Source organism: Coregonus clupeaformis, unplaced genomic scaffold (genome assembly GCF_020615455.1).
Source record: "Coregonus clupeaformis isolate EN_2021a unplaced genomic scaffold, ASM2061545v1 scaf0567, whole genome shotgun sequence".
Taxonomy (NCBI): domain Eukaryota; kingdom Metazoa; phylum Chordata; class Actinopteri; order Salmoniformes; family Salmonidae; genus Coregonus; species Coregonus clupeaformis.
The window spans coordinates 9-72,097 of NW_025534022.1; the positions used below are offsets into that span (position 1 = coordinate 9).

Genomic DNA, 72,089 nt, shown 5'->3' on the forward strand with positions numbered 1-72,089 from the left:
TTTAATACTGTACAACATTAAGTAAACATTCATTGATACCAGGTTTGTTGACATTTATGCATATATGATCAAACGATTCGGATGTCAACAATCACATTCTTCGATATGTTTGTATTCATACATATGGTTTAATATTGTATAACAATGAAAGGAGAATTATGTTTTTCACTTTTATCTGAAACATTTATCTTGAATTGGTTAATCTGGTCCCAACACGTAGCAGAATGTAAACTGTAGAATGATACACATGTTTAGAATGTCATTTGACACACCCTAAATGAGTACATTATGTTTACCTGATGTAGGCTACGTTGTTAGGGAATGTACTATGTTTTACGACAGTTACACCACATAGCATTACTCTTTTTATAGTTCACATTGTTTTAAAGTGAAATAGCCGAGAAGAAATTCTAATTTAGTTCATATGGACTTTGTTTTTTGTAATGAGGTCATCATCTGTTTCTATGTTTTTGATTGGCCAACTGTAGCAGCGATGGAACGAGGAAGAGGGACTCTGAAGATTCTGTTCCTGTTGACACTCTGTCTGCAAGACTTCACTGGTCAATGCCAAGGTACAATAACACACACGTGCACACACACGTGCATTCACGTACACACACCAGGGCCGTGCACAGACCTTTCAGGGGGCAGGTGCTCAAAATAAAAACAGGGCAACATTTACAAAATAACAAATGCCTCTGTAGCGTACATTTTAAAACATAGGCCTATTTATTTCTGCAACACAATCATCATTACAAACTAGTTCATTGCCTCCTAAAGACATGATTGACATGGGGAAAAGAAGGCAGGCTATCAGCTGATCATTGATGTTGATGATAGATGTTAATCTGCTAGTTAGATTATTTATTTTACTGATTGTGATTTACATGTCTTTTCTTCTTCACTCTGCTGCCTATCAGCCAATCAGACTGAAGTATGTTATTCTTCTCTCTGCTGCCTATCAGCCAATCAGACTGAATATGGATGATGATGTAGGCTAAATCAAGTGTTATCAAGTGTTAAACGAATGTTAAGATCTCTCAAGCTGGGCGTCTCCTTACAGGGCAGACTGGGAAACAGGCGCAACCAACGGACGGGTGGGGGGTGGTGAACTTGACAACAACTTGTGAGAAGGGGGTTCCGAACAACAATGACAGAAACGTTTGTTTAATGTTAGACAATCACTATCAACTCAAGCACTTCTTGTCTGTTTTCACAGATTCAGGGCATCCCTCTGACCTGAGGATAGTTCTGGTGGGAAAGACTGGATCAGGGAAGAGTGCAACAGGAAACACCATCCTGGGGAGAAAGGTATTTGTAGAAGACCTCTCCCCTGAGTCTGTCACTGATCACTGTAAGAAACAGAGTGGAGTGGTGGATGGGAGGAAGATTGATGTCATTGACACCCCAGGGCTCTATGACACAACACTGTCTAAAGCAGAGATGAAAGGTGAAATAGAAAAGGCCATCTATGAGTCAGTCCCAGGACCTCATGCCTTCCTGCTGGTGATCAGACTGGGGAGGTTCACAGAGGAGGAGAAGAACACTGTGAAGTGGATCCAGGAGAACTTTGGAGAAGAAGCCTCAATGTACACCATCATTCTGTTCACCGGAGGAGACCAGCTGGAGGACAAATCAGTGGAGGACTTTGTGAAGGAGAGTGAGGAGCTTACGAAACTCGTCAAGGTCTTTAACGGCAGATATCATGTCTTCAATAATAAAAAGAAGAATGACAACACTCAGGTCACAGAGCTGCTGGAGAAGATAAATAAGATGGTGGTGAAGAATGGAGGACAACACTACACCAATGAGATGTACCAGGAGGTCCAGAGGAAGATTGAAGAGGAGGAGGAGAAGAAGAAACAGCAGGAGGAGGAGAAAAAGGAGGAGGAGAATAAGGAGATCAGGAAACAGGCAGTGGAGGAGGAGAGGAAGAGACAGGAGAAGATTAATAAGAAGAAGTCAAAGGGCAAATGGGGAACACTTGCGGGATTGTTAGCAACAGTTGTCACAGCGGTGGTTGCAGGACCAGCAGCAATTCCAGTTGGAGCTGCTGTATTTTTAAAAGAGCTAGCTGACCATTTAGAAGATTCTGATTAAGATGAGGATGATGGGAAATACCACTTTCTTCCTCATCTTAATGTCAAGTAGTACAGTAGACTAATACTGTACAATGACAACCATCAGGGATTGTTCAACACTTTCTAATATGATCAGTTATTTAACACGTTAATCATTCAAAGGCTCGGGGATAATAACATAGGATGCTGTTTATAATTCAACAAAAACAAACAGAAAAATCAGAACTCTACAAATCATGTTTCATAAACTTAGAGATAGATAATAAATTAGAATGGGTAAAGACATTCTAGGTTTCTGTATATCTACAGTTCCGTTCTATCTACCCTCCCTTCCTGGTCTGTGTTCTACCTCTACCCTCCCTCCCTGGTGTATACTCCGTCTACCCTCCCTCTAAACTCCCTTCCTGGTCTGTGTCTCCCTCTACCCTCCCTCCCTGGTCTGTGTTGTCCCTCTACCCTCCCTCCCTGGTCTATGTTCTCCCTCTACCCTCCCTCTACCCTCCCTCTCTGGTCTATGTTCTCCCTCTACCCTCCCTCTACCCTCCCTCTCTGGTCTATGTTCTCCCTCTACCCTCCCTCTACCCTCCCTGGTCTATGTTCTCCCTCTACCCTCCCCCTACCCTCCCTGGTCTATGTTCTCCCTCTACCCTCCCTGGTCTACCCTCCCCCTGTCTATGTTCTCCCTCTACCCTCCCTCTACCCTCCCTCCCTGGTCTATGTTCTCCCTCTACCCTCCCCCTACCCTCCCTGGTCTATGTTCTCCCTCTACCCTCCCTGGTCTACCCTCCCCCTGTCTATGTTCTCCCTCTACCCTCCCCCTACCCTCCCTGGTCTATGTTCTCCCTCTACCCTCCCTGGTCTACCCTCCCCCTGTCTATGTTCTCCCTCTACCCTCCCCCTACCCTCCCTGGTCTATGTTCTCCCTCTACCCTCCCTGGTCTACCCTCCCCCTGTCTATGTTCTCCCTCTACCCTCCCCCTACCCTCCCTGGTCTATGTTCTCCCTCTACCCTCCCTGGTCTACCCTCCCCCCTGTCTATGTTCTCCCTCTACCCTCCCTCTACCCTCCCCCTGTCTATGTTCTCCCTCTACCCTCCCTCTACCCTCCCTCCCTGGTCTATGTTCTCCCTCTACCCTCCCCCTACCCTCCCTGGTCTATGTTCTCCCTCTACCCTCCCTGGTCTACCCTCCCCCTGTCTATGTTCTCCATCTACCCTCCCTCTACCCTCCCCCTGGTCTATGTTCTCCTTCTACCCTCCCTCTACATTTACATTTACATTTACGTCATTTAGCGACTTACAAATTGGTGCATTCACCTTATGATAGCTAGTGGGACAACCACTTTACAAATTATTTTTTCTTTATTTTTTTATAGTTTTACAAATTATTTGTATATATTTTTTAATCTCTTTTATGTTATATATCTTTTTGTTATTTTATTTTTATTATTTTATCTTTTTAGACTATATTTTTTAATTTCATTTGTTTTATATTGATATTGTTTTTTAGTTTTAGATTTTCTTTAACTATTTTTATTTTTTATTTTTTTGTGGGGGTGGGTTGGGGGGGGGGGGGGTGGGGTGGAAGGATTACTTTTATACTATCCCAGGTATTCCTTAAAGAGGTAGGGTTTCAAGTGTCTCTGGAAGGTGGTCAGGTGACTCCGCTGTCCTGGTGTCGTGAGGGAGCTTGTTTGCCTTGCAATGCCTTCGTTTGGGTGTAGGGACTGATCAGAGCCTGAATGTAAGCAGATGCGAGCTTCAACTGGAAGCCAGTGGAGTGTGCGGAGGAGCGGGGTGACGTGAGAGAACTTGGGAAGGTTGAACACCAGACGGGCTAAAGCGTTCTGGATGAGTTGTAGGGGTTTAATGGCCCAGCCAACAGCGAGTTGCAGTAATCCAGACGGGAGATGACAAGTGCCTGGATTAGGACCTGTGCCGCTTCCTGTGTAAGGTAGGGTCGTACTCTGCGAATGTTGTAGAGCATGAACCTACAGGATCGGGTCACCACTTTGATGTTAGCGGAGAACGACAGGGTGTTGTCCAGGGTCACGCCAAGGTTCTTTGCACTCTGGGAGGAAGACACAACGGAGTTGTCAACCGTGATGGCGAGATCATGGAGCGGGCAGTCCTTCCCCGGGAGGAAGAGCAGCTCCGTCTTGCTGAGGTTCAGCTTGAGGTGGTGATCCGACATCCACACTGATATGTCTGCCAGACATGCAGAGATGCGATTCGCCACCTGGTTATCAGAAGGGGGAAAGGAGAAGATTAATTGTGTGTCGTCTGCGTAGCAATGATAGGAGAGACCATGTGAGGATATGACAGAGCCAAGTGACTTGGTGTATAGAGAGAATAGGAGAGGGCCTAGAACTGAGCCCTGGGGGACACCAGTGGTGAGAGCACGTGGTGCGGAGACAGATTCTCGCCATGCCACTTGGTAGGAGCGACCTGTCAGGTAGGACGCAATACAAGAGTGAGCCGCGCCGGAGATGCCCAATTCGGAGGGGGTGGAGAGGAGGATCTGATGGTTCACAGTATCAAAGGCAGCAGATAGGTCTAGAAGGATGAGAGCAGAGGAGAGAGAGTTAGCTTTAGCAGTGCGGAGCCTCTACCCTCACTCCCTGGTCTATGTTCTCCATCTAGTGTCAGACTTAGTGTAAAACACCACGTGGTTAACACAGTGAGTAATGTTGTAATATACTGTACTTCGACTGTACTTCATTACTGTATTTGTACTGTACTTCATTACTGTATTTCTACTGTACGTCATTACTGTATTTCTATTGTACGTCATTACTGTATTTCGACTGTACTTCATTACTGTATTTTGACTGTACTTCATTGCTGTATTTCTACTTTACTTCATTAATGTACTTCATTACTGTATTTCTACTGTACTTCATTACTGTATTTCTACTGTACTTCATTACTGTAGTTCGACTGTACTTCATGAGGGCTCAGTACTGTAGGACAATTATTACTAAAACAATTACAATAGAGGGATTTCTATTATAATAATAATAATAATAATAATAATAATAATAATAATAATAATAATAATAATAATAATATGCCATTTAGCAGACGCTTTTATCCAAAGCGACTTACAGTCATGCGTGCATACATTTTTTGTATATGGGTGGTCCTGGGGATCGAACCCACTATCCTGGTGTTACAAGCACCGTGCTCTACCAGCTGAGCTACAGAGGACCACCCATATTATTTACGTACATTTATGTATGTTTATTCAAGTGCATTCATGGCAAATTGAACATTTGTCTGTTTATAAATAGATAATCGATTGTTGTTATTTTTTCTTTCATGCTTTGTGATGTTTCATGACAACATTTAATGAACATTTGATGGAAAACCTTTGAGGACATTTAGTCGTTGGGAGTGTGTGTTTAGTTTTGCATTTGTGATTTTAACATATTTCAACAATATATAATAAAGTGAAATCCATAAAATCCTCTCCTCATATTCTGTTCAAACACCACTATGATTACAACAGGTTTTTGGTTTGTTTCGGCCAAAACCTTAATAGAACACAGGACATACATGTTCTTCTTGAAAAAGTGTTATTTTAGATGCTGCTGTCTCTTTCCTCTTGGTTGAATATGCAGTAGTTCTGTGTCTTATGGTAGAAACAGCTCACAATAATTGGTAATTGTTTGGAATTTACAGTGATTTGTAGATGGTTTGTCTATGCACCAGTGCCTTGCTCAGGCCAGACTCCAATGTGGAGAATGTTATATAACAGAACAAAAGTCCAATGACTACATTTCCCACCTCATCAGCTGGTCCCACTAGGGAGGAGCCAGACAAGTATCAGCAAAGGATCATGGGAGATGGAGTCCAGAGCCAACTGCTGACGAGCTGCACAGAGTTCTCCTGTGTTTCAGAGACCTACAGTGGGTGAGTGACTCATCATAAAGCAACATACTCACTTCCATATTGGCCCCTATATACTGTAACATATGATTTAGCTCTTTAATGATTTGGTTAGTATTTAGTCTGGGTAATCTGATTCTAGGATGGCAGGGATCCTAGCGGTTAAGAGCGTTGGGCCAGTAACCAAAAGCTTGCTGGTTTGAATCCTTGAGCCGACTAGGTGAAAGATCTGTCGATGTGCCCTTGAGCAAGGCACTTACTCCTAATTGCTCCTATAAGTCGCTCTGGATAAGAGCATCTGCTAAATGACAAAAATGTAGGACAACCATTAGGACCTGTATTAAAGCTGTACTGTAGTCCCACCTTACTCTTTAATGGTTTGGTTAGTATTTAGTCAGGGTAATCTGATCCTAGGATAACCATTAGGACCTGTATTATCAAATCAAATCACATTTTATTTGCCACATGCGCTGAATACAACAAGTGTAGACATTACAGTGAAATGCTTACATACAAACCCTTAACCAACAATGCAGTTTTTTAAAGTTTTTTATATTTTTTAAGTGATAGATAAGTAAAAAATAACAGCAAATAATTAAAGAGCAGCAGTAAAATAAAATAACAGTAGGGAGGCTATATACAGGGGGGTACCGGTGCAGAGTCAATGTGCGGGGGCACCGGCTAGTCGAGGTAATTGAGGTAATTGGGCGGCAGGTAAATGGGCGGCAGGTAGCTTAGTGGGTAAGAGCGTTGTGCCAGTAACCGCTCCACTACAGCCCTGTCGATGAGAATGGGGGCGTGGCTCCGCCCTCTTTTTAAACCTGTAGTCCACAATCATCTCCTTTGTCTTGGTCACGTTGAGGGAGAGGTTGTTATCCTGGCACCACACGGCCAGGTCTCTGACCTCCTCCCTATAGGCTGTCACATTGTTGTCGGTGATCAGGCCTACCACTGTTGTGTCGTCGGCAAACTTGATGATGGTGTTGGAGTCATGCCTGGCAATGCAGTCATGGGTGAACAGGGAGTACAGGAGGGGACTGAGCACACACCCCTGAGGGGCCCCCGTGTTGAGGATCAGGATGGCAGATGTGTTGATACCTACCCTTACCACCTGGGGGCGGCCCGTCAGGAAGTCCAGGATCCAATTGCAGAGGGAGGTGTTTAGTCCCAGGGTCCTTAGTTTAGTGATGAGCTTTGAGGGCACTATGGTGTTGAACGCTGAGCTGTAGTCAATGAATAGCATTCTCATGTAGGTGTTCCTCTTGTCCAGGTGGGAAAGGGCAGTGTGGAGTGCAATAGAGATTGCATCATCTGTGGATCTGTTGGGGCGGTATGCAAATTGGAGTGGGTCTAGGGTTTCTGGGATAATGGTGTTGATGTGGGCCATGACCAGCCTTTCAAAGCACTTCATGGCTACAGACGTCAGTGCTACGGTCGGTAGTCATTTAGGCAGGTTATCTTAGTGTCCTTGGGCACAGGGACTATGGTGGTCTGCTTGAAACATGTTGGTATTACAGACTGTAATATTAAAGCTATACTGCAGTTCCACCTTACTCTTAATGGTTTGGTTAGTATTTAGTCAGGGTAATCTGATCCTGGGATAACCATTAGGACCTTATTGTTATTATAGGCACAGCCTACTGCAGTTCCACCTTACTCTTTGAAAGGCTATTTGGACATTTCTACACCTTGATTGCATCTTTACAATCTTGCCAAGCCCTATTTTATAAGACTAAAACAGAAACTGACCTCAGATCATTGTCTAGGGGCTACTTCATCTTTCTCCATAGAGAGAAATATCTTGTTTCATGTCTTTTTATGAAAGCACTCCATCTTGCGGTGATTTGTGAAATACGTTGATGAAATGATCTGTGCTAGATCGCTACAGATTCCAGTGGAGGAAGGAGGACAGGCAGTGAATCTCTTTGTCGCCATAGTGACGGGGTTGTTGATGGGGTTTCAGACAGGCAGTTTTAGGGGTGTTGTCATGGGAGGGTTGACAGGGGTCAGTGATATGGTTTACAACAGGAACTGGTGGAGCCCCTGACTCACTGGTAGGCTATGTACCTACGTTTTATAACAAAAATATTGGGAGGATAAAACTATTTAAATGTGTATAGATGGAAGGACCTTGGTGATGGATCATGTTCCTTGATGCAATTATCAAACTTTGGTTCTTAATCATTTGGAAATTAATAAAAGCCCAATAAAGAAATAACATTATTGATTGCATATATAGATTATTTTAAAAGATAAATGAAACCCTAATATTCATCAGCAGTGCTAGCCTACTTCTGTTAAGTCAGTCCTGATATGGGTCTGAACCTGTTAGTCATCAAGGGATTCAAAGAGAGATTCATCCAGCAATATCTTTCCCTGATTTCATCTGACCAAGTATTCAGATATTGTGTGACAGGAGTTAAAGGCCAGGCCAATGAAAGGCCTTAATCCTACCCTGTAAAATCCTTAAAAATAACAGCAACAAGAACTAATGACTAGATCACCAGATACACATGATCAAATAATCATTTATGTAAACAAACATAGTGAGCCCACTCGAACCAAGGTCCAGTGATTGTCAACACATCACGGCCCGTATCCACAGTATCAGTAAACCCTGCACTCATATCTGTCATGGAATCAGTAAACCCTGCTCTCATATCTGTCATGGAATCAGTAAACCCTGCTCTCATATCTGTCATGGAATCAGTAAACCCTGCTCTCATATCTGTCATGGAATCAGTAAACCCTGCTCTCATATCTGTCATGGAATCAGTAAACCCTGCTCTCATATCTGTCATGGAATCAGTAAACCCTGCTCTCATATTAACACAAATGTGTAGCCTAGATTTATGTGTAGCTCTTCAGCTGTTCTTACTTTTAAGTAATTTTATCCAGAGCAAACCACAGGAGCAATTAGGGTTAACTGCCTTGCTCAAGGGCAAGTCGACAGATTTTTCACCTAGTCGGCTCGGGGATTCCAACCAGCGAGCTCTCTGTTATTGGCCCAACACTCTTAACCGCTAGTCTACGTACCTGGAAAGAGGCCTCCACTAAAGTATTGGAACTGACTGTATAAAATGTAATTGCATTTTTCAGTCATGGCAGATGATGTTGAAATTACATGATGTATTACTTTCCCTTGTATTTCCAATAGCCTGTGATAAGTAGTGATGAAGCTTGTTCAGTTCTAAGAGTTGAATGGTTCCTCCTGCTGTATGTTGATGGGATTACATGATCTTTGAACCAGTCCCAAATCTCCTTCAAAAGTTGTATCCACCAGTGTTATTTCAGGATGATTTCCACCATATTGTTGATTTATTTGAACACACACTGAAGACTATAATCATATTCAGGGCCAAATGTGTTTTACCCTTATCATGTAGTTCTTGGCATCAGTCGTACTTTGTTGTTTTTACTGTTTATGAAATCTCATTTACTATCTGCATGATGTTTAAGGCAAATATAACTGAACCTTTTGGGAAATCCGGCCCCTTGTGTCTTTGACACAACACTCGCTGAAAAGGTGATGAAGAGTGAGATAGATGTATAGACAAGCCAGGACACGTTCCTGCTGGTCATCAGACTGACGAGGTCCACAGAGGAGGAGAGGAACACTGTGAAGTGGATCCAGGAGAACTTTGGAGAAGAAGCCTCAAAATATACTATTCTAGAATTTCTCTTCCTTTCTCACAATAATACAATAAAATGTGAACCAAACCCAATGGCTTGCATTGGAATTTTAACATTTCCTGTTTTGTTTCACAGATTCGATGCGTCTTTGGACAGAGTAGATCTGTAATCTGATGGAGTGGATGTTTTACGGAATTGACAAAATGTAATTGTTCTTCTTTGTTCAAGTGGTATACTCAGAATCATTTCAGTTTTTCCTCAGTTGCTTTATGGCCGTTATATTCCCCAGCAAGAAACCAAACATTGATGCTCAAAAAGAAGGGGGAACTAACACAGAGACACTAACAACAACCCAAATGAAACAGGTGGGGTTCTAGGAAGGGTTCTGAAAGACATTAATGGGGGAGTCCACTGAGTTGACTAGCAACAACAACTGGGACCTAAAAGACACCCACCATGAGACCCACTACATTTACCCCCAGAAGAGGCAAACAAAAGGAAAAACCCACACCAAACTAAAAGACAGGAAGCAAACCACAAAGTGGAGTAAAACAAAGACGGGGATGATCAGATAAAGGATTGTTTTTTAGAAATCAAATATGGAACCAAAGGAGTTAACCCTCCACATCTCTCAAGCCACCTGAAGCACTGGGCCAGACGCTCTTAAATATCACCTGGCAAGCACAGGTGTAACACATACTGACTAACAAGGTTGATGCCAATTGGTTCGCCCAACGTGCCAACGTCCAAAATATAAATGGACCAAAGCCTGTATCATCTTCCCCCTTAAGACAAAATAAAATGTCCTATATTTTTGTTGAACAATTTTACTCACAACCAACAGAAAACCACTTCCATTTCATAACATGACATAACATGCGTCGTTACTTAAATGCGTCACGTTCTCCAATATCAACCAATAAACACTGGCGGTCTCATACAAAATAACCACTGTTATTCTTTTTTTTGTCCTTTTTTTTTTTTTAAGTTGAGAAAGGTTTTTTAAGGTAAAATCACGTACATTTCTATAACTCCCATCCCTTTGGAACAAGCCCAACCAAAACAAATACGGCAAAACGTGCAGTCAAAATAAAATGTGCCAGCGCTACACACTGGCTAAACACAAAACGTATTGACTGCCCACCCTTGAAAGACAATCAGCAACCAAGTTGTCCTTACTACGGACATGTCTGATTTCAAGGGGAAACTCCTGCAATATGAGACTCCAGCAAAGAAGTTGACGATACATGGAGCTCGTCTTTTGCAGGAAAACGAGAGGGTTATGATTGGTATAGACCATCATGGGGTTAAAGACCGATACATAAACCTCGAAGGGCTGACGAGCCAGTACCAAAACGAGCGTCTTCATTTCCATAGTTTCCGATATTTCCTTGAAAAGTACCCCACAGTGTGGTCAACATGTTATCGTCTTTCTGTAGGAGCACAGCCCCTGAATCGCTGGCATCTGTGTACAAAGCAAATGGACGACATAAATCCGGAGCAGCTAACACTGGTGCAGAGACCAAAAGGGTCTTTGTCTTATCAAAAGCCTCCTGACAGTAGGGCACCAAAGGAAAACGACTTTCAAACTGGTCAAATCTGTAAGTGGTGCAACAACATTTACATTGACATTTTAGTCATTTAGCAGACGCTCTTATCCAGAGCGACTTACAGTTAGTGAGTGCATACATACTTTTTTTTCATACTGGCCCCCGTGGGAATCGAACCTACAACCCTGGCATTGCAAACGCCATGCTCTACCAACTGAGCTACATCCCTGCCGGCCATTCCCTCCCCTACCCTGGACGACTCTGGGCCAATTGTGCGCCGCCCCATGGGTCTCCCGGTCGCGGCCGGCTACGACAGAGCCTGGATTCGAACCAGGATCTCTAGTGGCACAGCTAGCACTGCGATGCAGTGCCTTAGACACTGCGCCAACCTGGGCAAAGTTCTTGCAAAAAGCATAGTAGTAATCAGCCATTCCCCAAAATCGCCAAGAAGTTGGTACCGAAAGGTTATTGATGGCCTACACTTTGACAGAAACGGTCAGACTTCCCCTTGCCCCACCCACCACTATATAGATAGTGATATTTCACTGTTGGGGGCAATTTTGCTCTTTGACAGGTTAACTGTCAAGTTGGCAGCTGCAAAACGCTAAAAAAGACTACTAATATTCTGAAGGTGTTCTGGCTAGGAGGTACCAAATACCACCACATCGTCCAACTATGCCTCAGCATTTTCCAGACCACGTAGAATGATGTGCATGAGCCTTTGAAACGTGGCTCCGGCATTTCGTAACCCGAATGGAAGACGAAAGTAGGAGAACAAACCATCAAGAGTGACAAAAGGATGATTGCAATCTGTTTTGAAAATCGCTAATGTGCTCCAATTGGTTTGTTTTTGTGTTTAAGGTGTTGCCCTGCAACAACCTCTCTCAGCAAGCTCAACATGATGTCCAAGCACAAGCTATGGGGTGTACTCTACCACCCGTAGGAACCTTTTCATCATCCTCCCTGCGCGGAAGGATTTCCTCCTCCACCAAAACAGGATAGACTAACTCTTTAACTACTGCTTTTGGATCGGCATGTATAACTTTGATGTCATAATGCTTTGCAATGATGAGCAGATTTGCCTTCGTACATTTATCTAGAGAGTCTCCCATGTAGGGTTTTCCATAAATGCTTCCAATTTACAGCCCATGGCTCTTTATCCTTTATTAGCCTGTGTGTTTAGGCAACTTTCAAAATGATTCCTCCTATTCACTCTGGGAGGATGTCAGTGACAGAAACTACCACAAAAGTCTATTTTGAACACTCAAATATCTGGGCACAACAGATCTTTAGAGTAGGTGCTTAGAGAGACTATAATGGGAAACAAAATCCCGGACGAGCCCCCATGTTGATATGTTCCCCAGCAAGAAACCAAACATTGATGCTCAAAAAGAAGGGGGAACTAACACAGAGACACTAACAACCACCCAAACGAAACAGGTGGGGTTCTAGGAAGGGTTCTGAAAGACATTAATGTGGGAGTCCACTGAGTTGACTAGCAACAACAACTGGGACCTAAAAGACACCTGCCATGAGACCCACTACATTTGCCCCCAGAAGAGGCAAACGAAAGAAAAACCCACACCAAACTTAAAGACGGGAAGCAAACCACAAAGTGGAGTTAAACAAAAACAGGGATGATCAGATAAAGTATTGTTTATTAGAAATCAAATATGGAGGGCCAACCATAGGTGTTAATCCTCCAGATCTCTCAAACCACCTGAAGCACTGGGCCAGACGCTCTTAAATATCACCTGGCCAGCACAGGTAAAACAACTTCGGACAAACAACATGACAAGCCAGCACAGGTGTAACACATACTGATTTTACATGATAAAATTCCCCTAAATGTACGTTTTAAGCTCAAATAATGCAATTTTTATAACTATAAAGATAACGTTTCCCAGCCGGACAAGGATTGTTTCGACTTCAAGAATCTCTGAGCTAATTTCCTGCTATTCTACAAATTTTTCCATTAGGCTGAGAGAAAATTGTGCACTTTTAAATTGTATTTCCTGTAATTCCAAACACTTCTTTTATGGCTTATGATGTTCATATACTATCTGGGAGGCCTGACGTCCACTGGGTGTGTGCTATGCCAATGCCTGCATTCAAATACTAGTGGAAAATGAACATTACAATTGTTTAATGGGGCAACATTATCAAAGGATGGTGATGACAATTCCGGTGCAACTAAATAAATATATTGTGCATTAAGTAACAGCTCTGTTTACTCTGTTCATAATTACATAAATACACCTGTCAAATAAATGGAATGTTGGGAGTGTTGTAGGGAGTTTCTGCTGTCTGTCTGTTTGTACCACATTCATAGCAGTGTTGGCTCGCTGGAGAAACGAAAGTATTTATTCCTGTTTGACTTAAGTATGAATCTATTGTGCCAAGATATGTTCTGTCTTTTATGGGCCTCACCTAGGTAATTATGGACCCCACCTGTTTATACAATAGGCAGGTAATGAACTGAGCATTCACTGATCATGTAACCTAAGGTTAATGGGAGGTGGAATCTCTGATGCACAGATGTCAGTTTCACAGAAATGTGTTCTGTTGATCAGGGAAGAGAACGGGGGGGGGGGTTGATTCTCTGCCCCGCCGATGACACATCACAATACTGATCATAACAGTCACCATGCCGACACCTGTCAGATCTCACAACGCCTGGACAGGTGTTTAACATGTCACGGTTGTTCCATGAAAAGACTGCCTTTTGCGTCCCTTGATATTTTGTTCACCAATTTTGAATTTTAAAAGCCTGTTATATTACATGAAGTGCCCTTTAATATAGACCACATTGGGAATTCAATAAATCTGAATAATATGAATATTCTTAATATGAATAAAGGTTTGCTAAATTGCCAAAATCCCCTCTGTCACTTTTAGGAAGGTTTCAACCCACTTAATCCAAAAATGTCTACAAGTTTCACCATCATTGTAAGATACACTTTTCAAAAGGCACTGAATTGGGGGTGTCATGGATTCAGCCGAGGCTGCTCCTCCTCCTTGCTCGGGCAGGCTTTGGCGTTCGTCGTCCCCGGAGTACTAGCTACTGCCGATCGATGTTTCTGTGTTTGTCTTGTTTGGTCTTTATTGTTTACACCTGTTTCCCATTATGTTGGAATGTATTCCCTATATTAACCCCTGTCTCTCATTGGTTATTTTGTGTGTTATTGTTCGTTGTCATTCCGGCAGTTGCTTGTATGTACGGGTCTTTGTGTTTTCCTCCCTGTTTGGAGGTTTGTTGTTTTGTACGTTGATTTTACTGTGTTCAGTAAAAAACGTTGCCAGCCGCTCTGTGTCCTGCTTTTGACTTCGCTACCGCATACACGTCGCGTGACAGAATAACACACCAAGACATGGAGTCAGCAGGAGCGGCGGTGCCAGCTGGATCACCGGAGGAGCGCGTTACACAACAGGCGGCCATGATCCAGGCTCTCGGCACCGCCATGGAAGGTGTGATGAACACCTTGGGGCGATGGGAAAGAGGAGGCTTGCCCACACCTCCTCCGACAATACCACCACCATCAGCTATACCCATCGCTTCACCTCCGGAGTCCAGTGGGATTCGGCTCTCGCTCCCGAGGGCTTATGATGGCACCGCGGCCGGGTGTCAGGGTTTCCTGCTCCAAGTGGAACTCTACCTGGCAACCATCCACCCGGTGCCCTCGGGATACGAGCGTGTCCGCCCTCATCTCCTGTCTGTCCGGCAAGGCACTGGAGTGGGCCAACGCCGAGTGGGGGGGAATAGACGCCGCTACAGTCAACTATGCGGAGTTCACCCGCCGCTTCAGGGCGGTGTTCGATCATCCCCCAGAGGGGAAGGCGGCGGGTGAGCGTCTGTTCTACCTCAGACAGGGGAAGAGGAGCGCGCAGGAGTTCGCACTGGACTTCCGGACTCTGGCTGCCAATGCGGGATGGAATGAGAGGGCCCTCATCGACCACTACAGGTGCAGCCTGAGGGAGGACGTGCGTCGGGAGTTGGCCTGCAGGGACAACAACCTAAGCTTCGATCAGCTGGTGGACATGTCGATTCGCCTAGATACCCTGTTGGCTACCCGCGGACGTCCGGAGTTGGGGCCGTCCATTCCATCCCCCAGCACTTCTGAGCCGAGCCCTATGGAGCTCGGGGGTGCTGGTGCTAGGGAGACGAGGAGAGAGACCAGGAGAGAGGCCGTCCCCTGCACCAACTGTGGCCGCAGAGGACACACTGCGGTTCGGTGCTGGGGAGGGTCTCCTAGGAATCGAGGCAGTAGGCAGCGCACTGATGAGTCATTCCAGGTGAGTAAGCACCCAACTCATCCAGAGCTCTCTGTTGTACATATGTGTATTAAAGTTGTGTTTCCCGAGGTTTCTCCTCACTCCCAGCATAAGGCGCTAGTAGATTCAGGCGCAGCTGGGAATTTTATCGATCGCCGGTTCACATATAAGTTAGCGATTCCTATTGTACCAGTTGAAGTGCCCTTCCCCATCCATGCCCTAGATAGCCGCCCTTTGGGGTCGGGATTGGGAGGTCACAGTGCCACTTAAAATGAAGACGCAGGAGGGCCATGAGGAGATTATACAGTTGTATTTGATTGACTCTCCTGCATCTCCCGTGGTGTTGGGGCTTCCCTGGTTAACATCTCATGACCCCAACATTTCATGGCAACAGAGGGCTCTCAAGGGATGGTCTGATCAGTGTGTCGGGCGGTGTGTAGGTGTTTCCATAGGGGCAACGACGGTGGAAAGTCCGAACCAAATTCCCACCATGCACATTCCTCCTGAGTATGCCGATTCGGCACTCGCCTTCTGTAAAAAGAAGGCGACTCAATTACCACCTCATCGACAGGGGGATTGTGCGATAGACCTCCAGGTAGGCGCTGCGCTTCCTCGTGGTCATGTGAATCCTCTGTCTCAGGAGGAGACGGCAGCTATGGAGACATACGTCACCGAATCTCTGAGACAGGGATACATACGATCGTCCACTTCTCCTGCGTCCTCGAGTTTCTGTTTTGTGAAGAAGAAGGATGGGGGTTTACGCCCGTGTATTGATTACCGTGGTCTCAATCAGATTACAATCAAATACAGCTATCCTCTCCCTCTGATTGCTAGTATGACGGAGTCATTACACGGGGTGCGATTCTTCACAAAATTGGATCTCAGGAGCGCGTACAACCTGGTGCGCATTAGGGAGGGAGATGAGTGGAAGACAGCATTCAGTACCACCTCGGGTCACTATGAGTACCTCGTCATGCCATACGGTTTAATGAATGCTCCTTCAGTCTTCCAATCATTTGTGGACGAGATTTTCCGGGATTTGCATGGACAGGGTGTAGTGGTGTATATTGATGACATTCTAATATACTCCGCTACACGAGCCGAGCATGTGTCCCTGGTGCGTCGGGTGCTGGGTAGACTGTTGGAACATGACCTGTATGTGAAGGCGGAGAAATGTCTGTTCTTCCAGGAGTCCATCTCCTTCCTGGGACATCGGTTGTCCGCGTCAGGGGTGGAGATGGAGATTGACCGCGTTTCAGCCGTGCGTAATTGGCAGACTCCCACCACGGTGAAGGAGGTGCAGCGGTTTTTGGATTTTGACAATTACTACCGGAGGTTTATCCGGGGCTTTGGACAGGTAGCAGCTCCCATCACCTCCCTGCTAAGGGGGGGCCCGGTGCGTTTGCAGTGGTTGGCTGAGGCAGATAGGGCGTTTAGACATCTGAAGGACCTGTTCACCTCGGCTCCGGTGCTGGCACATCCTGATTCCTCTTTGGCGTTCCAAGTTGAGGTGGATGCGTCCGAGGCGGGGATCGGTGCTATACTGTCTCAGCGCTCGGGCACGCCTCCAAAACTCCGCCCCTGTGCTTTCTATTCCAAGAAGCTCAGTCCGGCGGAACGCAATTATGACGTGGGGGACAGGGAGCTGCTAGCGGTGGTCCAAGCCCTGAAGGTGCGTAGGCATTGGCTTGAGGGGGCTAAACACCCTTTTCTCATTCTGACTGACCATCGTAACCTGGAGTACATCTGGGCAGCGAGGAGACTGAACCCTCGTCAGGCTAGGTGGGCCATGTTTCTTACCCGGTTTGTATTTAAGCTCACTTATAGACCAGGGTCACAGAACGCTAAGGCAGACGCCCTGTCCCGACGATATGACACAGAGGAGAGGTCCATTGAGCCCACTCCCATACTACCGGAGTCTTGTCTGGTGGCACCGGTGGTGTGGGAGGTCGATGCGGAAATCGAGCGGGCGTTACGTGCCGACCCTACTCCCCCAGAGTGTCCAGAGGGACGGAGGTATGTGCCGCTCGAGGTCCGTGATCGACTGATATATTGGGCTCACACGTCACCCTCCTCTGGTCATCCTGGTATTGGTCGGACAGTGCACTGCCTTAGTGGGAAGTACTGGTGGCCCACCTTGGCTAGGGACGTGAGGGTTTTATGTTTCTTCCTGCTCGGTGTGCGCCCAGTGTAAGGCGCCTAGACACCTGCCCAGAGGGAAGTTACAACCTCTACCCGTTCCACAATGGCCGTGGTCTCACCTATCGGTGGATTTTGTCACGGACCTTCCCCCCTCCCAGGGGAATACCACAATCTTAGTCGTTGTGGATCGGTTTTCTAAGGCCTGCCATCTATTTCTATGCCAGGTCTTCCTACAGCCCTACAAACGGCCGACGCCCTGTTTACTCACGTCTTCCGGCACTACGGGGTGCCTGAGGATATAGTGTCTGATCGGGGTCCCCAGTTCACCTCTAGAGTCTGGAGGGCGTTTATGGAACGTCTGGGGGTCTCGATTAGCCTTACCTCGGGTTTTCACCCTGAGAGTAATGGGCAGGTGGAGAGAGTAAACCAGGATGTGGGTAGGTTTCTGAGGTCCTATTGCCAGGACCGGCAGGAGGAGTGGTCGGGGTATATCCCCTGGGCAGAAATAGCCCAAAACTCACTCCGCCACTCCTCCACTAATCTTACGCCTTTTCAGTGTGTGCTGGGTTATCAGCCGGTCCTGGCACCCTGGCATCAGAGCCAGATCGAAGCCCCTGCGGTGGATGAGTGGTTTCGGCGCTCGGAGGAAACATGGAATGCTGCGCATGTCCATCTGCAGCGGGCTATCAGACGGCAAAAGGCAAGCGCCGATCGCCACCGCAGTGAGGCTCCGGTTTATGCACCGGGAGACCGGGTCTGGCTCTCGACCCGAAACCTTCCCCTTCGCCTGCCCTGCCGGAAGCTGGGTTGGCGGTTTGTGGGGCCATTTAAAGTCCTGAGGAGATTGAACAAGGTATGTTATAGGTTACAACTGCCCATTAATTACCGCATTAACCCCTCGTTCCATGTGTCTCTCCTCAGGCTGGTGGTAGCTGGTCCACTCCAGGAGAATGAGATACGAGAGGCTCCTCCACCCCCACTAGACATCGAGGGGGCTCCGGCGTACTCAGTCCGTTCCATTGTGGATTTGAGGCGTCGGATGGGGGGTCTGCAGTATCTCGTGGAGTGGGAGGGGTACGGTCCGGAGGAACGGTGCTGGGTACCTAGAAGGGACATCCTAGATCCCTCCCTGTTGAGGGATTTCCACCGGAGTCATTAGACTCGCCCTGCTCCGCGTCCTCCTGGCCATCCCCGAGGCCGGGGTCGGCGCACGGCTGGGGCCGCGCGTCAAGGGGGGTACTGTCACGGATTCAGCCGAGGCTGCTCCTCCTCCTTGCTCGGGCAGGCTTCGGCGTTCGTCGTCCCCGGAGTACTAGCTGCTGCCGATCGATGTTTCGGTGTTTGTCTTGTTTGGTCTTTATTGTTTACACCTGTTTCCCATTATGTTAGATTGTATTCCCTATATTAACCCCTGTCTCTCATTGGTTATTTTGTGTGTTATTGTTCGTTGTCATTCCGGCAGTTGCTTGTATGTACGGGTCTTTGTGTTTTCCTCCCTGTTTGGAGGTTTGTTGTTTTGTACGTTGATTTTACTGTGTTCAGTAAAAAACGTTGCCAGCCGTTCTGTGTCCTGCTTTTGACTTCGCTACCGCATACACGTCGCGTGACAGGGGGAATGACACATCAGCTAAACACATCATATGATATAGCAATCTGATGACTGACTGTTATGCAATGTAACGTCAGCAATACAGTCAGCCTGGAATGTGATGAGTGTTACGCCCATCATACAGGTAAGTCTGTCTATATATGTTTTAGGCACACTGCATCCAAACCTCCAGGAGTGTGTGTGCAGCGGACTGTTGTCATAGCTCTGCAGGTATATCCCTCTCAGGTGAACACAATCAAGGAAGAGACAGATGAAAATGACAGTCACGAGCAAGCAAGGTAAAATCCAGTACTAAACAGCCAGTACTTAATGCTGTTTATTCTGTAATTTAAAATAAGATAGCGGGGGAATATCAAATGTGTTAAGACATTTTCGACACCAAACAATTGAATTTGGTAACATTTAAATAACATTTAAACAACATCCTTCGATTGTAGTATTTACTGAATCCTCATATTGTGCATTTTCTGGTAATCAATGCATTGTAATTTATGATTATGTGTAATTGCAAATGAATCAGTTTTGTTGTCGCAATTCTAATTATATACTATTATCTTATTTTAATGAAAATAAAAAATAGAGTAAATCTATTGAATCCTTTGTTAACTTCCGCATTTGGCTTAGTTTCAAAGCCATAAGACAATGAGACCGGTATATCTGGTTTGGCATAACCACAGCCAACTAAATAACAATTCTAATCTGTAAATGCCTTTGCACTGACCTTTACACTGTTGTTGACTATTGGCTCATCAGTTTCCCAGGTGCCTCTAAGAGGAGTAGACAGAAGAGGAGGAGGAAACCCATGGCTCCTGATCCTGCTGATACTTGCAGGTTAGGAGACATTTTGTTTGAAAAATTACAAGAGTAAAACAAAGACAATAGATCAATGATAGGATTCACCCCCTTAACACCAGAATCACAACTTCCACTTGGGTCAGATCTTCTCTTAGTTATGCAATGATTTCAAATGGACACTAAGTGATACATTTATTTAAAAGAGGAAGTTAAGATTCACCCCTAAAACATGACGATCTTGTATCTGTGGAATTAATTGTCCAAACTACAGTGTGGGAAAAAAGTATTTGATCCCCTGCTGATTTTGTACGTTTGCCCACTGACAAAGACATGATCAGTCTATAATTTTAATGGTAGGTTTATTTGAACAGTGAGAGACAGAATAACAACAAAAAAATCCAGAAAAACGCATCTAAAAAATGTTATACATTTATTTGCATTTTAATGAGGGAAATAAGTATTTGACCCCTCTGCAAAACATGACTTAGTACTTGGTGGCAAAACCCTTGTTGGCAATCAGAGGTCAGACGATTCTTGTAGTTGGCCACCAGGTTTGCACACATCTCAGGAGGGATTTTGTCCCACTCCTCTTTGCAGATCTTCTCCAAGTCATTAAGGTTTCGAGGCTGACGTTTGGCAACTTGAACCTTCAGCTCCCTCCACAGATATTCTATGGGATTAAGGTCTGGAGACTGGCTAGGCCACTCCAGGACCTTAATGTGCTTCTTCTTGAGCCACTCCTTTGTTGCCTTGGCCGTGTGTTTTGGGTCATTGTCATGCTGGAATACCCATCCACGACCCATTTTCAATACCCTGGCTGAGGGAAGAAGGTTCTCACCCAAGATTTGACGGTAACTTCAGACGGGCCTGTATATGTGCTTTCTTGAGCAGGGGGACCTTGTGGGCGCTGCAGGATTTCAGTCCTTCACGGCGTAGTATGCTACCAATTGTTTTCTTGGTCCCAGCTGCATTGAGATAATTGACAAGATCATCCCGTGTAGTTCTGGGCTGATTCCTCACCGTTCTCATGATCATTGCAACTCCTTGAGGTGAGATCTTGCATGGAGCCCCAGGCTGAGGGAGATTGACAGTTATTTTGTGTTTCTTCCATTTGTGAATAATCGCACCAACTGTTGTCATCTTCTCACCAAGCTGCTTGGCGATGGTCTTGTAGCCCATTCAAGCCTTGTGTAGGTCTACAATCTTGTCCCTGACATCCTTGGAGAGCTCTTTGGTCTTGGCCATGGTGGAGAGTTTGGAATCTGATTGATTGATTGCTTCTGTGGATAGGTGTCTTTTATACAGGTAACAAGCTGAGATTAGGAGCACTCCCTTTAAGAGTGTGCTCCTAATCTCAGCTCATTACCTGTATAAAAGACACCTGGGTGCCAGAAATCTTTCTGATTGAGAGGGGGTCAAATACTTATTTCCCTCATTAAAATGCAAATCAATTTATTACATTTTTGACATGTGTTTTTTTGGATTTTTTTGTTGTTATTCTGTCTCTCACTGTTCAAATAAACCTACCATTAAAATTATAGATTGATAATTTCTTTGTCAGTGGGCAAACGTACAAAATCAGCAGGGGATCAAATACTTTTTTCCCTCACTGTAAGTGCATTCATCTCATCCATGTAATATTATCTTGGTTTCAAAGTGTATTAATTTATAACAAAGTTACAACTGATTTCTTATTATGTGTTCTGTTCTTGCTGTATCTATAGTGTACATATTGTTGGTGGAATATCTGTAAATTATTTATATATTTTTTTTATATAATTATTATAATATATACAGCATATATATATATATATATATATATATACAGTGGGGAGAACAAGTATTTGATACACTGCCGATTTTGCAGGTTTTCCTACTTACAAAGCATGTAGAGGTCTGTAACTTTTATCATAGGTACACTTCAACTGTGAGAGACGGAATCTAAAACAAAAATCCAGAAAATCACATTGTATGATTTTTAAGTAATTAATTTGCATTTTATTGCATGACATAAGGATTTGATACATCAGAAAAGCAGAACTTAATATTTGGTACAGAAACCTTTGTTTGCAATTAGAGATCATACGTTTCCTGTAGGTCTTGACCAGATTTGCACACACTGCAGCAGGGATTTTGGCCCACTCCTCCATACAGACCTTCTCCAGATCCTTCAGGTTTCGGGGCTGTCGCTGGGCAATACGGACTTTTAGCTCCCTCCATAGATTTTCTATTGGGTTCAGGTCATGGCCCCATCCATCCTCCCCTCAATACGGTGCAGTCGTCCTGTCCCCTTTGCAGAAAAGCATCCCCAAAGAATGATGTTTCCACCTCCATGCTTTACGGTTGGGACGGTGTTCTTGGGGTTGTACTCATCCTTCTTCTTCCTCCAAACACGGCGAGTGGAGTTTAGACCAAAAAGCTAAATTTTTGTCTCATCAGACCACATGACCTTCTCCCATTCCTCCTCTGGATCATCCAGATGTTCATTGGTAAACTTCAGACGGGCCTGGACATGCGCTGGCTTGAGCAGGGGGACCTTGCGTGCGCTTCTGGATTTTAATCCATGACGGCGTAGTGTGTTACTAATGGTTTTCTTTGAGACTGTGGTCCCAGCTCTCTTCAGGTCATTGACCAGGTCTTGCCGTGTAGTTCTGGGCTGATCCCTCACCTTCCTCATGATCATTGATGGCCCACGAGGTGAGATCTTGCATGGAGTCCCAGACCGAGGGTGATTGACCGTCATCTTGAACTTCCATTTTCTAATAATTGCGCCAACAGTTGTTGCCTTCTCACCAAGCTGCTTGCCTATTGTCCTGTAGCCCATCCCAGCCTTGTGCAGGTCTACAATTGTATCCCTGATGTCCTTACACAGCTCTCTGGTCTTGGCCATTGTGGAGAGGTTGGAGTCTGTTTGATTGAGTGTGTGGACAGGTGTCTTTTATACAGGTAACGAGTTCAAACAGGTGCAGTTAATACAGGTAATGAGTGGAGAACAGGAGTGCTTCTTAAAGAAAAACTAACAGGTCTGTGATAGCCGGAATTCTTACTGGTTGGTAGGTGATCAAATACTTATGTCATTTAATAAAATGCAAATTAATTACTTAAAAATCATGCAATGTGATTTTCTGGATTTTTGTTTTAGATTCCGTCTCTCACAGTTTAAGTGTACCTATGATAAAAATTACAGACCTCTACATGCTTCGTAAGTAGGACAACCTGCAAAATCGGCAGTGTACAAATACTTGTTCTCCCCACAGTATATATACACTCTCTATTGTTGTCTGCATCATTTCACCAGGTAAAATTCCTGGTACATGTAAATGTACTTCAAATCAAATAAATGTTATTGGTCAAGTGCACAGGATACAGGGTGTATATGTGATATTTGCTCAAATGAATAGTGACATGGTTGAGCAGCTCAGATATCTAGTAATGGCGGCAGGTAGCTTAGTGGGTAAGAGCGTTGTGCCAGTAACCGAAAGGTCGCTGGTTCTAATCCCCGAGCCGACTAGGTGAAAAATCTGTCGATGTGCCCTTGAGCAAGGCACTTAACCCTAATTGCTCCTGTAAGTCGCTCTGGATAAGAGCGTCTGCTAAATGACAAAAAATAAAAAATAAAAATAAAATAAATAGTAATAAATAGTACAGCAATGTTGACTGTGTGTGTGATTCTGATCAAATCCTCTTTTGAAAATCCCCAGGTTCTGTAGTGTTCACTGCTGAGTCAGAACATAAGGACAAGACAAAAGGTAAAATATGGACCCAGCAGACAAAACTCTATTGTTGATTTCTGCATGTAAAAGAAGGGGAAGGGGTACTTAGTCAGTTCCACAACTAAATATATTCAACCCAAATGTCTTCCACATTTAACCCAACCTCTCTGAATCACAGAGGTGTGGGGGACTGCCTTTATCGACGTCCATGGCGCCTGGGGAACAGTTATTGCTGGGGGTTAATTGCCTTGCACAAGGGCAGAACGGCAGATTTTTCCATCTTGCCAGCTTGGGGATTCAAACCAGTGACCTTTCAGTTACTTGCTCAACACGCTTAACCACTAAGCTACCTGCCGCCTGAACCAACTAAACCACAGAAAACAAAAAATGAAGGGGAAAAACTTTATTGGCGTTGTACCCTTTTATTCTTGTTACCATAGCTACACATCTCTGTACTTTGCTGTTGATGCTGACATAGCCTTGGATCAGCCCCATGCAGTCATAACATTCAATACACATAATCACTTGCATGCAGAGACAATGCAAATATGTCCTTTTGCAAATCCAAACTTCCTCCTCTCTCCTCTTCATACTATTATTTCATTCAACGTAGTGCTACCAATAACCATTTGTGTCAGAGTAAAGATCTAAGCAGGCAAATGTGCATTATAAAAATTACAAAATCAGAAATATATTTGATATATAATTACATATATAGACTACATGACCAAAGGTAAGTGGACACCTGATCGTCAAACATCTCATTCCAAAATCATGGGCATTAATATGGAGTTGGTCCCCTCTTTGCTGATATAACAGCCTCCACTCTTCTGGGAAGGCTTTCCACTAGATGTTGGAACATTGCTGCGGGGACTTGCTTCCACAAGAGCATTAGTGAGGTTGGGAACTGATGTTGGGCGATTAGACTTTCAATGGGGTTGAGGTCAGGGCTCTGTGCAGGCCAGTCAAGTTCTTCCACACCGATCTCAACAAACCATTTCTGTATGGACCCGCTTTGTGTATGGGAGCATTGTCATGCTGAAACAGGAAGGGGCCTTCCCCAAACTGTTGCCACAAAGTTGGAAGACAGATCATAGAATATCATTGTATGCTGTAGAGTTAAGATTTCCCTTCATTGGAACTAAGGGGCCTAGCCCGAACCATGAAAAACAGCCCCAGACCATTATTCCTCCTCCACCAAACTTTACAGTTGGCACTATGCATTCGGGCAGGTAGCGTTCTCCTGGCATTTGCCAAACACAGATTCGTCCCCTTCACAATAACAGCACTTACAGTTGACCAGGGCAGCTCTTGTAGGGCAGAAATTTGAGGAACTGTCTTGTTGGAAATGCGGCATCCTATGACGATGCCAAGTTGAAAGTCACGGAGCTCTTCAGTAAGGCCATTCTACTGCCAATGTTTGTCTATGGAGATTGCATGGCTGTGCGCTCGATTTTATACACCTGTCAGCAACGGGTGTGCCTGAAATAGCCAAATCCACTAATTTGAAGTGGTGTCCACATACTTTTGTATATATAGTGTATATCTTTTTTTTTTTACGATCAGAGTACATTGTTTTGTTTTGCCACCGGTGAATGAAAACATTGTATAGTGTTAACGATGATAATGATTTGGGTAAGTTCCTTTTTAAGGATAAAAAATAAGAATTGGACACATTTCAAACCCTGAATTGAAATGTTCAATTCAACAACTGCATTGACTGAATTGAAATGGAATTGACCCCAACTCTGTTGAATTATTCTTCATTGTTATTCTTTATACTTCATATAGTGCCACTGCCCTCTGACCTGAGGATCATTCTGGTGGGGAAGACTGGAGCAGGGAAGAGTGCAACAGGAAACACCATCATGGGGAGAGAGGTGTTTAAAGCAAAGGCCTCCCCCAAGTCTGTGACCAAACACTGTAAGGAAGGTGAAGCGTATGTTCCAGGAACAAAACTAACAGTAATTGAAACCCCAGGCCTCTTTGATACAACACTGTCTGAACAGGAGATGAAGAGGGAAATAGATGAGTGCATTAAGATGTCAGTCCCAGGACCCCATGTGTTCCTGCTGGTGATTAGGCTGGCTAGATACACAAATGAGGAGAGGAAGACTGTGAGCTGGATCCAGGAGAACTTTGGAGCAGACGCTTCTCCCTTCACAATCTTACTGTTCACTGGGCCCGATCAACTGGACGGCAAACCAGTGATGACATTCCTGAGTGAGAATGATGAGCTTCAGAAACTCATCCAGGTCTGTGAGAACAGGTTTCATGTCTTTAACAATAGAGAGAGTGGGAACCGCACTCAGGTCACAGAGCTGCTGGACAAGATAGGGATGATGGTGGTGAAGAATGGAGGACGTCACTACACCAGTAAGATATATGAAGACACTCAGAATAAGATCAAAGAGGAGGAGAGGAAGAGACAGGAGGAGGAGAGGAAGAGACAGGAGGAGGAGGAGAGGAGAGAACCAAACAAAAATTTGAGAAATTCTATATTACAAATAGGTGGTGCAGCTCTTACAGGTCTGGGATTTATGTTGGGATTTCCACCTTTAATAGTAGCTGGAGTTGCTGTTACAGGTACAGCGGTAGTTGATAATATTGTAGACAAACATGACGAGTAGGGAATTCAGGACACTCAAGTTGACCTAAAGTTGACTTGAGATGTATGAGTCATCAGAAATATAGGGAGGTTTTTTCATGGCAACATTCTTGTTGCTTGGTATCATTAAATGGGTCATGGTGAGGGGTCAGGGTTCATGAAATGGTCAAGGAGTCAATAAGTCAAAATCAGAGCAGTCAAGGTAGATTAATGCCAAGTATCTTGCTATTGTATCATTGTTATCATTAATATTTTTCTTTCAATATATATATACACTATACATCCATATGCTCTTTCACCTATTCATAATTGAGATAATTTCTTTCAGACCATTCATTGTTTTATGTTCCTACATTTTTTCCCCTTTATGAATCTATTTTATTGCTTCCTGCTTGTGTTTTATCTCCTGCATTTTATTGTTTTTCCTGTAAAGTGAGTTGAGATTTGAAATTCACTTTAAATTTAAATAAAGTTTGATTTGGAATTAAGAATAAAAAAATAAATTTTCATTGTTAAAAAATCTGAAAAATACTAGTTCTCATTTATAGTTCTGTAACTTCAAAGGTTTATAAAATTAAGTTAAGATATTCAATAGTTTAAAAAATAAGTAACTAACAATGAGAGAGGCCGAGTTCAGCACACGGAAATGGAACGTAATTCCCTTTTTATGCACTTTTCTCTCTATGCAAATTCTGACCTTGAACTTAAGAATTGTATTTTTTATTCATCAATATACAGTATTTTGTGCGTAAAGGCTCTCCAAACAAATATTTTTTATGATACTTTCTTAACCCTAAAATGTGCCTAAATAATAGTACTTTTAAATCTACAGTACTAGTTGGTACTGAAACGGAGATGAATATGCATAGATGGCTTTCTTTCATTGATCTGAACCTGTTCGCTATGTTTTCTATTGAGTCTGTCAACAACATTTTAATTAAAGGTGCACCGTATTTAAAGGGATGGCTTAAGACAAATGTACTGAAAATGTACTGGCCACTTGCTGGCCAACCCTCTGTTGGCAAGCAAGTGGGGGTGATCAATTAACTAAAGACAGTAGGTTAGTTAAGACAGAAACAATAGGAGGGAGGTCGGTTGGGGATTATGGGTGGGTGTATACTGCAACCATCTAGCAATGCAAAGGTTGCGTGATCAAGGAGCGTCGGGAACAATTGTAGCATTTTAGCTAACCCTTCCCCTTATTCTAACCTTAACCCAATTCACATAACCTTGTACATTGATTATCTTAGTAATCCTAACCACCACTGTAAATTATCCCCATAAATCTCCTTTGTTGTTATGACGCAACCAGCAACCTGGTCTCAGAGAAAGACGTATAATACTGGGTGGTGCAGCGGTCAAAAGCCACTACAGCCTGGGGTTCGATCACGACACGTTGGTGCGGCTGACATCAGGGACAGCGAACAGTGTGATAAGAAGTAGGCAGCCAGGCGGGTCACGTTTCAGAGGACGCATTTCTCGACCTTCGCCTCTCCAGAGCACATTGAGGAGTTTCAGGGTTGAGCCAAGGGACCTAATTCAGGGAGAAAACGGGGTAAAAAAAATATGCTTGTGGCCACACCCCCCTGAACACACCTGTTAGGGCCTGGTTAGTACTGGGATGGGAGACCGCCTGGGAATACCAGATGCCGTAAGCTCAAAAATAAATTGAGATGTATAAAACTTTCCGTCCTCCAAGACGTATGATAAATTAGGTCATCCAATGTGTATGCTATTTTACAACTGGGTAAAACATATGATACTATACATCCTCTAATTCATATCATATTGTCCAACCGCTATTCAATTCATAACGTAACCTAACATAACGTATCATAATGTATCATACTAAATGGAGGCAACAGATTAACATACCATTAGACTACCTCATGAAGCTGGTTGAATGAATGCCAAGAGTGTGCAAAGCTGTCATCAAGGCAAAGGGTGGCTATTTGAATAATCTCAAATATAACATCTATTATGATTTGTTTAACACTTTTTTGGTTACTTCATGATTCCATATGTGTCATTTCATAGTTTTTATATATTTTCTTATCCTACAATATAGAAAATAGAAAAAATTAAGAAAAGCCCTTGAATGAGTAGGTGTTCTAAAACTTTTGATCGGTAGTGTATGTGGTTAGAAGAATGATGGTGCACTGAGGTAATATGCCATCACGTGTTGGTGCCTGGCCGACAGAGTTTTCAGGACATTCTTGAAGTTCTGAGTGTCATGCTCAACCCTTTTGAAAAAGCCATGTTTACCCTCAAACCTCATGGTCCAAAGGTGTACAAGAGGCCCATAACACTTGATGAGCTCAGGGTAATACTCAACATAATGGCGCTTGGTTAGAAGTCTAAACCCAGGAAAGACCTCTTGCAGAGTCTGTCTATGATCACTGATTCAGCTGTAAATGTTGGTGACAACACAAGCTCGATGACATCTTTAAAATCCATTAACACTACCCCACGCTCCATCTCCATCTTGCACATCACTACCAACCATTAAAGGAAGCAGTCTGAGCAAAGTTGCATTTTCATAAACATTTCCACCGATAGTCCCTTTGGTTGCAAATGTCTTTGGGATTGGATGTGCTCGGTTTACTTTGTCTGCGTACTGATATGGGATGGAAGCCATTTTCTGGTTTAAATACTCAAGAGTGAAATACTTCAGACATGTATCATCTCACTGATGCAAAGGGCCAACTCAACAGGCACAATACCTTTGAGCAAATCATGCAGTATATCAGGAGAGAAACCAGTAACTGCATGAAAATATTGCAAGGTCTGGCTCAAAACACATTCACGCTTCACACTATGCTGACTCTGACCATTCCCATCCACAACATCTTGCACGTTAAGGTCATGGCTGGCTCTTGTTCTCCTACTAAATTCGGCCTCACCAACGTCATGGGTTTAAAATTGGTCTTGAGTGGCTGTACAGAATCAACACACAAAGTCAGCACTAAACGATTCTGAAAAGCCTGCTAAGTTGAGTTCAGGAAACATACTGCACTAGCATGACTAGAGGGTAGTTATTTTCAACAAAGGTTTTCCTGCGCTTAGAAGTTGACATCTCTGCACCTTTAGCAGTGACACTGGCAAAAACACTGCTGTCCATGACTGCCTCGACTACTTGGTCAAGGGCAGAATCACTAATGGTGTGTTCATTTTTCAGTAATCCACATTTTATTGCTTCCTTGACCAGAGGTTGAGAGAGAGAAAATATCTGCCCCAAGTGCTCAACTATTTCCTGTGTTGCGTAGTCAGAAACATGGAGAACACTTTGCATTTTTAAAAATAGAGGCAGACATTATTTATTTTTTAACTGAGCTCTCAACTCGTTTGTGTCAAACTGACAACTCAGGGGGGTCAACAGTGTCTGCACTCTGAATGGGACACTCTTCATCAGGGTCAACTGAGCTAGTGACTGGGAGAATATCACTTTCCACACATACAACATCTTCACAGAAGTCAGAACTAACAGCAACTGCATGTTTCCTGCTATTGTGGGCATTAAATGAGTATACATTAGTGCTATAATCATAATTCTTAAATGGGCATGTTACCGTTACCGTCTCATGGCTTTTTAAATGTCCCCTTAAATGATGTAAGTGTGTTACCTCTGAGAAGGTTTGAATCTACATCTCTCGCTGTCACGTGATGGAATTGAGATAAATACATTTTGAGTGCATTGATGGATTGAAATGCGCACAGGCAATCATGATAAAGACATGGTAGCGGGCTTATTCTTGGGTAAAAGCTGTGCTTCAAACGATAAGTAATTTAGCTCTGGTATCAAAGGAGGCAGCACACAAATTACATTTCTACTCCATCAAATAAAAAATCTGAAAGTCAAATTAAAATGGTGTTCATTCCTTAAGTCACTTAGATTTATCTAAATAGAATCCCGTTTAGGCTACTTCCTGTATCTTATGGCATCACGGGACAGATATTCATGGATACTCAAAATGGTACAGCCTTCCATTGAGACATACTTTTAAGTACGGCATTAAGGACTGCTGCTCACCATTCTGAGCTTCTGAAGAAACAATGTGGTCGATGCAACTAAATCAGAAAATAGAGCACTCGATGGACTTAATCAACAGGCCTTCGCTTGATGGCTAATGTTAGCTAGCCCACATGCTATGTATCAATGCTTTGCAATTATCTATTTAGCAAGCACAATGTAAGTTACTTAGTTTAGTAAACTAGCTAGTGGGTTTACGAAGTCAAATCGCACAGATTTAACGGAATACTTTTTACACAGCAAGGAATTAAAACTTCAAATGTGCTGATAATTTATATCTCCCCAGTTCAGTGCACTCAATAAACATATGACCACTGTCGTAGTAAATATATTATGTTATAGCTTGGTCTGACTAAAATCTTGTGCATGACCCATCTTGTGTTGGGCCTTTGGATTTAATACAATGCACAAAGACTTCTATCTTGTCGGCCTTATCAGCAGGTGGCTATGGACAACACCCACGCCATAGGTCTCTCAGTTCTCCCAACTCACGAGTTATTGCTCTGAGGACATACACACACACACCCCCACACACACACACACATACACACACACACACACACACACACATCATCATTGTTAAACATACACACATACACACACACACACATACACACACATACACACACACACACATACACACACACACACACACACACACACACATACACACACGCACACACACACACACACACATCATCATTGTTAAGCACACACACACAAAAACCCCCCTTCTCTTAGGCTGAACATCTGAAGACAGAGAACCCGACTCAGAGCCAATGCAATGGAAGTGACCTCGACCAACTCATCAGGACCAATCAGAAGATCAGAACTACTAGAATCAACCTACTTTATTTTATTGTATAAAATGTCAGCACACAATGTTTAGGGGGCTCGCTCTCTCAGATATCTCCCTACGAGGTTGACGAACGGGTCCGTGCACGCTATTTACAGATATCTTTACCTCTGAATAAACTGCCTTATATTATACAATTATCCACCTTGTCCGAAAGTCTCTACTTGGTCTCCGTTCTCCAGTAAACTTGTGATCATCAACAAACTTGGTAGCAGAGGGTGGTTTTCTAACTCTGAATTCGGTCCATAAAAGTTGATAGAGACAGGAGACAAGTAAGAGACGGATCTGAAAGGACGGGTGACCTGTCCGCAGGAGCAGCCGGGAATCCAGCTCGCCTCAGGAAACTGATCTAGACGGCCGTCAATACAAAGGTAAGCAGAACCTGTTAAAACAAAATCTGCATATTGTATTGTAGGATAAACCCAAATTATGATCAGTAGTACTGGGCGTGAGTATGGATTACTGATAAATTTATAACATATCTATTATGACTCAAAAGGCACATATGTAAAGATATCTGAATTCTTTAGGTTTTTACTGTTGAAATGTGACTCTCTAGGGGAGGAGTCTAGTTACAGAGGTTGTGGTTCACGAGAGACGGACCCTTTTATTTTTTGCTGTTGATATCTGAAATCTTAGGTTTTTACTGTTGAAATGTGACTCTAAGAGAAGAAGTCTAGTTACAGTGGTTTTATTTACTGTTGAATTGCGGCTTTCTAGTGAGGAGCCTATTACAGAGGTTTTGGTTCACAAGCGATGGACCCTTTTTATTTGATCCACAAGAGAAGGATCTGGTGACTTGATAAAAAGATTCAGATAGTCGGGTTGAGTTAATTCCGTGAGAATCCAAGTCCAGAAAAGGTTCTCCCGACTAGACGCCAGTTGAATGGTTTAAACGACTGGGAGTCTCCTTGAGGAGAATCAAAAAAAATAAAAAATAAAAATACAAGTTCAGATAGTCGGGCAATTGGTTGACGTGGCACTCAACTATATGTACTGTGAGGAACTTAAACTGAATTCGTGTGTTGATGCTGATATGTAATGAAAAATGTAATTGTTGAAATGATAACCTGAATGTTGTGTAAGATTGGCCGTTTCATGAGACTAACTAGTTGATAACTTTTAAGAGGACCACCGAGTCCTATTTTGCCTGTTATGTAGCCGCTGCGCTAAAAGCTGACTTGAACTTTTTCCCTCTTGTGGTGTTGGTATTTTCATAATTCCTAAAATTAAATTGATAATTATTTTAGGAGCGCTCGAGTTTGCTAATATATTGTTCCAAAAGGGCGATTCTGATACCTTTTGGGAAAATATATAATAACTCGAATACCTGAAAAACAATAATAACTTTTGCAAAATAATTCCCAAAATTAAATTGATAATTATTTTAGGAGCGCTCGAGTTTGCTAATATATTCTTCCAAAAGGGCGATTCTGATACCTTTTGGGAAAATATATAATAACTCGAATACCTGAAAAACAATAATAACTTTTGCTAAATAATTCCCAAAATTAAATTGATAATTATTTTAGGAGCGCTCGAGTTTGCTAATATATTCTTCCAAAAGGGCGATTCTGATACCTTTTGGGAAAATATATAATAACTCGAATACCTGAAAAACAATAATAACTTTTGCTAAATAAATCCCTAGAATTAGATTGATGATTGTTTTGGGAGCGCTCGGGTTTGTTAATATATTGTTCCAAAAGGGCGGTTCTGATACCTTTTGGGAAAATATATAATAATTCGAATAATTGAAAAACAATAATACCTTTTGCAAAATAATTCCTAATAATAAAGTATTGAACATTTTTTGTGTACGAGGGTGGGACATCAGAGATAAATCTCAGTTAGCGCCAAGAATACATTGCTGGATTCGGCCAGTGACGGGCTAAGAGCACCAAGATAGTCTAATAAACTGTATAACCATGGCAACCACTACCGTCCCAAAACTCAAATTTAATGAATATCTAGATCAAAAAATACAGGATAGAGCGGGAGGGAAAGAACAGTATAAGACAGTGAAGAAAGTGTGGGAGGGAGTGAAACTCAAATGGACACAGGCAGGTTACTTTAGCGGGGGTGCCCCGTCTAAAGGGCAACTCACCTCTATGGAGAAAGAGCTAGGGGAGGCAGTGAGGGAAGGAACAGAAAGTGAAGTGGAAAGGAATAAGTCTCACTTATTCAAGAAGGAAGGGACTAAACACAGAGAGAGAGCAGAGGCTGAGCTAAGGATAGGTACGTGGGCAATTGAGGAAACACGGCGAGCACACCCATACAAGAAACCAGACATGATGGGTGTGGTGATTGAACCCACAACTGAGACAACACCAATAGTGGGGACACAGTCCATGAGTGACATACCAGCGCCCTCAGCACCACTGTATCCGACCCTGCCACAGGAAGCGAAGAGCACACCACCCGCATACACACCCACTCCTCCAACTAACCCTTATAACCCATTCCTAAGTCCTGCAGTGGTACAAGCGCCTGTGTTCGTGGTGCAAGGAGGACACCTAGAGGGGAACATGGCACTAAGCGTAGGGCAAGGAGTACTTCACTGTGTGGAAGTCCGAGCCAACAGCGAGCCACAAGGACGAGAGGAGCCACACCCGGCCGGCGGAACCCAACCCAGACCCAGTCCCACAAGTGGGGGTTCCAACCCAGAGTCCCTGGTAATGATGACTCAAAACCAACCGTCAGATCTATACAGGAAAGGGGGAGCATCTGGCCTAAGACAAGCAACTGCACCCAATCAGCCTAAACCCAGACTCTCAGAATGGTTTGTCGAAAGAGAAAGGGAAGTACCCAATCCATGACAGAAGGGGGTGCAGGGGACAATGAGCTTTGGGGGTCGATAGGGTCTGGCTCATTAAGAAGCTCACGGGGGGTCTCAATCGGGGACCAACCAAGTGAGGATGATGAAGGAGAACAAAGGAAGGAAGAAAAAACCTATGAGGATGAGTGGGATGCGTGTCAGGGACAGGCGTCACATAACACAACCATAATAGAAGAAGCAGAGAAGGGGAAGACCTGGGCCTTGAAAGGGGTGATGGTGGGGGAAGTTGTTGACTTGCATGAACCCATCAGAAAATCTGCCAGACTTAGGGAAAGGGGATTGAACTCCCAAATGCCACTTAGACCAACAGCAGACCGACAACATGAAGAATACCAACCCTGGAAGATGACTGACCTGACCGCCCTGATGGATCAGATGCCCAGCCTCCATGGTGGAGCGTCTGCTTGGCTGTTGCAACTTCAAACCCTTACATCTGGATTTAGGCTTGCTCTGGCAGACATGAAGGCACTCTTGGCCAGGGCCACAGATCACACCACCATGATGGTACTGACAAGAGAGGCAGGTCTGGAAAAGAGCGGAGGTGTGACGCCACCGGAAGTCTATAGAACTGTGTTGTGGGAAGTTCTGAGGAGGGCATATCCTACCGAACGAAACCATGCAACACTGACCTCTTTACCATCGGTCCTGGGGAACAGCCAGCTGCCTACCTGGACAGGGCCAAAACCACCTGGAGAACGGTCCATGACGAACCATATGATCACTCCGACACCACGTGCAGCATGTGGAAAGAGATGGTGGTGAGCGGGACCCCAAGTGACGTTCGAACCAAACTAAGGGGAACTGTGGGATTAATGGCACTCCCTAGGGCGCAGTTTAGCTCCCATGTTCATCATCACATCACCCAATACAACAAAGACAAGGGAGGGGCGGAAACACATGTCCAATCCCTGCAGGTGCAGCTGCTCAAACTACAACTGAAAGAGGCACAGAAGGGAGATAAGCCAAAGAAACAGATGGTGGCTGAAGACCAACCTGACATTTCTCAAATAATTGAAAAAACTGTCTCACAAATGATACAAACACAACAGCCGCCTCCAGCAACACTCCCAACGATCGCAATGGTGCCTCAGCCATACTATCAAGCACCAACTCCACCGTATCAGCCACCGGTGGCACCATACCAGACTCAATGGGGACAGCCAAGGACACAAGGTAATGGGGGGGCCTGTTACAATTGTCATCAATATGGCCACTCTGTCAGATGGTGTCCATTACCACCCAGTCCGCAACAACTACACTGGCTGGCAAACAGGGGTAGAGGTTATGCCTTCAGATCAAGAGGAGGCCCAAGACCGATGTACCAGCCACATGCTGCCCTACCAGCATATAACCACCCACAACAAGACCCAAACCAACAGCCTAACCAGCAGCCAGCTCCTACCTTCCAGGGCATGTCAGACGAATATCCTCCCTGGCCCTGAAGCTGCCCACCACCACAGAACGGGAATGGGGGTCAGCATTTTCCACTCCACACTGAACCAACTGTCATGTGTGAAGTGGAGGGAGTTACCCACCAATTTTTGGTAGATACAGGATGTACGTACTCTGCCATAAGATCTCGTCAACCACTCTCTTCGGAATCAATACAGGTGGTGGGGGTATCAGGAACACCCGAAGCACAAAACAAGACCATACCATTGCTCTTCCAATGGGGCCCTTCCAATTTGAAGCATCAATTCTATATTGTCCCAACTGTCCAATCAACCTATTAGGAAGGGACCTATTGTGCAAACTGAAATGTTCAATCTACCTTACCGAAAAGGGTGTGGAGGTTTCCATTGATCCCATTACCTCCACACCAGTTCATCCAGTTAGGGTGCTGATGCTACCCATCATCCCAACCCCAGTGCTCTCCCTGACCCAAGAAATATACTGGTTGAAGTGCATCGAATCCGGCCAAGGAACCCCTGAGGTTCAATTCAAGTTCAACCAGCTGAGACAACTCATTTACACATTTCACCCATACAAGACTCCTCAAGCTGAAATCCACTGTACACTTAATGTGACTGATAATGATGTCAACCCATATACCGATGACTGGGATGAAAACATGATGCACCTGACACCAACAATCAGATGTTGTACCATAGTGTGTGGACAGGAAGGAGTGGCTGCTCCGGTTATCCTACCTTCCCATTTGAAATCCTGGTACCTACTGGGCGAAGAATCTGCTCCCCATGTTACACTGGCAGTTGGAAACGGTTTTGAAGCAAGGAGCCTTGGGCCTATGATCAGAAGAGCATCCAAACTCCAGTGGGAACCCACCCAAACTCCAGGAATAACCAAAGCCACCACTGAGAACATGTGGAGGTTTATGACAGTTGACACAGAGGAACATTGCCTTCCTGAATGTTTGACTCTCCCAAGACACCATGGTAAACCTTACACAGACCACCCCTCATCACAAGCACTGCTTTCCACCATTGATGAAGGCATATGGACACACACCCCATTTGATGTTGGACAACTACAGGTGGCACCAGTCACCATCACCTTACTCAACCCTGATCAAATTCCTATCTACCGAACACAGTACCGTCTGAAACCTGAACAGACCATGGGGATCAAACCAACCATAGATGGGTTGTTGGGAGCTCGTGTCATATATCGCACTGTGTCTCCATGGAACACACCAATCTTACCAGTCTTGAAAACAGGAGGTGAAACATACCGGATGGTACAAGACTTCCGAGCAGTGAACGACGTCACTGCACCCATTGACCTACCTGTCCCTGACCCTCACATTACACTGAGTAATCTCTCACCAAAACACCAATACTTCACCGTTGTGGATCTGGCTAATGCCTTCTTCAGCATTCCACTGGATGAGGCTTCACAGCCTCTCTTTGCCTTCACATATGAACATCAACAGTATACGTATTCGGTTCTTCCACAGGGTTACAGGTGTTCTCCCGGAATCTTCAATCATATCCTAAAGACACACCTGGCTGAATTGAAAATCCCTGAAGGAGTGATACTCATCCAATATGTAGATGACCTTTTGCTGGGGGCTCCCACATCTGATCTCTGTCTACAAATGACAAAAACCCTACTTGACTTCTTGGCTGTCAAAGGCTACAAGGTCAAAATGAGCAAAGTCCAGTCCTGTCGCAGAACTGTCCTTTTCCTTGGCAGAGAAATCTCAGGAGAAGGTGCTGGTCTCTCGAAATCCCACCGAGATTCCATACTCCATCATCCACGTCCCATCACAGTGTCAGGCATGTTGTCCTTCCTGGGGTTGACAGGGTACAGCCGTACCCACATCCCTGACTACACATCCAGGACTGAACCACTGAGAGAAATAGTGAGAGAAGCAGGACCAAGAAACTTACACTCCTCACTTACCTGGACACCTGAAGCATCAACAGCGTTTGCTCTCCTAAAAACCGATCTCTCGGTGGCAGCAGCTCTGACAGCACCCGACTACAAAAACAAATTTCATCTTGATGTTTCTGAAAAGGAGGGGTTCACTTCTTCCATCCTTTTTCAGAAACAAGAGGGGGAGAGAAGAGTACTGATGTATCATTCCTCTAAGTTGGACCATATTGAAGCAGGTCAGACAACATGTTCCAGGTACGTGGCTGCAGTGGCAAAAGCTATTGAAAAAACCGCCCACCTGGTAATGTGCCACAAATTGGAAATCCATACGCACCATGGGGTTGCAGCATATCTGATGAGCAAGGAATTCACGTTCAGCGCTGAAAGAAAGAACAAAATCCAGAATAAATGCACCCAATCACACATTACTTTTGTCAACACCGACAAAAACATGGCAGACGCACTCAATGCAGAAGAAGGGTTGGCACACTCCTGCGAAGAGAGGGCGGCACAGGAACTGAAACTGCGACCAGACTTGGGAAACGAACCCCTTACCAATCCTGATCTATGGTTGTACACCGATGGATGCTGCTATAGAGGAGAAGAAGGGAACATAGCAGCATATGCAGTGGTACAGCAGCTTCCAGACGGGTCACACGTGACCCTGGAATCAGACATCATCCCACAACCTGCCTCAGCCCAACTAGCCGAGATCATTGGTTTGACTCAAGCCCTGGAAAAGGCTGAAGGAAAGACTGTGAACATCTACACTGACTCAGCATATGCTCATGGAGCAGTCCATACAGATGGACCACAATGGGTCAGACGTAACTTCACCACAACAGGAAACCTTCCGATCAAACACAAGGCACAAATGGAGAGACTGATAAAAGCAGTCTCACTACCTGAGCAGGTGGCCATCATGAAGTGCAAAGGACATCAGCAACTCAAGAACAAAGTCAGCGAGGGAAATGACGCAGCTGACAAAGCAGCGTAGAAAGCTGGGGGCTACACTCCAAGACAGATGGTGCTGCAGACTCAACCAGCTAGAACAGAACTCACAGACCAACACATAAAGGAACTACAATTCACAGCGGGCCCGTATGAGCACTCGGTATGGGGACAGATGGGAGCCACCAAAGGACCTGATGAACTTTGGAGATGCCATGACGGCAGGTTGGTGGCCCCAGCTAATCTCTGTCCCGAGCTGATACGTGAGGCTCATGGGCCCACCCATGAAGGGAAACTCAAAACTTTACAGAAGGTTTCCCATATTTGGTGGCACCCACACATTAAGGACATGACAGACTTGTTTTGTGATGAGTGCAGCATTTGTGGCAGCCACAACCCAAAGAAACCTTTCCAAACACCCATGGGTTCATACCCAGTACCTAATGCATGTTTTCAGGACATTAGCATAGATTACACTGACATGGGGGCTGATAATGTAACTAATGGGAAAAGGTACTTATTGGTAATGGTAGATCGATTCTCCAAATGGGTTGAGGCAATACCAACAGCACGTGAGGATGCTAGGTCAGTTATTAAGTGGCTGCAGACTGAACTCATACCAAGGTATGGGGTTCCAAGACAAATTCGATCCGACAACGGGTCCCATTTCAGTAACCAACACCTGAGACAGGTGGAGGAGAGGTTCGGCATTGTGCACAAGTTTGGGTCTGTGTACCGGCCGCAATCTCAGGGCCTCGTGGAACGCGCCAATCAAACTTTGAAGGCTAAGATAGCCAAGGTATGTGCAGGTTCAAAGTTGACGTGGGTTGAAGCTCTGCCCCTGGCGTTGATGGCCATGAGAGCCTCTCCAGGAGCAGGCACCCATCTCTCTCCACATGAGATTATGACTGGTAGAGTCATGCCTGGTCCACCAAGGGAGGGAGGTCATATGCCCGCCCTTGATGTACAACAAATTGTAATGTCTGAATATGTGAGAAAACTAACGGAACTCTCTGCAGCTCTCTCCAAACAGATTCACAAGGTCCAAGAGGGGGAGCTGACGGGAGATCCGGCGCTGCTGAAGGTAAAAGTTGGCGACTGGGTAAGGATCAAGGTTCACAAGAGAAAGTGGCAAGATCCCAGGTGGACTGGACCGTACGAAGTGAAGGAGGTTACTTCACACTCAGTCCAGGTCAAAGGTAAATCAGGCGCACCTTGGCACCACTTGACACATTGTACACCAGCACCAACTCCTTCCAGAACCCTGACTGAAGTCAGAAGTGATTTAATCACATTAAATTCGGATCAAATTCTTGACACCAACACTATCTGAATATGTGGAGGAGACTCCCATCTTCAGATACTGGAGGGGAAAAACAGAGGAGGGACAGACCACCATGGGAGAGACTGGGGTGCTCTGCTCCACTCCTTGTTTTGCTGATTGTAACTATTGGGGTTACTCTAGGAATCATACTCTGGTCAGTACAGCACATGACACAGACACCCATTACACCCACTAGTAAACCTAACGACACATTCAATGCCACAACCATACGTCCGACCAACCTGCACTCCGACACATTGAGCCCAGATCAGAATGTAAGCCACAGCCACCACGTAAATAAACGACAAGTTGTCTCTAACACCCTTTCCTGTGGGCCCAGACAATTGTATAGAAGCACCACATTATGTATACCCTTTAATGTTACCACTACTGCGACAGTGCCGTGGGTAGACTTCAGAGAACTTACCTACTACCGTGACTGGGACTGGTATATGACAGTGGGGGTCACCCATAGCGATTGGACTTGGACAAACTTGGTATGTGAGACTAATTATGACTGGTCCAGTTGCACCTCTACTACATTAGGAAAACAATGGAGGAAACTCTTGACTTTGACAAAAAAACTCTAAAGGACTCAAATTTACTATCTATCCTGGTATTGCATTAGGCTGCCAGGACTTTAGACTTGCTCCTTATGTAAGCTGTACCACTGCACCAGTCCATTGGAATGTTCGAATTTGTCATATTAATAACACAAAAGCACAGGCTATTAATGAAAATGGTAATAAGAATAATTCTATTATTTTACTTACCACTCCACCTACTTTGGATGATGCAATCCTGACCGCTACAGGTGTCTCCGGCCTTTCTAACAACTGGCTCTTGTTGACTGAGGAAGCGGCAAAGGTGACTCATCAGAGTTGTGTGGTTTGTATGGGGGCACGGCCATTGCTTCGCATTATCCCTGCCGCCATTACGCCAGAATGCTTCCTGTCTGTCATGAAACATGACAACCCTTCCGCCAATTGTACACTATGGGACGTAGTTCATCCCTTGGTTACTAAAGCAACTAAGAAACCAATTTTTTCCTATCAGGTGGCTAGAGCTAACTTTACCTGTGTTAATCTCACGAAAGGTCTACCATTGTTGGGTATGGTACCTGTTGGATGGTGTCGGTTTATCTATACGCCTAATGCTGAGTTTAAACCTGTTTCCAGGGCTGATGTCTGGTGGTGGTGTGGAGGCGTTCATCTGTTTGATGGACTGCCTGGAAATGCCACAGGCACCTGTGCACTAGTCTCTCTTTTGCTACCAATTTCTGTGTATCCAACAGGTGTTCAGGAGCTGGTGACCCATGTGTCTGACTTAATTCCTACCAGGACCAGGCGCGCTGTGGGCCCTACTCATGGGGACCCAACCTACATTGATGCAATTGGGGTCCCTAGGGGGTACCAGATGAGTATAAATTGATTGACCAAGTAGCCGCAGGTTTTGAATCTTCATTTTGCTGGTGGTGCACAATTAATAAAAATGTTGACAGAATCAATTATGTCCATTTTAATGTTCAAAAATTAGGCAATTGGACACAACAAGGTTTTGAGGCGGTGCATGGCCAGTTGGCTGCGACCTCTCTCATGGCTTTCCAAAATCGTATTGCTGTCGACATGCTCCTGGCTGAAAAAGGAGGAGTATGTGCTATGTTTGGTGAACAATGTTGTACCTTTATTCCCAACAATACAGCCACAGATGGCAGCTTGACTGTCGCCCTGGAAGGGTTACGAACTCTTAATGGCAAAATGAAGAGCCACTCAGGGGTGGATACTTCAATGTGGGACTCTTGGATGGATGCGTTTGGTAAATATAAAACGCTTGTTTCTTCTATACTTGTATCCATCTCTGTTTTTGCTGCAATTCTAGTGCTTTGTGGATGCTGTTGCATTCCATGCATACGGACGCTGACAACCAGGATTATAACCACCGCTATTGATCCACATCCTGCAGATAACGGTCAGATGTTTCCTTTGCTTGCTATTGACGATGCTGACCAAGGATATCTGGATGATGAATAGCATTTAAGCTTTTGTCACGTCTCTTGTGAGACGTGAAGAGGGGAATGTAAAACTTTATCCTCTGATAAAGTTTTCCCTATTTTGCCAATTGCAGCATTTAAGCTTTTGTCACGTCTCTTGTGAGACGTGAAGAGGGGAATGTAAAACTTTATCTTCTGATAAAGTTTTCCCTATTTTGCCAATTGCACTATTAAGCTTGTGTCACGTCTCTTGTGAGACGTAAAGAGGGGGAATTAAAACTTTATCTTCTGATAAAGTTTTCCCTATTTTGCCAAATTGCAGCATTTAAGCTTTATGTCACGTCTCTTGTGAGACGTGAAGAGGGGGAATGTAAAACTTTATCTTCTGATAAAGTTTTCCCTATTTTGCCAAATTGCACTATTAAGCTTGTGTCACGTCTCTTGTGAGACGTAAAGAGGGGGAATTAAAACTTTATCTTCTGATAAAGTTTTCCTATTTTGCCAAATTGCAGCATTTAAGCTTTATGTCACGTCTCTTGTGAGACGTGAAGAGGGGGAATGTAAAACTTTATCTTCTGATAAAGTTTTCCCTATTTTGCCAATTACACTGTTAGCTTGTGTCACGTCTTAAGTTTTCCTTCTTTACTGTTACTTGGTCACGTCTCTGGGGAGACGTGAAGAGAGGGATTTGTCGTAGTAAATATATTATGTTATAGCTTGGTCTGACTAAAATCTTGTGCATGACCCATCTTGTGTTGGGCCTTTGGATTTAATACAATGCACAAAGACTTCTATCTTGTCGGCCTTATCAGCAGGTGGCTATGGACAACACCCACGCCATAGGTCTCTCAGTTCTCCCAACTCACGAGTTATTGCTCTGAGGACATACACACACACACCCCCCCACACACACACACACATACACACACACACACACACACACATCATCATTGTTAAACATACACACATACACACACACACACATACACACACATACACACACACACACATACACACACACACACACACACACACACACATACACACACGCACACACACACACACACACATCATCATTGTTAAGCACACACACACAAAAACCCCCTTCTCTTAGGCTGAACATCTGAAGACAGAGAACCCGACTCAGAGCCAATGCAATGGAAGTGACCTCGACCAACTCATCAGGACCAATCAGAAGATCAGAACTACTAGAATCAACCTACTTTATTTTATTGTATAAAATGTCAGCACACAATGTTTAGAGGCTCGCTCTCTCAGATATCTCCCTACGAGGTTGACGAACGGGTCCGTGCACGCTATTTACAGATATCTTTACCTCTGAATAAACTGCCTTATATTATACAATTATCCACCTTGTCCGAAAGTCTCTACTTGGTCTCCGTTCTCCAGTAAACTTGTGATCATCAACACCACCACGCTGCAGCAGGAGATGATGGTTCTGTTAACAACATGGCACCAACTAGATGCTGCTGCACCCTTGGCATAACGTTAAAACCGTGCCGTCGCCGTACTGTACATGCTGTCAAAACATGCACTTGTCAAGCAGCGGTTTAAAATAACTTAGACTAACGTTAGCTAAACTGAATTGCACGATATCTCCATAGAACTCACTAATAACTCAAACTCAATCAACATACGAACGTGAACTGTCCAATGCTAATATTTGCTCAGCTGTTTGCTAATCTTCCTCTTCGGCTTGATGTTGCCAATACCGGAGCTAACAAACGGGACTATTTAGTTACAGCCACACACTAAAACCTGTTTGAACATACAGTAGTTGTCAAAACAGTTAGTTAGTTAGCCCCTTACTCCAAAACTCTCCGCCAGACGTTTGTTCTTCTTACTACGAAAATCCTTAATGATATTTGAACTTCCCTCGCTTGAATCGAGCAGCCATCTTTGTCAATACATTTTGAGACGCACCACAGCGCAGAACGTTGTTGACGCACATGACGTCAGACGTCGTCGGGCTGTACAATTAAAATATATGAGTACAGTTACAGTATACAGATAAAATAGTTGAGTTCAGGAAAGGTAAATGTTACATGAACGTTAGCGTAACCCAATACTTTAGAGTCAGGACAACGACTTTCCACGTAATAAGTTTACATCACTCCGTTTTTTTTACTGCATGACACTGTTAGGGTTTACAGTGTAGTTACATTTGAAAATTCAGTTTTATTTGTTATTTCATTTTTAACCTTTTTTTTCCACCAGAAGGAGATGTATATGTGTCCAACACATTTCATTTCACCCATAGATGTGGCCTAGCTTCTGATTCTGGCAAGCAGCCAAGGTTAAACAGCGACACCCAATCAGAATTCAGACTCTGCCTGCTCCTGAGTAGATTAATGTTTGACTAGCAACACTCATTGGCTTGAAATGACTAGTTGCTGGGAAAATGAAACTTAACAGAATGTAAGGTGCAGCACATTGGGCGCTGCTTCAGCTCTCTCAGTGACAACATGGAACAACAATTAACAGATCTGTGCAACCACACTAAAAGTGTGGTTATTGTTGATGATCACAAGTTTACTGGAGAACGGAGACCAAGTAGAGACTTTCGGACAAGGTGGATGTCGTAGTAAATATTAAAATGTTATAGCTTGGTCTGACTAAAATCTTGTGCATGACCCATTTTAATGTTAGGAGCTTGTTTTCAGTCAATGCTGTTCCTATGCAAGAACAATGGACAGAGCCAATATCTTCTCAAGGACAACTCCCACGCCACAGGCCACAATCTGGTTGCTCCCCACGAGACTTTCCTTTGAGAACATACACACATTCACACACACATCTCCATGCATACGCACACTCATCCTCATGCCTCACGAGTTACGCACACACACAAACTGCACATCTTTCTACTGGTCGGTGCCTAGGGCAGAGGACTCTGCCGTGCACAAAATGGGGCTTCTACTCTGGACAGAGCAGACCCGCCTCCTACGCTTCGGGAACCAATCAAGGGACTAGAAGAAGGACCCCTTCCTTTGTGTTGCATTGTATAAAGTAATGCTGAAAACTCTGTTTTTGATCCCTTTTCAACTGTCTCGATAAGAGGCAACTGAAATGGGTCCATGCATGTAGCTTGAGCAGATACCAGCTATCTCTGTGTTTAATAAACTGCCTTTTGCTTAAACATATTCCTCTCCGTCTAGCGTCGTTGGTTCTGTACTTCCTCTCCTGTATGGTTTCACCAACAAAAATGGTAGCAGAGGATGGTTTTAATTCGATCTAAAAGTTGGTGCGAGAGGAAAAAGGCAAATCATCGATCTAAAAACAGACGGAAGAGTGACCTGAAAATCCTGGAGAAATCAACTATTCGTCTTGGCTCAGGAAACCTGATCAGAGCGCGCTCTTCTAAAAAGGTATGCAGAGCCTGTTAAAACGAAATCTTGCATATTGTATTATAGACCAATACCAAATTTTGATCAGAAGTACTGAGCGTGAGTATGAATACTTGTTAAATAATTTCCATCCTAAATGAATTAAGGCATACATGAGATATCTCGTACTGTGATTTATATTAATTAATCTATGTGAAGGCATAGTGGAAATCATAGTATAGATCTATGTGGAAGTTAAATCTATGTGAAGGCATAGTGGAATCATAGTATAGATCTATGTGGAAGTTAAATCTATGTGAAGGCATAGTGGAATCATAGTATAGATCTATGTGGAAGTTAAATCTATGTGAAGGCATAGTGGAATCATAGTATAGATCTATGTGGAATTTGCTGTGTTTTATATTTTAACGTGTCTGTGTTATATCTTAAACGTGTAATGGATGATGGGAAGTTATAGTGAGACTTATGAGACCGAACACCAATCTGTGGAATTGAGTGAATTTGACCTAGGGTTTCAGGAACCAGGGACTGGGGAGACTGATATTGAAGTTGTGCAATGATTCTAGAACAAGCGTGAGATAACTAAAGTGTGGTGTGTGCTGTGTGTAGAAATTACTGCATTGGTATATGTGACTGGAATTCTGACTTTTATGATAATGATTGCACTACACATAATATAAAAACAATCAGCCTCTTTATATACGAGGGTGTCGTACATGAAATAAGTCTGTATTTGATACCGATAATACATCCAAGATAGAGAAAGCAAGATGGCAGGACCAAACATAACCATACCCAAATTCAATGAATACTTAGAACAACGAATGACAGGGAGAGTAATGCCAGGTCCACCAAGGGAGGGAGGTCATATGCCCGCCCTTGATGTACAACAGATAGAAATGACTGATTATGTGTAGAAATTGACGGAATTTTCTGCAGCACTCTCTTCTCAGGTGCAGAAGGCCCAAGAGGGGGAGCTGTCGGGAAGTACGCTGCCGCTGAAGGTAAACGTGGGAGACTGGGTAAGGGTTAAAGTCCACAAGAGAAAGTGGCTGGAACCCAGGTGGACTGGACCGTACGAAGTGAAGGAGGTTACTTCACACTCAGTCCAGGTCAGAGGTAAATCAGGCGCACCCTGGCACCATCTAACACACTGTACTCCAGCCCCCACTCCTTCCAGACCATTGTCTGAAGTAAGAGCTGATTTGAGCAGCGAGAACCAATCCTGACAACACAATGAAGAAACCCTAATGGGAACAACAATCTCACTCAGGGTGAAGAATAACTTTTTTCCCCCTGGGAGAGATTGGGAGTGTCTGAATGTTTGTATGTATGTTTTCTGATAGGAATTGGACTCCTGCTGGGCACTCCTTATGAGGGGTTGTTGTGTGAAGCTATTTTGAATTACTTTAAATTTACTTGTAATATAGAAGAGGTGGCTAAGGGATTTTTAACAGTACCAACCATGGGGGGGGAAATCCTCACAAGAGGTCCCAGAATTTACTGGGGACGAGAAATGCTTGATGTAATTAAAATGGAATCCAGAGATAGAAGAAATCTCCATTATATAACGAGGTGGAGGGAGAGGTATGGTTTTGAGGGACGTCTGGACGCAGATAAACTCGAATCCATGCTTAAACAGATACATAAGGTGTGTAAAGGAGAAATAAGCAGTGAGAGAGAGAGAGAGTAGGAGGGGGCCAGTACCCACTGATAGCCTTACCTAATCTATTGGCGGGGAATGATAGGGGCCCCAGCAACCTTAGATGTATACAGTAATAATAATAATATGCCATTTAGCAGACAGGCCATGAACACAGAGGACGTGGCCAGAGCGGTAGAAAGAATGACCCACCCCAAGACAGGAATAGTAAGGTTTGGGCTGCCGTTAGAGGGCAGTGGGTTTCAGGGGATGCCCATAGGACACTTTTGCCATGGGCCGATTACGGAGAGTATGTTGGGAAAATAACTGAATTGTGTAATAGCCTCAGAGAGACATGCAATCCATCATGAGAGAAAGTCAGACAGGAGAGAGGAGAGAGAGAGAGAAGTCCATCCCCCAGCTTTGAGTGTGAGAAAGAGGAAGATAAGGCGTGACTAGTCCTTGAGGGAGAAATAGTAGACTCTAGTGGGGGGGAAGACTAAGGAACCCTTTGATCCAAATTGTGAGGTGTTTGAATTGGCTACTATTGACTTAGCACTTCAACAGGAACAGAGAAACCTAATTTGGCATTGACAGTAATGGGTATGAAAATTAATTGGATGATGGGGTTTTGTGTTGAATTAGAGACAGTGAGACTATTAGTCAATACCTAGGAGAGAAGAGAGGTTACGGTAGCAAAGACAGACAAGAAGGAAATAGTAATAGTGGAGACAGGAGTGAGTGGAAGTGTTACAATTGTGACAAAACGGGACATTTTGCTAGAGAATGTGAGGAACCGTGTAGTTACTGCAAGGAAAGGGCACCAGTTAAGAAACTGTAGGCAGAAGGGGAAGAGAGAAATCAGGAGTCCTCATGACCTGGCTGTTTGGTTGTTGTTTTTTAATTGGGGTTTTCAAATAGAAAACAACACACCTAGTATGATGTTTATAAAGCCTTGTTGTTTCAATTTTGGAGGGTTTTCAGCAGGTCAAGGGTTATAGGTCTTAAAGGTGCACACAGTGAATTTTATGGATTTTTTAGGTTTTGGCTGAGTTTGGGGTATATATGATTTCTTATGAGAATGAATGTCATGAGGACTTAATGAACACTTGGGATAACTAACATTTATGAAATATTTAGAATAATGGTAATTGTTTAGTATACTATGGGATTAAACAGTTCGTTAAATGATTTCAATGGCCTCTGAACTCTGTTTTAACATTCTGGTGTTAATTAATCATCCACACTAGTACATTCTAAAGGCATGAGAGGAAGACTTTAAGATAGTTTATTTTACTAAGTTGAGGGTAATTTATAGTACTGTGAAAATTGTGAAGAATATTATAATTTGGTAATAATATATTTGATTTGAACCATAAATAACAGAAGAGAGAGTGGAGGAATGGCAATTGGATAATGAAATACCAATATTAACTAAAGTGATTGTTTAGGTAGGTGGTAATATTGACACATGGCCAAATCATGTGTCAAAGAGGGGGATGGTTGGATTAAATATTAAATATATACGAAGGAGAGGACAAAATACTTTAAAAAAAAAACATGTATGATAGTTTATTAACCACACCTGTATGTCAGAGGTTTTGTGCCCCACAGGTGAACTAAAGGAGAAGGTGACCCACTCTATCTAACCAGGAGACTGAATCAGGCCTGGCGGGAAGGGCCCTACCAAGTACTGCCTTTGCCAGCAGAATAGCTGAGAGATCCATCTGGGTGCATGTCACACACTGTACAAAACCAGCTACACCTGACGAACAAACACAGAGTTAGGAGAAAGATCCGATCACCACTATGGTTCGGGGGTTGCCTCCTTAACGAAGATTCCCTTACCCTGTCTGATCATCCCTGTGTGAGTTCGATAGAAGGTAAAGCAATGGGTTGGCCTCTGGCATCTGACATGTTCTCAGGGCAAGGGTGGGGATTCACAGGTCTCCCGACGGTAGGTAGCTGTCTGATTGTGGGGGCCATATTCCTAACACACACGGACCCTCCTGTTTCAGCCAGAAGTGGTAGTTAACCTAACACAAGTTGAAAAGGCATAGGAGACAGCTAGACGTAGGGAAAGGGGAAATTCTAGAGTAAACCTCTCTGAGGGAGGTAGTGAGACCGGGGCTGTGATAAAGATAGTGCAAAACTATGGACCTGGAGGAAGTAGTACAGGTGGAAACGGGGTATAGAAATCTTAACCTGTGGTTGGAATGGATTCAGTATACGGAAAAAAACTATGTCTAAAGAGGACTGTTTTGCCTGTAGGACAGCCAAACCAGGGATAACAACTACTCCGTTCCCCTTGACAGGCTTTAACTCTCTGTCAGGTTTTTCCTCCATGCAAGCCACCTGGGAATGTGGTGAAAGAGTCTTATGGTAACTTGCACTATCTGTTTCCCCCGATAACAAAATCATCCCGACCTGGGTTGCCTCAGTTTGAAGTCACAGGGGATTCTAAATTGTTTTTCTAGGACTAGTAAGGATAGGATACAGGGTAGGGCATCTTAGCTCCTGCTCCCACACAGAGAATATCACAACTAAAAGAGACCATGATTAATCTCTCCTCTTTGTTGCAGCCAGAGGATTATAGGAGCCAAAAAACCAGACCCGTGCTGACATCTGATGGATGTGTGGTGATAACTGATTGTGAACTCACCTACATAAGCAAACAATCAAACGTGTCAGAGACTGGTGAGTTGTCACATAGAAAGTAGGACCTCCTCCCGGGATCCTTTGATGAAAGGATATATATTGATGGGATCCACAATCAGATCGCAGCTGGGTTTGAATCAAGTATTTTCTGGTGGTCAAACAATTAATAAAAATGTAAATTGGATAAATTATATTTAATATAACCAGCAAAAGATTTATTAACCACACTCGTGATGCAATAAAGGGATTAGCTGAGCAGACAGCGGCAACTAGCTTAATGACATGGCAGAATAGAATAGCTTTAGATATGCTTTTGGCTGAGCGGGACGGGGTTTGTGTTCTGTTTGGATATATGTGTTGTACTTTCATCTCCAACAATATAGCACCGGACGGGCCCGTGACCAAAGCGCTTGAGTGACCATCACCACGCTGGCGAAACGAACTGGTTGAGAACTCTGGTATTGATAGCTCCATAAACGGTTGGTTTGATAACGTATTTGGTAAATGGAAAACTATTGTTGTGACTATTCTGGGTGAAGTTATGGCCTCTATGGGTATACTTGTTCTTTGTGGATGTTGCCTTATTTCCTGGCTGAGTGACTGGTTTGGTGAGTACTCTACTATGGTGGTTACTGGATTTCTGACCCTAGTAATTGTGTTTTTGCTGTTAATGTGTTGTGCTGCTTGCATCGTCCCCTGTCTCAGGAGGTCAGTGGTAGGAGTGGTGCAGGCGTCGGGTATGATGCTGTTGTTACCGGCCCAGGATGATGCAGGTGACTCTGCTACTGACTCTGAGACCAAGCTGGATGATCCATGTTTTGCCTAGTAAAATACATACACGCATTTATTTTCAGTTCTTCCTCATTTATTACCTTATGTTTTTACTAACCACTGTGATTGTTTATTCTTCCTGATGTGAAGGTAAAGGATTCCTGGGTGGCTGGTAGCCAACTCAGTACATGTTAGGTGTAGGGGAGGAATAGAGGGTTAAAATTATTATTTTTATTTTTTATTAACATTAAATGTTGTGATTTAATTTCCATATCCTGTTATTCTTAAGGGTGATTATACTCTGTTTAGAGTGACACCATAAAATTGTTGGGTTTTATTTTTTGGATCTGTATGTGATGAATAGCTTGGAAGGAATGCATTAATGAGGAGCACTGTACTGATATGGATTGTTTCACATAAACAGGCTGATAAGAACACTCTCTCTTTGTTGTCTGTGAAACTGTCCTTGAACATGGGTACATGGAGTACAGTTTTTGGGGGTGTCTTTTGGGTGCTGACTGTTGTACTATTAATAAAAACGTCGATAGAATTAACTACATACATTAATGTCCAGAAATTAGAAAACTGGACTCAACAAGGTTTTGAGGCTGTTCATGGACAACTAGCTGCAACTTCATTAATGGCTTTTCAGAATAGAATTGCTGTTGATATGTTACTTGCTGAAAGAGGGGGTGTGTGTGCTATGTTCGGGGAACAATGTTGTACTTTTATTCCTAATAATACTGCTGCAGATGGAAGCTTGACAATTGCTCTAGAAGGTTTGAGGACTCTTAATGGTAAAATGAAGAGCCACTCAGGGGTGGATACTTCAATGTGGGACTCTTGGATGGATGCGTTTGGTAAATATAAAACGCTTGTTTCTTCTATACTTGTATCCATCTCTGTTTTTGCTGCAATTCTAGTGCTTTGTGGATGCTGTTGCATTCCATGCATACGGACGCTGACAACCAGGATTATAACCACCGCTATTGATCCAAATCCTGCAGATAACGGTCAGATGTTTCCTTTGCTTGCTATTGACGATGCTGACCAAGGATATCTGGATGATGAATAGCATCTAAGCTTTTTGTCACGTCTCTTGTGAGACGTGAAGAGGGGGAATGTAAAACTTTATCTTCTGATAAAGTTTTCCCTATTTTGCCAATTGCAGCATTTAAGCTTTATGTCACGTCTCTTGTGAGACGTGAAGAGGGGGAATGTAAAACTTTATCTTCTGATAAAGTTTTCCCTATTTTGCCAATTACACTGTTAGCTTGTGTCACGTCTCAAGTTTTCCTTCTTTACTGTTACTTGGTCACGTCTCTGGGGAGACGTGAAGAGAGGGATTTGTCGTAGTAAATATTAAAATGTTATAGCTTGGTCTGACTAAAATCTTGTGCATGACCCATTTTAATGTTAGGAGCTTGTTTTCAGTCAATGCTGTTCCTATGCAAGAACAATGGACAGAGCCAATATCTTCTCAAGGACAACTCCCACGCCACAGGCCACAATCTGGTTGCTCCCCACGAGACTTTCCTTTGAGAACATACACACATTCACACACACATCTCCATGCATACGCACACTCATCCTCATGCCTCACGAGTTACGCACACACACAAACTGCACATCTTTCTACTGGTCGGTGCCTAGGGCAGAGGACTCTGCCGTGCACAAAATGGGGCTTCTACTCTGGACAGAGCAGACCCGCCTCCTACGCTTCGGGAACCAATCAAGGGACTAGAAGAAGGACCCCTTCCTTTGTGTTGCATTGTATAAAGTAATGCTGAAAACTCTGTTTTTGATCCCTTTTCAACTGTCTCGATAAGAGGCAACTGAAATGGGTCCATGCATGTAGCTTGAGCAGATACCAGCTATCTCTGTGTTTAATAAACTGCCTTTTGCTTAAACATATTCCTCTCCGTCTAGCGTCGTTGGTTCTGTACTTCCTCTCCTGTATGGTTTCACCAACATGGATAATTGTATAATATAAGGCAGTTTATTCAGAGGTAAAGATATCTGTAAATCGCGTGCACGGACCCGTTCGTCAACCTCGTAGGGAGATATCTGAGAGCGAGCCCCTAAACATTGTGTGCTGACATTTTATACAATAAAATAAAGTAGGTTGATTCTAGTAGTTCTGATCTTCTGATTGGTCCTGATGAGTTGGTCGAGGTCACCTCCAGGCTAGTGTCACTGTTGCATTGGCTCTGAGTCGGGTTCTCTGTCTTCAGATGTTCAGCCTAAGAGAAGGGGGTTTTTGTGTGTGTGTGTGCTTAACAATGATGATGTGTGTGTGTGTGTGTGTGCGTGTGTGTATGTGTGTGTGTGTGTGTGTGTGTGTGTGTGTGTGTGTGTGTATGTGTGTGTATGTTTAACAATGATGATGTGTGTGTGTGTGTGTGTGTGTGTGTGTGTGTGTGTGTGTGGGGGTGTGTGTCCTCAGCGCAAGAACTCGTGAGTTGGGAGAACTGAGAGACCTATGGCGTGGGTGTTGTCCATAGCCACCTGCTGATAAGGCCGACAAGATAGAAGTCCTTGTGCATTGTATTAAATACAAAGGCCCAACACAAGATGGGTCATGCACAAGATTTTAGTCAGACCAAGCTATAACATTATATATTTACTACGACATTATATATTATTATAAGTGAGTATTAAACTTAACTACCTTACTAATTACATTTTGTACAACAATCTACTCTACAGTATTTAAATAACTGTAGCGCAATATAAAGTAGACATTTTATTGATACCAGGTCTGTTAACATTTATGCATAAATAATCATATGATTACATCACTTATCATCAAAATGTCAAAACAATAAAATCATATAGCTGTTAACAATCACATTATGCTGTACAGTATGTTTGTATTTATACACGTTTTAATATTGTAGAACAGTGAAAGGAGAAACATGGTTAGACTTTAGTGTAGTATACTGTATCTTGTTCAAGGGGGCCGATCTTGGGTCAACAACCATCTTATAGCAGGTTGTTGCTGTGAGGGACACACCTGCAGGTTTCTGTCAGTACTGACTAAGGTCGCGTTCCACTGCTTAGACGTTGCATGCATCAACCAATGGTTGACTGACAGATTGCTAAAACACATGATGTGGTTAGCTGATATGTAAAATACCTATCCAGGCGTTGTAAGATCTGGCGTCAGCAACGTCTGAGCAGAGTAACGCACCCTTTGTGTTCCGACACATTAAGCGCTGGTTTCAGTTATACTGATTCCACTTAATTATTGTTTGAACTTTTCCTGTCTGTTTACACAGTAGCTGTGATGTTAATGGGAACACGACGTCTAACTGGTCTATCTGGTCTTGACACGTAGCAGCCAGGCAACGGTAGAATAATAGCCATGTTTAGATCGTCATTTGATATGCATATAAGTAAAATATGTCCACCTGATATAGGCTACGTTGTTAGGGAATGTACTGTGTTTATCGACAGTTATACCACATATCATGAATATTTGTATAGTTTATGGTTTTATAGTTTTTATTGTTTGAAAGTCAAATAGCTGAGAAAAATATATAATTTAGTTCATCCTCATCTGTAAACGTTGGAACTTTGCCAAACACTCTAGGATGAGTCACCGAAGAAATGTGGACTTTGTATTTTGTAACGAGGTCATCATCTGTTTCCATGCTTTTGATTGGCTGCAGTAGTAGTAATGGCTCAAGGAAGAGGAATGATTCTGAAGATTCTGTTCCTGTTGATACTCTGTCTGCAAGACTTCACTGGTCAATGCCAAGGTACACACACACACACACACACACACACACACACATACACATACACACACACACTTGTTTGTTTGTTTGTTTGTTTATTTGGATCCCATTAGCTTTTGCAGAGGCAGCAGATTTTCTTCCTGGGGTCTACAAAAAAACACAAAACATGACAAATAACACAACACTGATAGACAAGGACAGTCACACAAATAAATACATACATATATATTATAATAATAATAATACAATACAATAAAAAAATATGAGTGTGTTTGTTTGTGTGTCCTTTCACAGTTCCCGCCATTCCATGACAAGTTTAATCTTTTTATTCATTTTTATTTAATTTTTTTGACTTGGGGACTGGTGGCATGTCCTGTGGGGTATATATGGGTGTATGAGCTGAATGTTATTAGATTATTTGACTAGAAGAAAACATTTAATGTCTCGTCAACCCTCAACCAGGAAAGACACAGACACACATACAGACACACACACACACACACACACATATACTGTATGCATGGACATACACAGAATTTTCAGTAGCCTTTTATCAAGACACCCACTATCAAATCAAGCATTTCTTGTCTGTTTCCACAGTTTCAGGGCAGCCCTCTGACCTGAGGATAGTTCTGCTGGGAAAGACTGGATCAGGGAAGAGTGCAACAGGAAACACCATCCTGGGGAGAGTAGTGTTTAAGGTGGATGATTCTCCAGTGTCTGTGACTGCACAGAGTGAGAAACAGAGTGGAGTGGTGGATGGAAGGAAGATTGATGTCATCGACACCCCGGGGCTCTATGACACTAACATGTCTCCAGAAGAGATGACAAGTGAAATAGTCAGGTGTGTAGAGGAGTCAGTCCCAGGACCTCACGCCTTCCTGCTGGTGATCAGACTGGGGGTGAGGTTCACAGAGGAGGAGCAGAACACTATGAAGTGGATCCAGGAGAACTTTGGAGAAGACGCCTCAATGTATATCATCTTGCTGTTCACACATGGAGATCAACTGAAGGGCAAATCAGTGGAGGGGTTTCTGGCTGAGAGCAAAGAGCTACGGAAACTCATCAATATCTGTGGAGGCAGATATCATGTCTTCAACAATAGAGAGCAGAGAGACAACACTCAGGTCCCAGAGCTGCTGAAGAAGATAGAGGAGATGGTGAAGAGGAATGGAGGACAACACTACACCAACGAGATGTACCAGGAGGCCCAGAGAAAGATCAAAGAAGAGGAGGAGAGGAAGAGAGAGGAAGAGGAGAAGAGAGAGAGAGAGAGGAAACAGAAGGAGAGAGAAAGGATAAGAAGAGAAGATAGATTGTATCGATGCAAGTGGTCAGCCTTTGTCAGTGCGGCTGCATTGGGTTGGGGAGCCCTGTACACCTCTCCATTGTGGTTAATAGCAGGGACTGTAGTAGGCATGGTGGAAGGTTATGACTGCATGGATACCTATTTCAATTGGTAGAACACCAAGCGCTGTATATGGTCGTAGAATTGATGCATTCGGAAAGTATTCAGACACCTTGACTTTTTCAACATTTTGTTATGTTACAGCCTTATTCTAAAATGGATTAAATAAATACAAATCAATCTACACACATTACCCCATAATGACAAAGTTAAATCAGGTTTTTAGAAATACCTTATTTACATAACTTTTCAGACCCTTTGCAATGAGACTCGAAATGGAGCTCAGGTGCATCCTGTTTCCATTGATCATCCTTGAGATGTTTCAACAACTTGATTGGAGTCCACCTGTGGTAAATTCATGATTGGACATGATTTGTAAAGGCACACACCTGTCTATATAAGGTCCCACAGTTGACAGTGCATGTCAGAGCAAAAACCATGAAGTCAAAGGAATTGTCCGTAGAGCTCAGAGACAGGATTGTGTCGAGGCACAGATCTGGGGAAGGGTACCAAAAAAATGTCTGCAGCATTGAAGGTCCCCAAGAACACAGTGGCCTCCATTATTCTTAAATGGAAAAAGTTTGGAACCAACTGAGCAATGGGGGGGAAAAGGGCCTTGGTCAGGGAGGTGACCAAGAACCCGATGGTCACACTGACAGAGCTCCAGAGTTCCTCTGTGGAGATGGGAGAACCTTCCAGAATGACAACCATCTCTGCAGTGCTCCACCAATCAGGCCTTTATGCCTTTATGTTAGAGTGGCCAGACGGAAGCCACTCCTCAGTAAAAGGCACATGACAGCCCGCTTGGAGTTTGCCAAAAGGCACCTAAAGGACTCTCAGACCATGAGAAACAAGATTCTCTGGTCTGATTAAACCAAGATTGAACTCTTTGGCCTGAATGCCAAGCGTCCTTTCTGGAGGAAACCTGGCACCATCCCTACGGTGAAGTATGGTGGTGGCAGCATCATGCTGTGAGGATATTTTTCAGCGCCAGAGCCCAGACTTGAACCCAATCGAACATCTCTGGATAGACCTGCAAAAGCTGTGCAGCGACGCTCCCTATCCAAGTTGACAGACCTTGAGAGAATCTGCAGAGAAGAATGGGAGAAAATCCTAAAATACAGGTGTGCCAAGCTTGTAGCATCATACCCAAGAAGACTCGAGGCTGTAATTGCTGCCAAAGGTGCTTCAACAAAGTACTGAGTAAAGGGTCTGAATACTTATGTAAATGTAATATTATGTTTATCCTTAACCACTGATTCCTCGTCTGGTCTCTTCTCTGCACCTGGGTCCAACCTCACCATGTCACAGCTGTAGTAGGTTGAAGGTTATGACTGCATCAACTCCTATTTCTATTGGTAGAACACCAAGTGTTGGGCTTGCCTGTTTTGCATTTTAGTTTGCCATATTATGGACTTAGTCTTTTACCAAATAGGGCTATCTTCTGTATACCCGCCCTAACTTGTAACAACACAACTGATTGGCTCAAACGCATTAAGGAAAGAAATTCCACAAATTAACTTTTAAGAAGGCACACCTGTTAATTGAAACGCATTCCAGGTGACTACCTCATGAAGCTGGTTGAGAGAATGCAAGAGTGTGCAAAATATGTTTTGATTTGTTTAACACTTTTTTGGTTAATACATGATTCCTAATGTGTTATTTCATAGTTTTGATGTCTTCACTATTATTCTACAATGTAGAAAATAGTAAAAAATTAAGAAAAACCCTTGAATGAGTAGGTGTTCTAAAACTTTTGACCGGTAGTGTATATCATGAAGTTAAAAAAGCTGCACACAAACATGGTCTCTTTTTTGCTTTCTTGAGTAAGGCAGCTCCAAAATGCAGGTGTTTCAGCCTAGCTCAGTGCTTTCTGTGGTGGTGGGGCAGCCAGCAGAAAATACGGAGCGTTGCGCCGTGATTGGCACAGTGTTCTGTCACTCATGGGGACACTATGTCACCGCCAGGTCTAAGGGTAGACCTAGAAAATTCAAGCCCCTTGGGTGCGGCCATAGAGTTACATTGGAAGTGCCCATCCAAGAAGGCTCAAGGTCATTGGCCACAGATAAAATGACGTCAAATCTAGTTATATCTACAAAAGCTTTGATTGGACTGATCGTGTCAATGTCATACTTTCAAAATCTTAGCTAGCAGTCATCATCATGAATCAAGTCGACAATCTACTGGCAAATCCGTTTTAATCCTTGTCATATGAAGATAAATAATGAAGAGAAATTATAGATCAAACGTATCGGTGCTAATCAGCCATTGGAGATAAACATTACACAACAAGTTGGAAATCGCAAATTCAACAATGAGTGGTTTGTAAGGAATCAGTGACAGTGGCTAACTGCAAGCATTGCAAAGCAATCACCAGCCTGTGATTCAGTGGAGTGGCTGTGTGGTCCCAAATCTGGGATTAAGGGGCTCTTTTCCAAGTTTAAAATGATAAACATTCAACATTGGCCATGCTGTCAATGAAGCATGATTTGTGCCGCGCTCAAAACAACTGTTAACTGTGAAAACGTGAGTTCAAGACAACTGGGAAGTCGGGAATAAACAAGCTCCGACTGGGAAAATACATTTTGAACGGTCATCCAACTTGGAATTGTAAATCCGGCCTCTTTCTAGAGCTACGTCATCATGATTCAACCTTGGTTTTTGTTTCGAGTTCCCAGTTGTCTTGAAAGCGCCATAAATCCAGAGAACGCCAGACTTTGATGACAAAATTTGCCACGAAGGACCGGCGCGCCACCTTCCTGTTCAAGTGAGCACAGCACAAGAAGGTGAGTCCAAAAATGTATTGTATGCTGCTGCATAAATGATGTAATATGCCAGGGAGATATGTATACTGTAGCTAAGAAAGTAATACTAAGTGTATGTTGTGTAGTGAGCTGTTAGTAGCCCATGTGCCTCACCCTAATAATTTGGTCTATTTACCCCTCTTAATTTCGCCTACTGTTCTGACTTCGTGGTGCACATGTAGCGTATAACCTGTTTTTAGAGAAATGTAATCATTGAATATTGTCTGCTTATATGCCACTTTATTTATCCTATGGTTCTGACTTGGTGTTCAGGGAGAACACTCTAAGAACGGCCCAAGGTCTGAATTATGTCGCTGTACATTTCAAAAGTGCTAAACAAATAGTTATATTGACTACGTCCATCCTAGCTCGCTCGTTAATGTTTTAATCGAAATTACGGATTGCCTCTTATCCGCTTGTCGTCCCCTTATGCCATAGTTTGTACATCTCAATTGTCAGTAGAAACCACATTTGTTTAAGCAAGTCAGCCATATCAGCTATGTTTTTTTTTAAGGCAGTAAATGAGGCTGAATGAACTGTTTCCCTGCCAGACAAGGCTCCGCTGATAGCCAGGTGTAGCGGTGGTAAGGATTCACTCCATGGTGCTGAAAAGAAACCTCTGCTGTTGGGACAGCTTTATGTAGGCCCTAACAGTTTGTGGGCACCGTTTGTCACCGTTATAGTGCAATTAATGTCTTGTTTAGTGGTGTGTTGTGTTGTGTTGTGTAGTGGCTTTGCTGGAATGCATCCCACTTTCTTTCTTTTTTTTGCCCCACCAAGATTTACATGCTAAAATCGCCACTGTATATAGTGCATTCGGAAAGTTTTCAGACTCCTCGACTTTTTCCACATTTTGTTACGTTACAGCCTTATTCTAAAATGTATTAAATCAAATGAAACCTCATCAATCTACACACAATACCCCATAATGGCAAAGCGAAAACAGGTTTTTAGAGATTTTAGCACATTTATTAAAAATAGAAAACAGACCGATATTGGCACAAGATGGAGGGAATGTTTGAACGAAATTACAGTCAATGGAAATGTACGCTTAATCCCGTATAAACTAATGTATATAATTATTTATACAAGAGACACATTTCACAAATTCTACAGCACAACGACAGAGTCATGTCTTAAGTATAAAACTAACAACGACTCAATAATCCATGCCTTCTGGGAACGCTGTAAAGTCCAAAGGTTATCGGCGATGGTAGAAAGTTGGCTGTCAGAAGTATTACAATATAAACATCACTCATATTGAAAAAACGTATGCAAAAAAACCTGGAAAATAATCAATCAATTATTGAAATATTGAAATAGAATGGGTGACCTGAGAAAAACGAATTGGTACAATTTAAGGCCATGTGGCAAACAACAATGCAGGCAGTAGGAATGGAGGTGTGAGTAAGCGGGTCTGGGCAGATGATATGTAGTCATTGTTTGTGTACGTCTGTAAGTTGTTGTTCGTACATATGTATGCTCAGTTGGTTGTGGGTTCGATTCCCATGGGGGGCCAGTATGAAAATAAAAAAATAATGTATGCACTCACTAACTGTAAGTCGCTCTGGATAAGAGTGTCTGCTAAATGACTAAAATGTAAATGTATCCAGACAGACAGTGGTCTCTCCTCATAGATAGTTAGTATCCAGACAGACAGTGGTCTCTCCTCATAGATAGTTAGTATCCGGCCAGACAGTGGTCTCTCCTCATAGATAGTTAGTATCCTGACAGTGGTCTCTCCTCATAGATAGTTAGTATCCTGACAGACAGTTGTCTCTCCTCATAGATAGTTAGTATCCAGACAGACAGTGGTCTCTCCTCATAGATAGTTAGTATCCGGCCAGACAGTGGTCTCTCCTCATAGATAGTTAGTATCCATACAGACAGTGGTCTCTCCTCATAGATCTGTCATTTTAATCACGTACTCATAGCCCTCCTTCTCAAACGCCACTGGATGAGAAGGTCAGAGGGGAGGGACCTGTAACCTTCTCACCGGGTGAAAAGTGATTGATTGCATTTGTTTTGGAACCTTCCTCCTCTCTTCTCTTCCTCCTATTCTGTCCACCACCTTCCTCCTCATCTCTTCCCTTCTATTCTTGTGCATCACCGCCATCTACAGGACAGTAAGTAATACTGCAGGGCAGTTATGGTTTCCTATTCTAATGTTGATTGTTGTTAAAAAAAAAAAAAATGACGGTAGAACTATTCAATACAGCTTCATTTAACAACACTGTCAGTGTTGAATGTTGACAACACAAAAGGGAAACTACTCAGTGCTGCAGCAAGACATGTGGTTGGCCACAGACACGTCTTGTTCAAGCATATAGTATACCTCCCACTTCATAAACAGACGCTGTTCATCCAGACGTGTGAGTGAGACACAGTCGTGCACTTCAGCGTTACCTCATAGCGTCTGAAATATTATCGTCATTATACACAGATGAGGAATAAAGAAGCATTAAGAAAGCAAGACGATCAAGGTGAGCCACAATGACCTCATAAAGTAAAGTTTTTAACCCATAAGAGACTAGGCCCTGTCTAAGCCGGGGGGGTTCTACTATTGGGGTTTATTCATGGATGTCAAGGGAAGCTAGACTTCCCCCTCCAAAAAAACGAACAAGAACAAAATAAAAAATTAACATAAAATAATGTATATTTAGTCTCTCTGTGTTTCATAATTGTCCTTTAATTCACAAGAGGCTGAAAGTATCTCACCGGAGAAAGCATCCAGGCGAGCGAAACAGCGCCCCTCTGTTTCTCTATGTGTAGGCCATCTATCTCTTTTGCACCCCAGTATCTCTATTTGCACATAATCTCTTGCACATCTAGCATTCCAGTGTTAATACTATTGTAATTATTCTGCACTATAGCCTATTTATTGCCTTACCTCCATAACTTGCTACATTTGCACACACTGTATATATATTTTCTGTTGTATTTCTGACTTTATGTTTTTTTTTTTTACCCCATATGTAACTCTGTGTTGTTTTTGTTGCACTACTTTGCTTTGTCTTGGCCAGGTCGCAGTTGTAAATGAGAACCTGTTCTCAACTGGCTTACCTGGTTAAATAAAGGTGAAATAAAAAAAATAAAAAAATCTATCTGATGCTGTCTGGACCAAACGAGTATGACATTGTTGCCGCCCGTAGCATTGAATGGAATGCAAGGGAAGCCTGCGAGCATTTGGCCTCCCTTGATTAAAAAAAGTATAAAAAATTAGCCAATCAGCGTTGAGCTAAACTGAGTGAGCTGAACTGTGCACCAAAAAAAAGGGTCAAGGCAAGCCAGCTTGGATTCTGGTGTCACTCCTATCAAATCGCATTGAGAGCAGACGTAATTTATAGAAACAACTTGAATTTTTGCATCTCGTTGTGTTGTTGTCCTCCGGTGGCTAGCTAGCTAGCTACAATTGTCCCTTTCCTAAATTAGCCATGGATGGAGATAGGGACTTGGACTTGTGGTTTTACTTAATTCTCCGTACTGGCCAATAATTATAACGGCGATTCTGATCAAACCATTAATTCATACATGGTTGTGCCCCTGGCCTGAGAGGATGGAAGTTCAATATGCAGCTAGATGTAGAAGGCTAATGTTAACTAGCTAACGTTGCCCATGGATGGAAGTTAGGCTAGCGAGCAAACATTTTAGCCAGGTAGCCTAGGACTACAAAAACTAAAAGTGTGTACCGTATGACAGAGTGATAGAGCGTTTTGGCTACATGAAAGAGAGGAGGATGGGATTGGCGTTTCTCTATAAGTAGGGTGAGTCAACATGTTGTTTCTATTTACACGAACGCGCATGCACGCGCACACGCACACACACAGAAATCAGAACCATGGACAGCCACATCATATTTAGCTTACGTTGATTGGACTAAAATAGTTGTTGGTATCTTTTAGTTGTCACTGTATTAGGTTATGGTGAGGTGATTTGATGATGTTGAAATGTTGAAGTTGAAATGGTGCTGGAATAGTGGAGGGAGGCAGCTCCTGTTGTCTTTGTGACTTGCGGTAACTCTCTGTGGTTCTAAATCAATAGCTGTTTAGTGGTCCGAATATGTCGGAAACATTAACTTGTTTGACCATGCTGTAGGTCATGTAACTGCCTGTTACATATAAATATGCTTGGTGGACTTCACCAGACAGAGAGGTTGCTCTCCGGTTTTGGGATGAAACAAAGGTGTGGTTGAATTTATTCTGCCACTGTGTCTTCTTATTGTCTCGGCCTTAGAACCTATATATCACGGTGGCAAGGCATATGAACTAACAGGTTATAGAGTAAACAACGCAATTATTACAACCCAGGTTGTAATATGGCTTTTTTCTGGTTTCCCCAGTGATTTTACCCACGCACCGCTACTGGATTCTACTAAGATATATGGAAATGTTTTCATACCCAGGATGATTTAGCTATTTGATTTTGAATTTTAACCCCTTGAAGTATCCCCCAAAAATATAAATAATTATTAGCCCATACAAACGCATTGAATAACAGATTCACTACATGGAACAACAGAAAGTCCCACAAAAAAATCTAAAGGAAGTTTGTTCTGAAGTGTATTTAACCCCTTTATTTTTTGTACTAAACAGTTTCCATATATACACTACCGTTAAAAAGTTTGGGGTCACTTAGAAATGTCCTTGTTTACGAAAGAAAAGCATTTTTTTTGTCCATTAAAATAACATCAAATTGATCAGAAATACTGTGTAGACATTGTTAGTGTTGTAAATGGCTATTGTAGCTGGAAACGGCTGATTTCGTACAGAGGCCCAATATCAGCAACCATCAGTCCTGTGTTCCAATGGCACGTTGTGTTTGCTAATCCAAGTTTATCATTTTAAAAGGCTAATTGATCATTAGAAAACCCTTTTGCAATGATGTTAGCACAGCTGAAAACTGTTGTGCTGATTAAAGAGGCAATAAAACTGGCCTTATTGAGACTAGTTGAGTATCTGGAGCATCAGCAATTGTGGGTTCGATTACAGGCTCAAAATGGCCAGAAACAAATAACTTTCTTCTGAAACTCATCAGTCTATTCTTGTTCTGAGAAATGAAGGCTATTCCATTCGAGAAATTGCCAAGAAACTGAAGATCTCGTACAACGCTGTGTACTGCTCCCTTCACACAACAGCACAAACTGGCTCTAACCAGAATAGAAAGAGGAGTAGGAGGCCCCGGTGCACAACTGAGCAAGAGGACAAATACATTAGAGTGTCTAGTTTGAGAAACAGACACCTCACATGTCCTCAACTGGCAGCTTCATTAAATAGTACCCGCAAAACACCAGTCTCAACATCAACAGAGGCAACTTCGGAAAGCTGACCTTCTAGGCAGAGTTGCAAATAAAAAGCCATATGTCAGACTGGCCAATAAAAATAAAATATTAAAAACAGTGGACTTTTTCGTTGTAACTCAAATGAGTTCAAATTCTTCTAAAAGTTTGCAGTGAAGTCTGATATTGATTTATATCCTCAGTGACTATGCCATCAATGTTGAGTCTTCTAACCATATTCAGTTCACCTCTTCTCTTTTCCAAATTAAATAAATACCTGCTGTTCTTTTCACCCTTTTCTTACCACTGTTTTCTAGATCTTATAATATCTCTAGCTTTAAATGCGGCATAGGCGGAGGCAGTGGATTGAGACGCATCAAATGCAAAAAAATATATATATAATATTATAATTATAATATCTCTAGTCTAAACGAACAGATTTGCACGGGATTGTTGTATTATGCTAATTGACCTTAGGGGGTTAAGTTCTCAAATGGAAATAAAGTGCAATGAATTTAGGAAACGTAGGAATCAACTGTCTGCCATACAGTAAGTGCACATTGTTAATAGTTAATTATATCTCTATGATATATATTATTGTGTGCAGAATCGTTCTTAGAGGACAGGGACAGGGTGCGTCTATCGGGTGAGTATGTATATTCATGTTTTACCACACTAATGTAGTTCTGAATACGTTTCTAGTAATTATATTTCTGTTTTTAAAATGTATTTGCAGGGGAAATTGTTACAGTTGTTGTGTGAGGCTGAGGCAGAGGCTGAGGCTGAGAGAGAGTGTCACGATCGTCGTATGGAGTAGACCAATGCGCAGCGTTAGTTGCAAACATACTTTCATTTATTTAATGAATGCACGAACAAAACAATAAACGATTACGTGACGTCCTCGGTACAACACAACCGACACGGAAACAAGATCCCACATACACAAAGGGAAAACAGACAGTTTAAATATGGCTCCCAATCAGAGACAACCCGCAACAGCTGACACTCGTTGCCTCTGATTGGGAGCCACTCTGGCCAACATAGAAATACAACAACTAGAACTCCCGACATAGAAACACAACACATAGAATTAACACACCCTGGCTCAACATATAGAGTCCCAGAGCCAGGGTGTGACAGAGAGAGAGAGAGAGGAAGGGAGGGAGAGAGAGAGAGTTTTAGAACACATGTATAGCTACTTCCCTTACAGGTTATTTGACCAATATTGTTGTAGCAACATAACACTGCGGCAACAAGATTTGAAAGTTTAGTCGATAATGTTGTTTGATCGGTGGTTTGGCTATTAGCTGGACAAACGTACCGTAGGCTTCGTGAAAAGGGCAATACTGTTAATATGACCGTGTGTTAGTGCTGGTTTTCAGTAATCTATGTAAATCCCAAAGCAGGAAAATTCTCAGCAACAAACTACGGATCAAATTAAGATCCTACACCTGTATGTATTGTTGTACTCGACGGAAGCAACTCTATATGTATTTAAAATGTGTCAAATAAAACTAATTCATTCATTCATCAATCAATTCATTCATTCATTCTTCAGAACTTGGCGTACATTATAACTACCTGCCCTCTTGGGTCTCCAGGCCCGGTCCAGATTCAACCAACTCCTAGCCTGGCCCCTTAGCCTGCCCCCTACAGCCTGGCCCCTTTACAACCAACCCCTAGCCTGGCCTCTACAGCCTAAATACATCATGTCTATCTGGAGGAGTTGGACAGGAACAAGCAACATGGTAGTGGCTCTACCTTGCCTTCTGATAGGTTAGGTAGAACTGGCCGCCATATTGCTGATACCTGCCCAAGCCTTCCAGATCTACTCCAGTCCCTGGGAGTTGGGGCTAGGAGATGTCTGGGCTAAGGGATTGTTTTCTAGAAACTGTCCACGTGCTTCGTCCCAAATGGCAGCCTGTTTCCTACATAGTGCACTACTTTTGACCAGGGCCCTGTTCTAAAGTAGTGCACTATATGGGGAATGGAGTGACATTTGGGACGCTGCCCATGTTTTCCAGAACTGTAGACAATGCAGGGAAGCAAGAACCACCCCTTCATTCTGCCAGATGCACAGGATATAACTTCCTTTGTTTGTGAGAGAACTTCCGTACTCAGACCGCTGGTTCAACGCAGGCAGGGGACCTGAAAGAGCTGTTTGTGGTGATATTTAACAATATATTGGCGAAGAGGGACAGAACCATGGCTGAAGGTATAACTAAATATTTGTTTTAATATCTTATATTATATAATGAAATACCATATACGTTTACTGTTTGAGAAGGATGTTGCAGACTGAACTGTTCATTAAACCTGGAACACGTGTAAACCTGGAACACGTGTAGCTATCACAATGATTCTGTAGTTAAAATTAAGCTAATACAAAATGGTTTTACATTGAACTGAAATATACTTGTTATGTTATCCTACCAGCTGTACCACTCAGAGAGACGGAGCTGAAACTGCTGCCTGAGTCTGATGGGTGTGGTTCAACAAATCATGATGGTATGTACTCTGTTTGGACTGAGACGTTATGGTCTCTCATGGTTGGATCAAATCATGATGGTATGTACTCTGTTTGGACTGAGACGTTATGGTCTCTCATGGTTGGATCAAATCATGATGGTATGTACTCTGTTTGGACTGTGATGTTAAGGTCTCTCATGGTTGGATCAAATCATGATGGTATGTACTCTGTTTGGACTGAGACGTTATGGTCTCTCATGGTTGGATCAAATCATGATGGTATGTACTCTGTTTGGACTGAGACGTTATGGTCTCTCATGGTTGGATCAAATCATGATGGTATGTACTCTGTTTGGACTGAGACGTTATGGTCTCTCATGGTTGGATCAAATCATGACGGTATGTACTCTGTTTGGACTGAGACGTTATGGTCTCTCATGGTTGGATCAAATCATGACGGTATGTACTCTGTTTGGACTGAGACGTTATGGTCTCTCATGGTTGGATCAAATCATGACGGTATGTACTCTGTTTGGACTGAGACGTTATGGTCTCTCATGGTTGGATCAAATCATGATGGTATGTACTCTGTTTGGACTGAGACGTTATGGTCTCTCATGGTTGGATCAAATCATGATGGTATGTACTCTGTTTGGACTGAGACGTTATGGTCTCTCATGGTTGGATCAAATCATGATGGTATGTACTCTGTTTGGACTGAGACGTTATGGTCTCTCATGGTTGGATCAAATCATGATGGTATGTACTCTGTTTGGACTGAGACGTTATGGTCTCTCATGGTTGGATCAAATCATGATGGTATGTACTCTGTTTGGACTGAGACGTTATGGTCTCTCATGGTTGGATCAAATCATGATGGTATGTACTCTGTTTGGACTGAGACGTTATGGTCTCTCATGGTTGGATCAAATCATGACGGTATGTACTCTGTTTGGACTGAGACGTTAAGGTCTCTCATGGTTGGATCAAATCATGACGGTATGTACTCTGTTTGGACTGAGACGTTATGGTCTCTCATGGTTGGATCAAATCATGATGGTATGTACTCTGTTTGGACTGTGATGTTAAGGTCTCTCATGGTTGGATCAAATCATGATGGTATGTACTCTGTTTAGACTGAGACGTTATGGTCTCTCATGGTTGGATCAAATCATGATGGTATGTACTCTGTTTGGACTGTGATGTTAAGGTCTCTCATGGTTGGATCAAATCATGACGGTATGTACTCTGTTTGGACTGTGATGTTAAGGTCTCTCATGGTTGGATCAAATCATGATGGTATGTACTCTGTTTGGACTGAGACGTTATGGTCTCTCATGGTTGGATCAAATCATGATGGTATGTACTCTGTTTGGACTGAGACGTTATGGTCTCTCATGGTTGGATCAAATCATGATGGTATGTACTCTGTTTGGACTGTGATGTTAAGGTCTCTCATGGTTGGATCAAATCATGATGGTATGTACTCTGTTTAGACTGAGACGTTATGGTCTCTCATGGTTGGATCAAATCATGATGGTATGTACTCTGTTTGGACTGTGATGTTAAGGTCTCTCATGGTTGGATCAAATCATGACGGTATGTACTCTGTTTGGACTGTGATGTTAAGGTCTCTCATGGTTGGATCAAATCATGATGGTATGTACTCTGTTTGGACTGAGACGTTATGGTCTCTCGTGGTTGGATCAAATCATGATGGTATGTACTCTGTTTGGACTGAGACGTTATGGTCTCTCATGGTTGGATCAAATCATGATGGTATGTACTCTGTTTGGACTGAGACGTTATGGTCTCTCATGGTTGGATCAAATCATGATGGTATGTACTCTGTTTGGACTGTGACATTATGGTCTCTCATGGTTGAGTCAAAACATGACACACCACACATTACAGCTGGGCAACTTATAATACTAACTTACTAGTAACTTTGAGCAGGATGGTTATGGTTCAAATAATCGTTGAATGAATCATTGAATGAATCTTTGAATGAATCATTGAATGAATCACTGAATGAATTGAAATAATAAATAACATACATTAGCTCTATTTCACAGTGTGACAGTTGAATTACTTTTAATGTTTTGTTGTTGTTGTTATAATCACTGGGAGCTACATTGACTTTATCTGTGTGGTTTTTACAGGGTCAGGTTTGACCACCGACCTGAGGATTGTGTTGCTGGGGAAGACTGGAGCAGGGAAGAGCGCAACAGGAAACACCATCCTGGGGAAGAATGTATTTAAAGTCGACTCTTCCCCTGCGTCAGTGACCGGACAGTGTGAGAGGCAGAGTGGAGAGGTCAACGGGACAAAGGTGCATGTGGTTGACACACCAGGCCTCTTCGACACAGCCAGGTCGGGCGAAGAAGTGAAAGAGAAAATAGAGGAGTGCGTTAACATGTCCGTCCCGGGCCCCCACGCGTTCCTGCTGGTGATCAGGCTGGGGGGTGAGGTTCACAGAGGAGGAGAGGAACGCCGTGAGGTGGATCCAGGAGAATTTTGGCGAGGACGCCTCCATGTACACCATCTTGCTGTTCACCTGTAAAGATCAGCTGAAGGGGAAACAGGTGGCAGATTCTCTGAAGATGTGCAAAGAGCTACGGAGACTCTCCATCACTTTAGGTGGCGGGTATCACTCGTTCAACAACGACGCGAAGACGACCCGACCCAGGTCGCACAGCTGCTGGACAAGATCAAAGAGATGGTGGAGCTGAACGGAGGAGAGCACTACACCAACGAGATGTACCAGAAGGCTCAGAGGAAGATCAGAGAGGCGGAGGAGCGGAGGAGGGAGGAGGAGAAGAGAAGGAAGGAGGAGGAGGAGAGAAAATTAAAAGAAGAGGTGAAGGTGGAGATAGAAAAGGAAAAGGAGGAAGAGAGAAGGGGAAAGGGGGATAAAAAGAGGAATCTCCACATCTCATTAGCAGTAACAGCTGTTTGTGTAGTAGTAGGGGTGATCATAGCAACAGCTGCTGATACTACGGTAGCCCTGGCTCTAGCTCCGCTGGTACTGCTGCTGGGAGCAGCCAGTGGAATAACGGCTGTCTGCCTGAAGAGAGGAAGGTGTGGAGCTAAAACACCGGTCTCCGTAGCTGTGTAACAATCACATCTACCTCATCAAGGCTGTGTTTACACAGGCAACCCCATTCTGATCTTTTGCCACTAATTGGTCTTTTGATCAATCCGATCTCTTGTCAATAATTGGGCAAAATATCAAAATTTGTCTGCCTGTGTAAAGATTAGAATTTGTCTGCCTGTGTAAAGATCAGAATTTGGCTGCCTGTGTAAAGATCAGAATTTGGCTGCCTGTGTAAACGCAGCCGAACAAGACCAAACAACAGGAACATGGATTGAATGATTGATTGATTGATAGATAGATGGTTTTATTGATTGATTGATTGGCCTTTTTCACACTTTGTTACCTTATACGTGGGAACTTTGATAAAAACATTGTTGTAAACCTATCCCTTCATTATTTTTCTGGCTGTCCAGTGATCTATTTATTGAATCATATGTTAAGTGAAAACATTTATGAACTTAACAAAGAGAAGTAAATGGTCTGACTGTTTTTATTAAATTTTTCTGAAATGTTTTATAACATGTTTCCTCCCTGTAAATACATCCTAGTATTATGTCAGAGTGACTTTCTTTCTGTTCTCTTGGAATAAGGTGCCTACATCCTGAATTATAATAGCCTACCAGTAAGCCAAGGTCCACCCAGGGCAAGCTCTGCCAAGACCCACACAGAAACAAACATCCACTTGCTGTCCTGACTGAATCAGAAAAATAAGTTATTATTATTGAGGTGATGATGATTTGATTCATCATCATGCCATAAAGACAAAGAACAACATATATAGAATGCATAACTAAAAATACAGTACCTTTCATTACCAAAGCCATGTTCACTGCACATATTGCTGAACAATTCAACCCTTTTGTTAGTGTCATTGATATGGAAATTCACATACAAATATTCAGTTCATAAGCATTGACTGTAATCCCGCTAGGGTCCTGTGGTGAAACAACTGCTGTGCAAGGTATTGGGCAACAGCTTTACTCCGGGGCCTGTATTCACAAAGGCTGTAATGTTACAAAATGTGGAAAAAGTCAAGGTGTCTGAATACTTTCCGAATGCACTGTATAAAGCCTGCTGTGAGTAGAGCAGGAGGAATGAATTGATACCACAACATATACAGTGACTTCGGAAAGTATTCAGACCCCTTGACTTTTCCCACATTTTGTTGTGGTACAGTTTTATTCTAAAATTGATTACATTGTTTTTCCCCATCATCAATCTACACACAATACCCTATAATGACAAAGCAAAAACATGTTTTTAGAATTTTTTGCTAATTTATTAAAAACGAAAATATCAGATTTACATCAGAATTCACACCCTTTACTCAGTACTTTGTTGAAGCACCTTTGGCAGCGATTACAGCATCGAGTCTTCTTGAGTATGACGCCACAAGCTTGGCACACCTGTATTTGGTGAGTTTCTTCCATTCTTCTCTGCAGATCCTCTCAAGCTCTGTCAGGTTGGATGGGGAGAGTTGCTGCACAGCTATTTTCAGGTCTCTCCAGAGATGTTCGATCGGGTTCAAGTCCGTGCTCTGGCTGGGCCACTCAAGGTCATTCAGAGACTTGTCCCAAAGCCACTCCTGCGTTGTCTTGGCTGTGTGCTTAGGGTCGTTGTCCTGTTGAAAGGTGAACCTTCGCCCCCAGTCAAGGATCTCTCTGTACTTTGCTCCGTTCATCTTTACCTCAATCCTGAATAGCCTCCCAGTCCCTGCCGCTGAAAAACATCCCAACAGCATGATGCTACCACCACAATGCTTCACCGTAGGGATGGTGCCAGGTTTCCTCCAGACGTGACGTTTGGCATTCAGGCCAAAGAGTTCAATCTTGGTTTCATCAGACCAGAAATACTGTCACGTAACTACAGCTGTGAGAGTGTATTGATGTACTGTCACGTAACTACAGCTGTGAGAGTGTATTGATGTACTGTCTGTTGGAATGCTTATGTGGAGTGTACCAACTGAGATTTTAATATTTGACAAAAAGATCCTGTAAACCCCATTGGTGCTCACAGCTATATTTCTGGTATATTTTCTCATACCTCTCCCTCCAGAACTTAATCAAGTACCAGGCAATATTTTAGTTCTGGATTTTCAAGATTAGTAACACTATAAATGCAATTGCAAATGATGAATACAGTGTTTTATAAGCCCATGTGGGCTGGGCATTCTGAAGACGCGTAATAATACAATCAATAACATCAAATCAAATCTACCTGAAGTTTGTGTGTGAGATGAATTCAAACGCAAAGGCTGTCTGTAGACGTTCCTGCGTCATCATTCCTTAATCACAGACAGTATTCAGAGCTGGCAAACTTGTGGAATAGACACCGGCTGGAATGCGGTATTAACCAATCAGCATTCAGGATTAGACCCACCCCGTTGTATAAAAGGGCATAGCTGTCCTGAATCTCTAGTACATCAGTAGTTCTCTGAGTCTCAATAAATACAAGAGGGGAAAACTCAATAGAATGATGGATGATTTTATTTCTTATTATGTCAGCAGGTAGACAGTGAATTACATCTTACATGTAAAAACCAACAAAACAAGTCTGATGTTGACAAACAAACATAAGGAGACAAGCACAAGTAGCCATGAAATCAGGAAATCAACCAGAAGGTGGGAACCATACTTTAATAACATTGGTGGACAGTGGGACACTAATGAACAGAAAAACATGAATTTAGGTGTGAGATGGTGCTGGTGACTTAAGCTCAAGGGAGGGTTGGGATGTATTTAACATTAGCTGAGCCATATACAGTCATAGAAACAGACAGCATATTTTTTATCCAGAGTGAATTACCTACCTACAGATAGTAAAGTCTACAATCAATGACCCAGTAAAGTAATAATCAGCATGTTTTTATATTTATTGAAAAATAGGGATTTAATATGAAAGGAAAGTTGAAGATTGGTTTGATTATGACATGTTATGACGTTAAAAGTATTGTTAATTTGTATATAAAGATTAAACTACACACAGTTCGGCTCGGTGGGTTAGAACATGGTGCTGGCCACAACAAGGTTAAAGGTTTAAAACCCGCTGGAACCAATTTCTCCTGTTACGCTTCCTCCTCTCCTCTTCCATCTTCATCCTCTCCTCTTCCATCTTCCTCCTCTCCTCTTCCATCTTCCTCCTCTCCTCTTCTGTCTTCTTCCTCTCCTCCTGTCTCTCCTCTTCCGTCTTCCTCCTCTCCTCCTGTCTCTCCTCTTCTATCTTCCTCAACTCCT

At 43.2% G+C, this 72,089-nt stretch overlaps 3 protein-coding genes and 1 pseudogene across 5 annotated transcripts in view; 3 read left to right on the forward strand and 1 right to left on the reverse strand.

The window, feature by feature from the left end:
* Positions 1–493: 493 nt before the first annotated feature.
* Positions 494–27,735, forward strand: LOC121559942 (GTPase IMAP family member 8-like). The gene is made up of 4 exons (XM_041872972.2): positions 494–572; positions 1,220–1,969; positions 25,476–26,060; positions 27,605–27,735. Exons 1-4 carry the CDS (start codon positions 494–496, stop codon positions 27,733–27,735), a joined length of 1,545 nt encoding a protein of 514 aa, XP_041728906.2.
* A 16,263-nt stretch (positions 27,736–43,998) lies between these two features.
* LOC121559936 (GTPase IMAP family member 7-like) lies at positions 43,999–55,367 on the forward strand. Its single transcript, XM_041872966.2, has 3 exons — positions 43,999–44,147; positions 53,735–53,824; positions 54,404–55,367. The coding sequence occupies exons 1-3, from the start codon at positions 44,108–44,110 to the stop codon at positions 55,264–55,266; spliced, it is 993 nt and encodes a 330-aa protein (XP_041728900.1). The 5' UTR covers positions 43,999–44,107; the 3' UTR covers positions 55,267–55,367.
* Positions 55,368–65,404: 10,037 nt separating this feature from the next.
* LOC121559943 lies at positions 65,405–69,249 on the forward strand (annotated as a pseudogene).
* Positions 69,250–71,645: 2,396 nt separating this feature from the next.
* LOC121559945 (receptor-interacting serine/threonine-protein kinase 3-like) overlaps positions 71,646–72,089 on the reverse strand; it is a 15,152-nt gene continuing 14,708 nt past the window's right edge. For all 3 annotated transcript variants that reach the window (XM_041872974.2, XM_045215957.1, XM_045215956.1), the window contains exon 9: positions 71,646–72,089. This exon is cut by the window's right edge and continues 753 nt beyond it. In XM_041872974.2, coding sequence (XP_041728908.2) covers positions 71,884–72,089 — 206 coding nt within the window. In that variant the 3' untranslated portion in view covers positions 71,646–71,883.

Bases quoted from the DNA above. Each gene is read 5' to 3' on its own strand.
- LOC121559936 (XM_041872966.2), top strand. From the start codon at position 44,108: ATGGAACAACAATTAACAGATCTGTGCAACCACACTAAAA. The intron at 44,148-53,734 runs GTGTGGTTATTG...GATTGGCTGCAG, and splicing joins TCTGTGCAACCACACTAAAA to TAGTAGTAATGGCTCAAGGA. The intron at 53,825-54,403 runs GTACACACACAC...CTGTTTCCACAG, and splicing joins CTTCACTGGTCAATGCCAAG to TTTCAGGGCAGCCCTCTGAC.
- LOC121559942 (XM_041872972.2), top strand. From the start codon at position 494: ATGGAACGAGGAAGAGGGACTCTGAAGATTCTGTTCCTGTTGACACTC. The intron at 573-1,219 runs GTACAATAACAC...CTGTTTTCACAG, and splicing joins CTTCACTGGTCAATGCCAAG to ATTCAGGGCATCCCTCTGAC. The intron at 1,970-25,475 runs GCAAATGGGGAA...TACTTCATATAG, and splicing joins TAATAAGAAGAAGTCAAAGG to TGCCACTGCCCTCTGACCTG.